This window comes from Peromyscus leucopus, chromosome 8a (genome assembly GCF_004664715.2).
Source record: "Peromyscus leucopus breed LL Stock chromosome 8a, UCI_PerLeu_2.1, whole genome shotgun sequence".
Lineage (NCBI taxonomy): Eukaryota > Metazoa > Chordata > Mammalia > Rodentia > Cricetidae > Peromyscus > Peromyscus leucopus.
The window spans coordinates 15,060,563-15,132,651 of NC_051085.1; the positions used below are offsets into that span (position 1 = coordinate 15,060,563).

Here is a 72,089-nt window from a genome sequence, read left to right on the forward strand (position 1 = left end):
GCAGCATCACCGCAGTCACCAACATGATGAGAAGGAGCTGGCAACGTGGAGCAGTAGCCACTGCTTCCATGGTCCCACCACTGTTTGTGGTTCATTCCGGGCCAAAGCTTCTCCCAAGCCTCCTAGGCCGGCCTCAAACTCGGGATCCTCCTGCCTCTGCCTCCTTCAGCAAATCCTACCGGTGTGCGCTACCACAACTGGCTGAGTGTAGCTTGGGCCTGAGCTGGGGCTCACAAGGCCACAGGCAAACAGCTTTTTCATGAATTCGTAACACGAACGTTGGGCGCCAGATGTAGCATGAATCTTTAAAAGTTCTTATTAATAAAATCAAACCCGAGGCGAGTTATTGGGGTCAATGCTGGTAGATCAGAGAGACAGAACAAGCCACAGCTATCTCACCTCGTCGGATCCTCAGCTGGTCTTGTCTCCTCAGACTGGAGGCCTCTGAGTCCTCATCTGGAATGGCTTTCAGCTGAATTACTGCTCAAAAGCCTGAATGCTTAACCAGCCACATGCTTAACCAGCCAAATACTCAACCAGCCAAAAGCCCTCTAGTTTCTTGCCCTCACGCCTTATATATCTTCCTGCTTTCTACCACCACTCCCTGGGATTAAAGGCTGGCTTTCTGGGATTAAAGGCGTGTCACCATGCTTGGCTATTTCCAATGTGGCCTTGAACTCACAGAGATCCAGAGGGATTTCTATCTCTGGAATGCTAGGATTAAAGGTGTGAGTGCCACCATTTTCTAGCCTTTGTATCTAGTGGCTGTCTGTTCTCTGACCCCCAGATAAATTTATTAGGGTACACAATATTTTGGGGAACACAATACCACCACAGTTTGTATCTGGGAGACGGCACACCCTTCCTGTGCTCAGCTTCCTCCGCTCACCTGTAAAGCCCCGTCAGCGTGTTCTGGCCAGGTTTCAAATAAGCCTGTTTCCCATTAACCGCTTCCTAGGCAAAGACCGGGGTTGTCTTCTCCTAGAATGCTAGTCAAGTTTCTAGAAGACACGGAGGCTGTGTCCATGGCCAGCACAGAACAACAGAGGCTTTGCCTGAGGAAGCCACATTTGGATGACGCATACATTTCCAACAAAGATTGGATGAGACTTTACGTTTCACTTTTAATTTCTCTTGTATTTTATAGTGCAAAGATTCCTGAATCAATGAACATTGGAACTTGGTTCTGAGGTAGTGTGTGTAGTTCAGGTGGGAGTTAAGTTATGAGAGGTATTGCTCATCGTGATTGTCAGTAAGACCTGACACAATTATAGAAAACCCCAAACATTCTGAATGGAACTTATTGTTGTTTGTGTGAAGGGGAAATATTAACAAGTTTGGAATGAATTAACAAATGGTATTAAATATTTAATGACGATTTTGTGCATGCACATTACATTTACATTTGGAAGAAAAGACAGTTTATGCAATTATCTTACCCTAAGTATACAAAGTAAAAGATGGGAGAATATTATCTTGTTCTTGGTTAAAATTGTATTCTTTTCTCTAAAACTCTAGAAACAAATTATTTGCTTCTAATTATGTTACCACTTCTAGTTACGTATATAAGTAAATTAACAAAGTAAATATTCTATGTCTATGCTTTTATTCATAAGTATTGAATTATACCGAGACGTAAATATTAGCACTTATGAAATTATTTTACAAGTATTTCTTGAGGGTCTCAGTTTGCTATAATAAAAAGTAAAAATATAATTGCCCACTAGGTGGCAGCAATATCCTCAAATTGTTTTACAAACTGGCGCTTAAGGGAATTACGGGCCAATGAAGTGAATGACTTCTTCCTGTCCTCAGTCCTCAACTAACTCACAGTCCTTGTTCCAAAGTTTTATGTAGTACATTTTCTCTCTCCTCTTGTCAGTGAAAAATTCTAAACATAGACTTCTCTCATGTCAGAGGAAAAAGTGAGGCCAAGTTTGCCTCTCTGGTTTGTTTGTTTGTTTCTTTATTAATTTTTTTTTTCGTTTATTTTACATCCCAACCTCAGTTTCCCCTCCCGCCTCTCCTCCCCTTCCCTCTCCGCACCTCCCCTCTGCCCCCACCCCCATCATCCACTCCTCCTCAGTTTCCGTTCATAAAGGGACAGGCCTCCCATGGGTGTCAACGAAGCATGGCATGTCAAGTTGAGGAAGGACTAATAAACTAAGCCTTTGTATTAAGGCCGGGTGAAGCAACCCAGTATGGGGAATAGGTTGCCAAAAGCCAGCTCAAGCATTAGGGACAGGCCCTGATCCCCCTGCTAGGAGTCCTGCAAATAGACCAAGCTACACAGCTGTCACACATATGTAGAGGTCGGTCCCGTGCAGGCTCCCTAGTTGTTGGTTCAGAGTCTGTGAGCCCCTATGAGGCCAGGTTAGTTGTTTCTGTGGGTTCCCTTGTGCGTTGACTCACCCCCTCCACCCCCACTGGCTTGTACAATCCCCCCTCCCCCTCTTTCTTTTTCTTTTTTCCCTCCTAAGGTTTTGCTTTGCAGCCCAGGTTGACCTTGACCTCAGGATGCCACTTCCTCTGCTTCCTGAATATGGAAATTACAGTTGTGACCCTTTACTAAACTCGATTCCTTGACTGCATTCTGAGTGTTGATCCTTGGCCCCACAGATAGATGTAGCTCTCACCCTATCCCAGAAGCTTCTCTGGGCAGCAGATGGACAGACACCAATACGGAAAGCCACAGTTGGTGAAATGCAGAGAGCTGCTGGTCAAGGAGTCCTGGGTCCCACTGGATCCATCCATAACAATGTAATCCTCACACCTCAGGCTCAGGGAACATCTCAGAGGAAGGCGAGGGAGGACTGTAAGAACCAGAAGACCAGGAAACCTGTTGCTGTTTTTTTTTTTTTTTTTTTTTTTTTTTTATCGCTGTTGTCTCTTGGAGATGCCTTAGAAGTTTAACCCATGACCCCTCAATAACATAGCTGCCTAAATAAGACCTGGGCAGTGACAACCAGGGACTTAATAACCCAGGAGGCAGAAATCTCCTGAGGCCCGCTCTAGACAAAGAACTACAGGCAACTAAGGGCTGCCGGAGTCAAGGAGACATGGTCCTCCCCAGGGAGATGCTTGCTAAATACCAAACTCATCGACACACAACCAACAGTAAATACACTCAGCTGCTCCTATTTATATATTTATGCATTAATTTACATATTTAACCATAATCAAGAAAAAGAGCTCTTGAATTTGGGAGGAATGACGGGGCGATATAGAAGGGGCAGAGGGGAAGAGATCGAGGGAGAAATGATGAAATTACACTTTAATTTTTAAAAATCACAAAAATGACTTTGGATTAGAAAAGCAAAAGAAATTGCAGGCATGAGTCATCACGCCTAGTTTGAATTTTGTATCAAAATCCATTTTCTCTTGGTTGTACTACATTTGTCGCCTTATGTTTATTAACAAACATTAACATCCTGGGATCTATGTGGCCCTATTTAATCAAAAGGATGGATTTAGGATTTGTGGATGTTCGCTGCTGCATCAGCCTCACCTCCCCTTATCCCTGGTCCTTATCCGGAAGGACCGACTGTTGCTGGCACATCCCCAGCTCTCTTCATTATTCTTACCTTAGACTATTCTGTAGTGTTTGTTTTATTTACTGAAGCATTTCTTTGATTTTCATTGTAATTTCACCAAGTCAATATGTGGGCAGGCTAAAAGTGTGATTTATTTATGTTTTCATTCTTAAACAAAATGTACTCATTGTTAATAAAAATGAAAAGAATAATAAAACAGAGCAAAAGGAAATCTACCTGGCTGTGCAATGTTTAGAGGAAAATGTTAATTGGATGTGTGTGTGTGTGTGTGTGTGTGTGTGTGTGTGTGTGTGTGTGTGTTTCTCTCTCTCTCTCATCTATCTACCAATTATAGAAGAAATTCTCTTCAACTTATTCTTTCTTCATTTAATGCTTTACAGGGTCTTTAAATACCTGTTCATGTAAAATTTATCTCAGCTTTAAAAAGTTTTAAAAACAATCTTTCATTGAGAAATTGTACTATAATTTATTTATGGAAAATTAATTCCTTAATTTTCAAAGCTTTCTATTATTTTGACGAGTGTTGTAAAGAATGTCTTGTAGATAGATATATCTCTGTATAGTGAAGAACTTGTTTCGGAGGTCCAGATTTACAACTGTGGGGTTTCTATCAGAATCTGCCTCTAAACAGGCTTAGTGAAAGGAATTGTTCCACCTTGTCCCTCCATGTGTTCCTACGCCCATGCTCACACCCTGGTCATCTTGAGCACTCACACCCTGGTCCTCCTGAGCACACCTGTCTTGTTGCTCATGTGTGAGTGCTCTGCAAGGCACTCTTTTCCTCCTCGGCATGTCTTGTTTTATCTTTCCGGAGAAACAGCTCTCTCTCTCTCTCTCTCTCTCTCTCTCTCTCTCTCTCTCTCTCTCTCCTTTCTCTTCAAGTTTAAACAGTGTAGGGCAAGCACATGGGGGAAATGTTCTTGTAGAATTCCAGAAATCTTTTTTTTTTTTAAATCAATTTTACTGTGTGTGAACTGGTCGTCTAGTAGCAGATCATGTGCATGAATTCATTTCAATTTGTGTGAGTATAAGTCTGCACTCAACACTGCTTTTTCTTAACTTCCTCCTTAGAGTTATACCACAAAATTATTGTGAAAACAAACGCTATAATGGTGACAGTAATAATATTTTGAATAGTGATGTACAGCTGTCAAAGTACTTTAATGTGCACTATCTTTGAAATTTTTGGAATTTTTTAAAAATTTATGTACATGAATATTTTGGTTTCATGTATGAATGTGCACCATGTGCATGTATGGTGTCTGTGGAGGTCAGAAGAGGACATCAGATTTTCTAGAACTGGAGTCACAGGTAATTGTGAGCCACTATGCTGGGGATGCTGGCACTGAACCGGGGGCCCTCTGCAAGAACAAGTGCTCTTCATTTCTTTTCTCTCTCTCTCTTCTCTCTCTCTCTCTCTCTCTCTCTCTCTCTCTCTTTCTCTCTCTCTCTTTTTTTTTTTTTTGGTTTTTTTTCGAGACAGGGTTTCTCTGTGTAGCTTTGCGCCTTTCCTGGGACTCACTTGGTAGCCCAGGCTGGCCTCGAACTCACAAAGATCCACCTGGCTCTGCCTCCCGAGTGCTGGGATTAAAGGCGTGCACCACCACCGCCCGGCAGAACAAGTGCTCTTAACCACTGAGCCATCTCTCCAGTCCTGTGTTATTACGTTTTTTAATCTTTGTAATAACCTCATATGATAGGCCAGAATCATAGTTTTTAGTTTTTAAAACTGCATTTACTTACCTCCCTGTTTTGGTACACTCCATGGTATACGTACATGTGGGTATCGGAGGACAACTTAAAGGAGTCACTTCTCTCCTTCCATCACGTGGGTCTCAGAGAATCCAACTCAGGTGGACAGGCTTGGCTGCAAGCTCCTTTAATAGCTCAGAGCCATCTCGCCTGCCCTTAGACAAATAGTTTCATTGTCAGTCTGTCTCTTTTCTTCCTTCCTTCTTTCATACCACGTTTTTCTTCTTTTTCTTTCTTCCTTCCTTCCTTCCTTCCTTCCTTCTTCCTTCTTCCTTCCTTCCTTCCTTCTCTTTCTTTCTTTCTTTCTTTCTTTCTTTCTTTCTTTCTTTCTTTCTTTCTTTCTTTCTTTCTTTCAAAAAACAGTGCTGTTGAAATTTGGTAGAAAAAATCAAGAAGAATTTTTTTTTTTGAGATGTTAAAGGAGTAACTTAAATATAATGCCAAGGAAAAGGTGGACACCTTTTTTCCTTCTGATGTATCTGGGATCCTTACCTGATCTGTGACCAACCCTCCTCCTCCACGTTTCTCACCCAAGTTCTCTCTATCTAATTTGAGAAAACAATTTAGCCATGAGGAAATAGAAGCATCTCTCTCTGTGACATCTAAGCGTATATCTTATATAAATTGATAATCTACTGCTGACAATCGGATAGACTCCCCCTGCTTCCCTATGCAGGTCACAGAAACCCACTCTGGGGGACTCAGACCCTGGCTTATTCATATTCCCTCCAAGAGAAGCTCATTGTATTTTCTAGGAAAACAAGAAAAGAATGTGCCAGTGTCTTAGAACAGTCTTCTTACTTTTTCGACATCCTTGAAGGGTAAATGACAAGTGGGGTGTGTGTATGTGTGAGTGAGTGAGTGTGTGAGTGTGTGTGTTTAAGTGTGTGAGTGCATATGTTTGTATGTGTGTGTGTGTTTAAGTGTGTGAGTGTGTGTGTTTGTATGTGTGTGTGTTTGTTTGTATGTGTATGTATGTGTTTAAGTGTGTGTGAGTGTGTGTGTGTGTGTATGTGTGTGTTTGAATGTATGTGAGTGCAAAAGTTTGTGTGTGTGTGTGTTTAAGTGTGTGTGAATGTGTGTGTGTTTGATTTTGGAAGGCTGCTGGAAAGAAAAGAAAGTCCTAGCATTCAAAGAAGCATGAGCTGTGTTCCAAACCTCAGTTTCTTTTAGCTAATGACATAAGGGGAAAAAAAAAGCTTTTACGTCATTTGTCTTCTCCATAAGCAGAGAGCAAAGATGGTCGAGTCTTTGAGTTCACTTTGGGTGGAATGACTGAGGATTGCTCTCTGGGATTATCGCATTCTCTTTGATATCGGATGAACACGACGCTATGTATTTTTCTTCTAAGGATCAAACACATTTGTTGATTTAGCCAACATAGCACACTTTCCCATAAAAGGTAAAATTGTGCTCATGTGCTGGACACTGCATTGCACTGGGGATCTAGAGGAGGAGAACTGTGAGCAAAATTAGTAACTGCTTTATAATGGGGTAGATGTGCTTCAGTGCGAAACCAGAAACAGCACACCCAAACAGGACCAGGAGTACCTCTGCCCTGAGGTCCCTTACGATGGATCTGGAGTTATAGACTTTAGACTCAGGGGAACATTGAACCTAATTTCATCCAGGTCCTTCATGTTCTAGATTGGAAAATGTCATGAGTCACATGAAAGTCAAGTGACTTAGTACTGATTCTTTAGCCTCAGACCCTGCAAATCCCAGGTGAGGGGGACACTTATCTGTTGCTGGTTTGAGTGCAAACTTGTACCATGACTATGGAAATCAGTGCGGCGGTTCTTTTTTTTTTTTTTTTGAGACAGGGTTTCTCTGTGTAGCTTTGTGTCTTTCCTGGAACTCACTTGGTAGCCCAGGCTGGCCTTGAATTCACAGAGATCCTCCTGGCTCTGCCTCCCAAATGCTGGGATTAAAGTGTGGCGGTTCTTCAGGGAGCTGGGAATAGATCTACCTCAAGATCCAGCTGTTTCATTCTTGGGAGTATACCCAAAGGATTCTACACCTTACTGTAGAGATCTTTGATCATTCATGTTTATTGTTGCTCTATTCTAATAACCAGAAATTGGAAACATTCCCAATGTTCATCAATAGATGAATGAATAAGAAAATATGGTACATTTATGCAAGGAAATATTATTCACCTGTCAAAAAAAATCAAAAACCTGAAATACATGTGTAAATGATGGAGCTAGAAAAAAAAAAAAAACTATCCTGAGTGAGGTAACTCAGGCCCTAAAAGACAAATATGTATGTATTCTCTCACATATGGATGTTAGCTTTTACGCCTTCAGTCGGCATGTTACAATCTGTGTAACCACAGAGGTTAGGTACAGAGTAAAGGACTAAGGGAGATGGGAGAAGGATGGAGAAACAGAATGCATAGTTATGGAGAGACAAGGACATACAGGAACAGGGTTCTACAGAGGGAGAGGGGAGGTGGGACAAAGGGAAAAGACTCAGCAAAGGACAACTAACACCGAGGGCCATCTGAGGGGTCATATTGAAACCTAGTACTGTAGAAACATCTTAAAAATATACACATATGAATGCAATCCAAATAAAGTCACCAGATAATGGGGGCGAACACACCGACTAGACCTCTTTAGCCAACAAGTAAAATTTCCAGTGCCAGAAATAGGTTGCATCTAATTGAGTTGTTGGTCAAAGGGTCCCCATCGGAACCCCCAAACAACTCAGGCTGTTGTGGAAAGCAACCACAAAACAAAGCTCTATGGCTGAAGATGAAACTTCCATATCTCACTGAACATGGAGGCGTCGAGTTGGCGTCTATGTTGAGTCTTCACCCCCTACTGACTAGTGGTCACTGTACTGGAAGGTGCTCTGTATGCTACCAGAAGAGAGAGGTAACCACCAACCCAGCTCCATACCTGTGAACAGAATTTCCTATACGTCCTCTTGCCGTGCCTGAACACTGTTATCATCATGATCACTGCTGCAGTAGAGTTAACTGGAACCTTCCTGTGCTGTTACTTTTCATTGTCAACCTGTCTCAACCTAGAGTCACCTGGGAGGAGAGAATCTTAACTGAGGGACTGCCCTGAAAACAGATTGGTCTGTGGACATGTCTATGAGAGATCGTCTTGATGGATGATTGATAGGTAGGTGTGTGTGTGGGGGGGGCTCAGCCCGTTGTGGGTGGTAGCATAACTGGGCAGGTGGACCAGAGCTGTAATTTAAAAAGCGAGCTGAGCACTAGCCAGTGAGCAAGCCAGTAAGCTACATTCCCCATGGTTTCCGTTTTGGTTCCTGCTTTTAGATTCCTGCCCTACAACTCCAACTCCCTTGATAATAATCTGTGACCTGGAAGTGTAAACTGGAGTAAATTTTTTCTTTTCATATAAAGGGGGTGGGGAGAATAACAAAGGTAGTGTCATGATGGAAGCTTCGTGTTTTCAAACTTCTGTACATCTTTTGTCTCATTTTATTTTTACGGATAGTTTGAGCACTTCGTCTCATTTTATTTTTATGGATAGTTTGAGCACTGGACAAGCAACTGCTTCATGCTGTAGCTGTTTGAAATTCTTATGAGGATACTGTACTATGAGAGGATAAGCTTGAGAAGATGTCATTGAGTTACTGGGCAGATCAAGATTTTAAGACTATATGAGAATCTTGGTGGCTCATTCAGCATTTATTGAGTTCTAAATTGGGGATGGCTTATATGAAATCTAAGACACAAGAGTGATAATTACACTGGACTTTGCCCTTGAGAGACATAAAACCTGAGCTGACTGACTTCTGATTTCCTAACAATAAAAACTGTGTGTGCAATGTGGATTGTACCCCACCCCATGTTGATGATAAAATATTTTACTATGTATGTCCCTGAGAACAGGATAAGAGGATAATTATGAGTTATTCTGATACTGGATTCTAAGTGCACTGAATTCTAAAATCAGTTGGCTTTGACTGATGGCAAAGTATCCATCTGAGTAATGATTTTGGCTTTACAGGATGATCTGTAAAGAGGTGGGTGGCTTCTGGGTGGTTGGAGATGCGGATACTTTCTTGTGTGTTTTTCTTGCTTTTATTCTTGAATTAAAAAAACATATTTTGTTATTACCTTTATATTAAAAAGGTAATAAATCCTTTATTTCAAAGAGAGATTAAAAATCTCATTTATCCTACTCCCACTGGAATCTAAGAGCTTCAACAGTGAAAGGAAAATTTTACAAGAAAGTGGCTATTGCTTTCCTTGCTTGATTCACATGGTGACAAGGATATAGTTTCAGCTTCAAGTAATTCCGAACTTCGAACTTCGTTTCTCACTCCACTGGCATAAAGGTCCAGAGCTCTGTACCTGAAGTAAAGCTCACACCTTACATAGAACAATGTGTCTTTTGTTGCTCTGTTGGTGGCCCACCCCTGCGACTTTTGTTTTGTGTGAGCAACCCAGGAATCTGGAAGCCATCCTGCTGTTTTGGTTTCTAAATCAACAGGAGAAACTATTTTCATGTCAACAGAGCTATGAGCCAGTGAAACCACCAGCAGGATAGTCATTTCTTAACATTTTGATGTGCATTAGAATACTTTATCCCTTAACAATTTTATAAGATGGTATCACCACATTGGTTGCTAAAGACCTTATTTTATCTGTATTTTGCCTGCACATATGTTTGTGCACCATTTGCATGCCTGGTACCTGTAGAGACCAGAAGGGATGTCAGATCCCCTAGAACTAGAGTCAAAGACCATTGTGAGCCACCAAGTGGGTGCTAGAAATTGCATCCCTGTCCATTGAAAGAGCAGCCAGTGCTCTTAACCACTGAGCCATCTCTCCAGTCCAGTACTGTCATATTGTATCTGAGCATATTCAGGCTGAGTAATCAACCGCCAAGCCCCTACCACCACATATTCTTTCTAAAAATGTCTATTGTTTATCAAGGAGGTAAAATTTAATTGTGAATGCAATCAGAGATTATTACATTTTCCTGACTAGGAGAGTGTTACTATGATTGTTCCTTGTCTCTACAGGATCAGATAGCCTGACAAATGCTTCTGACAAATGTCCCGTTGCCCAGCCTTTGGCCAGCCTTCAGCCTTTTTGTGGCCCTGACAACAGTGTCCCAAAGCCGGCTTGAAGCAGTTCCAGAAGAGAATACATCATCCCATGTTCCCTGTCCAGAATAAGGCTGAAATGCTTGGTAAAAAGGAAACTCCCTGTTCTTGATGTAGCTGGGATCTCCCGCTCCCCTAAGCTCTCTTTCCCTCGACCCTTGCCCTTCATTACCCCCACTCATGTCCAGGCTGTTCATGTAGATCTCATCCATTTCTCTGTCACTGGGCAATCCCTGTGTCTTTCTTGGGGTCCTGTTTTCTAGGTAGCCTCACTGGAGTTGTGAGTAGCAAGCAGTCTAGTCATCTTTGTTTTACATCTAGTATCCTCCTATGAGTGAGTATATACCATGTTTGTCTTTCTGAGTCTGGGTTACCTCACTCAGGATGATTTTTTTTCTAGATCCATCCATTTGCCTGCAAACCTCATGATGTCATTGTTTTTCTCTGCTGAGTAGTATTCCATTGTGTATATGTACCACATTTTATTTATCCATTCTTCAGTTGAAGGGCATCTAGGTTGTTTCCAGGTTTTGGCTATTACAAATAATGCTGATATGAACATAGCTGAGCAAGTGCTCTTGTGGTATGATTGAGAACAGAGAGGGAGAACAAGGAATAAGAGACCATGATAAATGAAGACCACATGAGAATAGGAAGAAGCAAAGTGCTAGCGAGGTCCACAGAAATCCACAAAGATACTGCCACAATAGACTACTGGCAATGGTCGAGAGACAGCCGGAACTGACCTACTCTGGTGATGGGATGGTCAAACACCCTAATTATCATGCTAGAAACCTCATCCAATGACTGAGGGAACCGGATGCAGAGATCCATGGCCAGGCCCCAGGTGGAGCTCCAGGAGTCCAATTGGCGAGGAAGAGGAGGGTTTGTATGAGCGAGAATTGTTGAGACCAAGGTTGAAAAAACACAGGGACAAATAGCCAAACAAATGGAAACACATGAACTATGAACCAATGGCTGAGGAGCCCCCAACTGGATCAGGCCCTTTGGATAAGTGAGACAGTTGATCAGCTTGAACTGTTTGGGAGGCATCCAGGCAGTGGGACCGGGACCTGTCCTCAGTGCATGAGCTGGCTGTATGGAACCTGGGGCTTATACAGGGACACTTGGCTCAGCCTGGGAGGAGGGGACTGGACCTGCCTGGACTGAATCTACCAGGTTGAACTCAATCCCCAGGGGAGTCTTTGCTCTGGAGGAGATGGGAATGGGGTGTGGGCTGGGGGGAAGGTAGGGGGTGGGAGGGGAGAACAAAGGAATCCATGGCTGATATGTAAAATTAAATTAAATAAAAAAATTACTCCAACCTCTCAAAAAATGTACAACCTTTTCTACTGAAGTATTAAACATACTTATATCCTTTTTTAAAAGACAAACAAACAAAAAACAAAAAACAAAAAAAAAAAAAAAAAAAAAGGAAACTCCCTGGCATAGAGGCAAGATGGCCAACTATAATGCCCATTGACACACCAGGAAAATAGGTTCAGAATTGTCAACTGATAAATTTATTAACTAAAATGGTTCTGCAATAAGATAAGACACTTGACCTTCTTTGTGCAGAACCAAAGAAGTATTACTCAAAGATCAGAACTACAGGGCCTTAAGAAAGGTAATAGATATAGAAAAACCTGTTAGCTAATGGTTCTTAGGTCCCAATACCCTTGAACCTCTGGACAGGTAGGACTCATGATTGAGTCCTGTCATTGGTACTTGTGAAGCAGGGGAGGATGTGAAGGCAATACAGACTCCATCTTAGGGCAGGGTCACCATCTTAGAGTGCCTGCTGTATTCAGTTCCAGGAAGGACCTCAGGAATCTGCTGTGACAACTTGAAAGAGATACAGGGCAGCATGCTCCTGCAGACATTCTGTCTGTAGTTTATGGCTCTTGAAGATATCTAGATAATCCAGCTGAGCAGCCCAGACAATCCTGCCTAGCAACTTGTGGTTCCCTGCCCAAAAGTTCAACCCAATAGTTTCAAATGTGGTTTCATGCCAAATGCCTAGACCAATAGTTTCAAAGATCACCTTGCCCATATCCCTTCTACCCAATCTCAAGTTGCCAAAGCATGTAATTCCCAGCTTGTGGTTCTTTTCTTGTAAAAAAACTCTCTACCGCTGGGCCTGCGGCCACCGCCACCATATTTCCCTCCATCTGCTGGGCAGTGGCCCAGGTTCGAACCTGACAATAAAAGGACCCTATGTGCTTGCATCAGAAACTGGCTCCTTGGTGGTCCCTGGGGGTTTCATGAAATGGGTACAACAGAACTACTTGAGAAGGATTGAGCTGTGATGATGGATTTTATGTGTTGAGTGGGAATCTCGAGCAGGGTCTCTCAGCAGCAGAGACATGACATTATGAGAGGTGACTCTGGGGTCTTGGAGTTGGTGATGCTGGTAGCAAATGGGCAAGTACAGGGTAGAACTTGTCCTCACTACAAAATGACGAAAATACTGGAGTGTAAACTTCCTGATAACATAGAACTCACCAGTCACTTAGTGTTTTTTTATATTTCCTAGGTTTAGATTATGCTTGTTATTGTGTAGGCACTCAGAAGCCATTAGCTGAATAAATAGAGACAAACTAAGGGAATGCAATGATGTGTGATAGTTGCTATGATCAAGGCAGAAATTGGTTGTATTAGAAGAGGAAGTGGTTTCTTTATGTCTGGTGGGTTTAGGTGCACCTCAGATAGTCATGGGTGAAGAAGATGAAGTACAGAGAGGAGTCCAGGGTGGGAGGCATGAAGCAGCATGACGTGGGCTAGCTCTAACACTTTATAAGGTTGCTGCACTGGGAAGAGCAGAGCCGAAGTTGGTGCTGAACTTGGAGCTCTTCGGGTAAGTCCTTTGACTTACTGCAAGCTTTGGAATATGTGAGTAACATGAAAAGCTCCTTGCAGGGCCCTTTTCATGTGGAAATGGAGCTAGTGTAATATAAACACAAAGTCTGTGAAGAGATCTGCTTTGTTGACAGTAAAGTATTTGAGATCAGAGTCAAGTCAGTGGTTGTGGCAACAATTTATGGAAGAGGTGATGAAGGACTTGATCAAGGAAGTGATGACAGCAGGGACAGGCTGTACAGCAGGGTGGTGATGGTGTGTGTGTGTGTGTGTGTGTGTGTGTGTGTGTGTGTGTGTGTGAGAGAGAGAGAGAGAGAGAGAGAGAGAGAGAGAGAGAGAGAGAGAGAGAGAGAGAGTGAGACTGAGTCACACTGTATAGCCCTAGCTGGCCTGGAATCACTATGTAGACGCATCCAGCTTCAAATTCACAAACATCCACCTTCCTCCTTACTGAGTGCTGGAGTTAAAGGCTTGCACCACTATGCCTGGCACGTGATGGCAAAGTTCTGAGAAAATACAGGAACAGGAAAATTAAAAGCTACAAGACAAATGCAAGGTATAAGAGGGTGAAATGGTCAATGTGCTCAAAGAATGAAGCCCAGATTTCCAATTAGTCCAGCAGTGGGAGAGCACGGTGAGAAATAGGAACTAAGAAGGAGGGATTCAAGGGAAGTAAAACACAAACTTCATTTTGGGCACACTGACCTTTTAAGTCTAGAGAGGTGAGTGAGTAGGCTAGACTGATCCTGTGCAGGGAAGTGGTTTGGAGAGTACCAAGGCCAAAGTACAGACTTGGAGATGATAATCTTACAGGAGAGGGCATGCTGAGGGAGCACAGGCTGCTTGAGGCAGAACCATCCAGGTACAACAGTCACATCAGGAAAGGCACACCACCAAAGGAGGCCAACACTGCTCAGGACAGCACAAGCGACAAAAGGCTCATATCAGACCAGAACCACCCGAGGGACTGAGAAGGTGCGTTCCAACAGACACAAAATTATAAGTTAAATCTAAGAGACAAAGTGTCACTGTAACTTTGCTGTGAGCTATTTCAACAAAGTGGTGTACCTAGCTGACAGTTCAATGGCCTCAGAACTAATCTGTCACCAATAAGTCACCAACATGACAATTACATTCCCCCTTTGGTTGTAAAGAGAGGAAAAAAAGACAATGGCAGCTAAAAAGAAAATCAGGTCAGGGACAATATTGTTCGTGTGTGTGTGTGTGTGTGTGTGTGTGTGTGTGTGTGTGTGTGTGTGTATGTTTAAGGATTATTTATTTTATTTATGTGTATGTGTGTTTTATTGTCTCTGTGAAGACCAGAATAGAGCAATAGATTCTTGTGGAGCCAGAATTGTAGGTTGTAAGCCTCCCAGGGTGGTTGCTGGACACTGGACTCTGCTCCTTTGCCACCAGAGCAACAAGCCCTTAACCACTGAGCCATCTCTCCAACCCTGTTTTTGCTTTGTTTGAGACAAGGCCTCCTATCTGTTTAGGTGGTTAAACATTTTCTTTTAGATTTACTTATTTTATGGCTTTTTTTTTTTTTTTATGTGTACGGGTGTTTTGCTTGCATGTAGGTATGTGTACCGTGCCTCCTGTCCTCAGAGGCCAGAAGAGGGTATCTCCTGGAGCTGGAGTTACCATGTGGGTTCTGGGAATCAAACCCAGGTCCTGTAAAAGAGCAACAAGTCCTCTTAACCTCTGAGCCAACTCTTTGGCCTTGTTCAATCTGCTCTTTAAAGGATAGAAGTAATATGAATCTGGCATCTGCGTCCTTGCTATCAGCCTTGATTGATGTCCACTGAGCCCTAAGTCTCCATGTGAATGCTTGTTATATCTTTAGATGGTTTCCACCATTTCAACATTCTCCCTTCCCCACTTCCTCTTGGATCCCTTATCACCTTCCAGTAAACCGAACTAGACCCTTATAACTCATCCTTCACCAGTAGTTTGAAATAAATGGCTACTTCCTCCTCAGCTCAAGAACACATACACAGCCTTTCCAATTCCTGATACAGGTACTAGCAGCTCTTAATAAGATTATCTGCCATCTTGTATCAGAAGGCTACCCCACCCCACCCCCCGAGACAAGGTCTCTCTGTGTAGCTTTGTGCCTTTCCTGGAACTCACTTTGTAGACCAGGCTAGCCTTGAACTCATAGAGATCTGCCTGCTGAGTGCTGGGATTAAAGACGTGCGCCGCCGCGCCCCGCCGCCACCGCCACCACCACCACCACCACCAGACAGGATCTTTCTAATGAAGAATTTTGAGCCAACCATCACCCAGCCAGACACTGTGAGAGCCACCAAGCAAGATAAAGACTGAACTCCTCAGAGAGGAGCTCCAGGCAGTGGCATTTATTCCTGACCTGACTCCACATGCTAGAGAGGATTCTTGGGCAGTGGAAGAATGGATGTAGTCCCTGTACATGCATTCTTGTTACTTTTTTTCTGTAGACCCTCCTTCCCCCTTTCTGTGCTTTCTTTGACTACCTAACTAACTTCCATTCATATTTTAGGGCATTAAGTAATATCACACCCCTGACTTAGCCTTCTAAACCCTGCCTTCATCTCCCTAGGTGGCTGACTGTAATTACTCTATACTGTCACAGTTCTCTGTACACATTATAAATGAAGAATCTGTATAGCGATTGAAGATATCTGTCTTCCCGTGGAATTTCAGCTCCTGGAGACTAGAAATGATCCATGTAACTTCTTGTACCTTTGCATTTAGTGTATTACTGGATATGTAGGAACTGCCCCCAAACTTGTTCAACTTCAGTAGACTAGAAGGATCACAATGCTTGAGAAAGAAGCAGGGCCCCTGCAGAGAGGTATGAGTGTTAGAATTCTGCCCTCACTCCAGCTACATGACTGCACATGTGCAATTCAGGAGTTAAGCAAAAGGTCTGGCATCTTGCATCATCAGTGTGCACTGGTGGCTGCGTTGTCATGCAATCAGCGCATGCGTGGTGTAGCTCCATACAGGGAGGGAGCCCTTAAAAATCCAGATGTTGACTCCCACCTTCTCTCTCTGCTCTGCTCCCTCGCCCTGTCTTTTTCTCTGCCCTCTGCATGTGCTCTTTCTCAGGCCTGGTCCTTTTGCCCCTGCCCCCCCACCCCCCAATAAAGTTCTCTGCTACTAAGTAACCAGGTTCTGTTGTGGCTCCTGACCTTTCCACCAGTAACCAGTGCTGCCACCAACACAGTTTGTCATTCTTTCAATGAGAACAGCGGGATGGAAAAAGGTGGATGTGTTATGTATTGACTTCGAATTGCCTAAGAGGAAGGCTAGTCAAGATAAAGGCTGAAGGAAGTAATAGAAAACGAAGGGAGATTAATACTGAAAGCTTTATTTTTCTTATTATAGTTGGTCAAACAGAGAGAGTATTCAAGCGAAGGGTAGCAAAACCACACAAGATGTATTTGCTGGGAAAGTACGTACACAATTTACAGCAAAGACTAGAAGCATCTCCTCAGGGATAGTAGCCTCCCCCTTTAATCTCAGCATTTGGGAGGCAGAGGCAGGCGGATCTCTATGAGTTCGAGGCCAGCCTGGTCTACAGAGCGAGATCCAGGAAAGGCGCAAAGCTACACAGAAAAACCCTGTTTCGAAAAACCAAACCAAACCAAACCAAAACAAAACCCTCATTCATATACTTGAACTTCTTTTCTGATGCCAAGCTTTAGACACCTTAGTAGCATCTTCCGTAACGATGTGAGCAAACACTTGTGCCAGACTATGGTTGCTGTTGGGACAGCCTGCAACCTTGTCATTATGGCTGGGATTGGTTATTGCAGTATCATGGTGAATGGTGGCTAGGGAAACATGACTCAAGGCAAGGGTGTCGGCACTGTGGGACGAATAATTGTAAACCACCTGGAGGAAGGCTGATTTGGTGTTGGTCTTTTGCTTGCAAAGAATAACGTAGCACTTGGGGAAGAATGTACAGCACAGAATGCCATAATTGGATATCAGAATGACTATAATCTCTACAGCGGGCAAATACTTGCCGAATGTGGTAGCATAGACAGGGATGAATGTGATCCAGGCGATGAAGTAAATCAGCATGCCGAAGGTCAGGAACTTAGCTTCGTTGTAATTCTCAGGAAGTTTCCTCCCTTTGAAGGCAAACACCAAGCAAACGAAGGCCAGGATTGCGATGTAGCCCAGCATGGTGCCAAACGCAAGGACGGACCCCTCCTCGCATTCCAGGATAATGACTCTCGGCAAGGAGATATTCTCCTCCACAGCAGGTGCTGCCAAGACCAGCCAGAGAGTGCAAATGACCACCTGAATGCCAGTGCAGGTGAGGACAATGGGGACTGGCCTATAGAGGCACTTCAGGAAGGTCTTCAGCTTGGGATCGAAGCTGAACGCGAGCAAAATTTTCAGGGACTTCATCAAAATGCAGGAGACACAGAGGGTAAAGCTCACGCCAAACAGCGTCTGCCTGGCCTTGCACTCGAAGTCTTGTGGTTCTCCAATGAAAAAGCCTGTGCTGGCAAAATTAAGGGCATGGCAGATGAGCATCACGTAGCAGACGGTTAATCCCCCAGATGATTTCACGACTGGTGTGTTCAGGTTTCTTGTAAATATTATGCCAATGGCCAGAACAAAGGCGATTCCTAGTAGGGAGAGGGCGATGAGGAGGAGCGCCAAAGAGTCATCCCAGTCCAAATACTCCACTTCCTTCTCAAAGCACGTAGTGCTCCTTACCGGGGCCCAGTGGGTTTCATTGTTGCATAAAAGGCAATGATCCATATCTAGCAGGAAAGGAGAATGGTTACATCACAAACATTTAATCTAGGTGGTTGTCCACAGTACAGTATAAAAAATAAGCCCGGGGGAGGTCATATTGGTTACTTATTCAAATAAAACCTACACAGAACCCAAAGAATGTGGGAGAGGAAGGTCAAGGGAAGCTATGAGGAAGATGGGAAAGCAGAACAGAGAAAGTCAAAAGGCCAGCTGGGCCATGATTCTTCAGGAAATCTGTATACTCCGGAGAGACACTGGTTTCTTGTGAACTTGCTATTATTGGTGGCAGTTTAGGGATCTTGTTAAGAAGGTAGTTTTGGAATTAGACATAGTTTAAGCCATTTCCTCCCTCTACACCTGTGATTCTTGTAATCCTGTCCAAGCTAAATGAACCGTGCAAGACTGTTTCAGAATCTCTCTCTCGAGGACAAGAACAAATAAAAATAGAGACTAGGGCTGTAGCTCAGTGGTAGAGCATGGGTCTAATAAACACAAAGCCCAAGGTTTATATCCAGAATGGAATAGAAAGAGACACATGAAACAAAGGACAAAGCTAAGATTAATATTCAGCCTAAGGGAAATAATTCAGAGACATCACTGGCAGTGGACGATGCCTGTTACCTGTCTGGTTGCTATAGTGATTCTCCGGACAGCTCACACAGTCATAGCAGCACATATGTTGGCTTCCTGTGGCTTTCTTCATTTGACCAGGACTGCATTCCTTGGAGCATTTTGATAGAATTTGCTACAGTAAAAGAAAAAAAAAAAAAAAAAAAAAAAAACAAACAAACAAACAAAAAAAACCACCAAATAATTAAAAAAGAGGTTATCCTAGCCATTCCTCACTTAAATATTTGCTAAGTAGCATTTTTTGGTCTTTTTCATAGCATTCCCATCTTAAGGAACAGGAACAAGTGTAAAATATATGAGATATTTTGGATGAAAAAAAAACTACTTTATGGATCTTTTATAACTTTTTCCCCCTTACTGGGTCTTTGACTGGCACAGAACTCACTATGTGGACCAGGCTGGCCTTGAACTCACATTCACCTGCCTCTGCCTCCAGAGTTCTGGGATTTAAAGGCATTCATTATAGCTGGAGCTTGCCTGTGTCCACCCGGCTCCTGTAGCTGCTCAGACCCAAGTAAACACACAGAGACGTATATTACTTATAAACTGTAGGGCCGTGAAGGGCTTCTTACTATCTAGTTCTTATATCTTTTTTTTTTTTTTTTTTTTTTTTTTTTTTTTTTTTTTTTTTTTTTTTTTTCTTTCTGAATCACTTGGTAGTCAGTGGCTCGATACAGAATGTGCTCTGCTGAGTGCTATTAGCTGCCATCTAGTTCTTATATCTTAAATTAACCCATTTCTATTAATCTACAAGTTGTCACATGGCTTGTGGCTTACTGGTACTTTTACATCTTGCTTCCTCTGTGTCTGGCTGGCGACTCCTGACTCAGCCTTCCTCTTCCCAGCATTCTCCTTCTCTTTGTCCCACCTATTCTTCTGCCTGGCTACTGGCCAATCAGCACTTTATTTATTAGTCAATCAGAGAAATGCACATTAACAGCATAGAAAACGATATCCACAGCAATTCACGACTAAGTCTAGTGACACTTATGGCTTCTATAAGCAAATCACGGAAAATGGCTCTTTCAGAGAACTCTCAGCAGAGGGGAAAAACACATATTTGTAAAGCTGAAAAAGGAGATGAAGATCTGGGAATTTCTGATTTTATGCTGAAGGAAGAATTCTGCAAGGAAAATAGGACTGTATGTTCATGAATCTCCCCTCTCTTCTTTGTGTGTGTGTGTGTGTGTGTGTGTGACTGTGTGTGTCTGTGTGTACCAGAAGAGGGTGTTGCATCTCTTGGAGCTGGCATTACAGGCAGTTGTGAGTCACTGATGTGGGTTCTGGGAACCAAACTCTAGTCCTCTGGAAAAGCCGCCAAGTGCTCATAACCACTGAGTTGTCTCTCCAGCCCCTGGATTTTTATAATTTTAGAAGAAAGTCCTAATCATGGCATACAAGGAGCATATCCTGTATACCTTTGAAAAACAAAGCAGGGGAAATTTGGAATTTAAAACTGTTAGAATGTTAGTTAGAAAAAACACAAAATATGTAAATAATGCTTTAAAAATATTTTATTTTATTTTTGATAGCATTCAGTGTGGTATTTCAATATATCATATGTGCAGTGTGTATGGTCAAATCCATGCGCCTTTGCTCATCTGCTTCCTACCTTTGTCAACTTTCAGCAGTTACTACTCTACCCTCAGCATGGCTATACAATCTTTCAAATATGAAACAGAATACATGGTTCTTGCCTCTCTGTGTCTGGCTTATTCCTCTTAGCATAATGTTTAAAGTTCCCATTTTGTTACAAATGGCAAGATTTCATTCTTCTCTATGGCTGATAATTTGTTGTGTATATACACCACATTTTCTTGCAGCTAATATTGAAATCGTCACAAAAATTTAGGTTACAATTCTGCCTTCCTTCCCAGGAACATATAGCACGTTTTCTCCCTCCACATAAAGAGATAGTAAATGCATTTTAGAGTCTGATATGGATAACTTTGGAATAAAAACAGATGTAAGATTATTTGATGTTTTGGACAGTGAGAAGTGATACTCCAACTAGTCTGTGTGTTGGCAAGCAGGTCTTGAAATCTGACCAAATGATCTCTGATATTGTTGGTTTCCGCAATAGGCTAGATGTATATGAACGTCTTTCCCTGGAAAGAAGACTTGTCCTCTGCTGGTCAACCCTTCCCCTGGTTACTAGACCCTCACTGTTGTAGTAAAGTTTCACGCCGCCCCTCGGGGCACATCCCTCCGTCTCACTGATTCTTCCATACGGGAAATGGAGCTACATCTTGTAACAGTTGAAAAACAGTGCCTCTCACAAAAACAGTAGAGACTCTCCTCTTGATTCAGTGAGAAAGTGGGGCAGCACATGGTTTAAAAAGCCCCGGGGAGAGCTACAGGGCTTAGCATAAAGGTAGGGCTCCCCGGATGGTGCTGGATGATGTCTGCAATATCAGAGAAGATGGGGAGACTTTGAGAGCACAAGGAACGACTGCATTTCTGTCTTCCAGGGAAGAGAGACATCTTTACTAATGCATCTGTCAGGAGAAATGGACTTGAAGAAAATGGCTTCTAACACGATTGCATTCATTCTTCTGTGTACTAAATAATTGCTGGGTGACCATTAGTGTGCCGGGCATGATTCTAATTGGAGACATAGCAAAGGATGAAACAGAATCCTTCCTCTCGAAGGTCTTCAGTTCTAACTGACAAAGTTGACCATAAACACGATAAAAATAAGCAAAATAGACAAAATGAGAGATGTTGACAAGTGGGGAGAAAAAAGAAAAAAAAAAACAAAGACAGGGAGTAAATAGAAGTAGAGAGCTTGCCAATATCATGTTTCCTCTCTCCTGGCCACTCTTTCTCTCTTTCCTTTTTTTTTTTTAATCCCCTCCCCTCTTTTTTCTTCTTCCTTTCTTTCTCTCTCCCTTCCTTCTGGGGATCTAACACAGTGCTAAACATGTGCTTGACAGCTAACTTATATCACGTTATAAGCTTAGATTTTTTTTTTTTTAAGGCAGGATCTCACTGTGTTAACCTAGGCTCATGATTTCCCTGTCTCAGCTTCTCAAGTTGCTAGGATCGCAGGCACTCACCATCATGCCTGATTCAGGTGTGACAGCTGAAAATAGAATGCAGCAGGTGCAGGGTCCTTCCATCAAGAGAAAGAGAGGGAGAACTGTGGAGCTGCAGGGGAATGGAAATCAAGGGGAAGAGAGAAGGAGAGGAGGTGTTGGGGACAGGAAAATGCTAGAGAGAGGCAGGAGAGGGAACACACACACACACACACACACACACACACACACACACACACACCAAAACAACTCTGGCTTTTACCTGTAAAGAAATACGATGCTCTGGAAGAGTTTGAGCAAACCATTGCATTTTCCAAGGTGATGTCTTAAGAACAGACTGAAGGGGTATGTGTGTAGGTGGAACAGTCACAAAGCTAGCACTCCGACCTGGGTGAGCAGTGACTGGACCTCACAGTGGAGTGTCAGTGGATAACCCGGGGTGGGGGGGGGGGGGGATGGTAGTCAGACTTCAGACTCATTTTGCAAGTTAAACTTTCAGTGAGTCTGCGGCGTGACAAGTGTGTTGTGTGACAGACCAGGGACAAGCGTCCCACCAGGGTGTCTCGTGGGCAACTGACAAAGGATGGTTGCCGTGTTCTGAGTTGTAGGAAAGACTATCAAGAGCTTTGTTTTGGAGACAGTCGGTGAGGACAACCATCATCAGATAGATATCCATGTAGAGATGCCGGTGAGGCAGTTATTTGAGTTAAAAGATAAAAATCAAGAAGCCACCAGCCTCCTACAGAATGACATTATTTAAAGACAGGAGCCTGATAAGGTCCCTAAACAGACAACAAAGAGCAGGGCTGAGCCTGGGCACTCCGGTGTTTAGAGGTATTGGAAAGATAAGGACCCAACAAAGGAGACAGAAACGGTGGTTAGAGACACGGGGAAATCAAAGGAGCGTGGAGTCTAGGAAGCAAGGAGGGCCATGGTATGGAGGAAAGAATATAGGACTGTTAGATGAATTAGGATGATATTTGGATTTAGTGTAGGGAGCCAGACAAACAATTCTGATAGATTCAAAGAGAATGGAAGGAGAGGAATTGCGGCCAGTCAGATATTTAATGTTTTCAAGGAGTTTTGCTGTCAAGAGAAATAGAGGCTTGGGTACCACATGGAGGAAGATGCAGGAAATCAATGCAGCTGCGGCCTTCTGACTATGAGAGAAATAAAGCAGATTTGTATCAGCCTGTGGACAGCGCCGAAGAGAGCATCATAGAGGATGCAGGAGAATATGAAGCCGGCAGAGTCAGTCCTTAAACAAGCGAAAGGGTTGGAGCCCAGAGGTCAAGCGGAGGTGATGCCTTTGGGCACGAGCGCAGCAGTCCATCCGCAGGACCAGGTGGAATCTAGGAGCACCGGCACAGACATGCGCAGTTCTTCTTCCCATTGCTTCCGTGTTTATAGAACAGAGAGCAGAATCCACTGGAGGTGATGGAGAGAAGTCAGAGGAGAGTATAAAATGATCAGCTAGCAAGAAAAGAGACTTAATACTGCCGGGGAATAGTGGGGTTGATTGCCCAGCCACACAAGGTCCACTGGACACCGGGGCTCATATATTTAATATCAACGAACAAGGTTTGTACTCCCACCTCTTCTGCCCCAAATTCTTCTACTTAGGGGGTGCACACAGAGCTGACCTCATAGTGAGAGGCATTTTGCCAATACTGAGAAATGAGAACACTGAAGAGAGAGGAATGAGAGAATGGAACGTATGTGTAAGAGTGTTATGCTAGTTGGCCATGGAATTTAGGGAGGGAAGGCGCCCAGTGAACCGTGGGATGATGGTCGGAGACCCTGCTGGAGATCAGGACTTCGCAGGTGAGATACTAGTTGGCTTGAATTCAGCAGAGCAGCCTACGCCAAAAATCACCTTAAGTTTCCTGAACTCGCGCTTTGATTCTTGGTTTGTGGTGACGAAGACGTCGTGCTGCAGGTCGTATTCTGCCATCTTTGTGATAGTCATGAGGCCGTTCATCTCCTTCCAGAGCACCACGTCATAGCCAGTGTTTAAATCCCCATGGGCATCGAAGTGAAATGAGTTCCTTCCGTCGGTGAATGTCACATTTTTCAGCACATCAAGTAGCTGTGAAAGGTAAACACATGAGTGAACAGGGCAGTTTCGGTACATCCTTTATTTATCCCAGTGAGGACACTGCATCCTCAGGAATATTACTTAAACTGAAAAGAAAGAAAAAAAAAAAAAGATTCTCAATCACTGTTTGGGCATGCTTAAATATATAGAACTGTTTAAGAAAGAGTGTTCCTGCCCCAGGTTCTCCCAGGTTCTAGATTGGATCTCTGCAGAAGTTTTTCCCATGTGAAATTATAAAAGCATGTTAGTTTTTTAGGGATGATAGCTTTTCTAGCCTCTGAAACTGGAATCTGAGCACCTGCATGCGTCCATGTGGCAGACTTTCGGGATGGGTTCTGTGGAGCAGGTGGAGGCTTTTGGCTCCTCCTATCATGGCTCGTGCAATAGTGATGGTAAAATACTATTATTTTACAAATCCTTGTCATCGTTCCTCTGAGGCTTCTTAAGTCTGTCTCAGCGATGAGCACACAATCAACTGACCTCTGAATTCTATTTCCAACTGAAGTTACAAAGTGATTTCTTTTCCTTCTGGGAGAAAGAAATGTAACTGAGAAATGACCCGCCTTGCTGTCCAGTTGGAGTGGTGAGAACTGGCATGTGACGGGGCCGGAGCAAGAAGTGCTTTGCTGGCCAAGGCAGCCACACTGAGCTTGGGCTGTCCGGAAAGAACACTGGAGTTGAAACTAGGAGAGTGTAGTCTACTGTTTACGTGATGAGTAAGCACAGTTGGTGCCCTCTCTCAATGCATTCATCATGGTCTACTGGTTGCCTAAGTCCACAGTTCTATGTGGCTTTGGTGGGTTAAAAATATATGGGACGAGGCAGACATTATTCTATCTGAATAGAATTATTCTTCTCCATCTATTTTTGACTAATTTTAAATGTTTTATTTTTTTGTCACTAGATTGAAAAAAAAAGCAACTTACACTTTTAGATAAATGTATTATCTATTATAGTCACGTAATGACCAAATATATTGCCTTAGCAAAATCTCAAAGTGTATGTTGATTTTATTACTTGTCCCCACGGGTTTATTACTTTGTTTAGTGAATGTAAATTAATTGCTTTAAAGAGGCAGAATGCATCAGAGCTATCATGATGGAATTAACAGAAATGCCATCTTATTCTCCGGCTATGGGTGTGATTCAGAGGGTAGAGTGTTCTCATAGCACATATGATGTCCTGGGTTCAATCTTCAGCGCCATGTAGACTGGGCATGGTGGCACACAGTTGGCATCCCAGCACTCAGATTGTGTGTATGTGTGTGTGTGTGTGGGGGGGGGGGTGGGAGTTCAAGGCCAACCTGGACTGCATGAGACCTGGCTTCAGAAAAAAAAAAAAAAAACAAAAAACTTTTTTTTTTATTCTAACATTGACCAGAATTAAAAAAAAACCAAAAATAAAACAAAAACAACAACAACAACAAAAAAACCCTGGAGGGACTGAAACTAAATGAATAAATCAGCGCTTCAATGATAAAGAGCTTTCTGCCTATGCACTGCTTTAAATTGTGCTCCTTTCTCAAGCAAGCAGTGCCCCCACATCAGCCTCAGTCACTGACTTAGGAAGCAGATCTCTTTTTTAGTCTCGTGTTTAAACTGTAATTTCCACCTGCTTCCCCCTCCCCGAATCTAGTTATAGTTTATATGAAGATCTGATCCAGATACGTTCTATAAATAACAATAGCTTTGCATAAGAGTCTATGCTTGCTCTAAGAGGGCAGAAGAAAATAACAGTGAAACCCTTACTTAGGAAAGACGTCAGAACATCGGCTTTGGAGTAAGATAAACTTTGAACAGAACTTCTAAATTATGATGTGCTATTTCCATCAATTACCACCCCTCCCCATGGGGACTAAACTTGGAGTCCACACCACAAAAGTTAGAGACTGAGAATGGCATTTCTATTATAGGATTCACTTCTGTATGTTGATATTCTGTTTTTAAGACTACGGGCCGGGGCCCACACTAGTTAACATTATGTGTTTATCTTGGGCTCCATTTCCCTAAGCACCTGATGCCTGCTCCATCTCTCTACATAAGCTTGTTTGTGGGAAGAGGTATCCATGTGACCAAATTAGAGTGCAACAGGAAGAGTAGACTCACGTGTTTGTCCTAGTGCCCAGACCATATCTGTTTCTTTAGTCAAATTTTCTGTGGCATAACAAAACACCCAGCAAACCAAGACTGACAGTTCCACTCCCAGCCCTGGGAGTGGCCATGGCAAATACTTTAACTCTGAGTTCTTCTCACTCCCTGACCTCTACGACTGGGCTCCAAGTATACCTCCTCCACTCTCTTAGGATAGAGCAGAAAACATAAGTTCTGTGGCCCTCCCCAGAAACTGTAGAAATAAAAAGTGATCCATCTCCAGCTCAAAATCCCAGAAGCACAGACTTAAAATCAGTAGCTACTATTACCCTTACAACTGAAGGTCACTCTCAAGCCTCCCTCAATGTCCAGACGGATATGAAGCCACCATTGTGTAATTCTATGTCTTCTAAGGTCTTGAAATTCAGCATCTCCAAAATAGAAGGTCTATATTTTTCCCCACCAGACCTCTACATTTCTCCATGTTTCCATTTTTAACACACAGCATTAACTGCCCTGATTGGGAATCATCTGTGACATCTTGTTGCATTTTTTTAAACATCTGATCTATTCTAAATGTTCCTCATTCATTTTCTCTAGTGTTCATATCGGTCAAAATGCCGTCTTTACAGTTGGAAATAGGTCATCACTCGGCTGCCTAAAAAGTTTTTAATTGGTCCCCATTTTGCTCTCTACCGTCCAAACTCTAGGCATCCTCACAGATTCTCTATATCAGCAACTGGAGCATCACCTGGTATGCTGTTAAAAAGACAGGTTTTCTGGTTCTGAGGCAATTCAATTGCACATCAAATTTTGAGATGTCCTTTCCAGCCAAGTCTTTTGACAAAGTGCCCCACACGAATCCATGGTCTCATTTGTTTCCAGCTTCCTTTCAAGACTCCAGTCCTGTGATGTTGTCCGGGCTTCAGAGAATGTTAAGTTGCTAACGCTGAACTTGCTACCTCGGTTATGTGCTGTGCTGCCATGTTTGTCTGGTGTCTGTATGAAATGCCATAGTGTGCTCTCCTGTGCAGCATGCAGCTTGGCAATCATAACCAGAAAACCTGTCTCTCTTTACTTTATATAGGACGGGATGGAAGAAGGAGCCAAAACCGAACCATTAGCTACAACATGAAGAAGTTTTCCTTGTCTCACTCTGTCTCCTCCTTTTCAATCTGTTTCTAAATTAACAGGTTCTCAGAGGCATGGGAAGCGACCTCAGGCTCCTAGTGTTTAAATAAAACATTAAGATTCTATTTTCTCAAGTTTTTTTCAAAATATTTGAGATGTATTTCTGATATAAAATACTTTTCAGATCTTTGGTAGATAAATAAATAGCTCTGTCTGTTTCTGTTTCTTTTCACTTATAAAATTCCTCCTATTATTTTATCTTGTATCCTGTAGGTTCAAGGACTAGTCTCCATTTCTCTTCCAGTCTCTCTTTTCTAAAATTCAGCTCAGTCATTTCAGTATAATAGTCTGCTTTTTAAAACCAAAAAAGTGCTTTTCTGCAGTACCTTAGGTGAAAAGTATTGAAATGATAGAGAATGCCATATGGAATGTAGAGGTCTAAAGGAAAGGGGTCTAAACAAAGGTAATTTGAAGTCCCCCCAATCCCTCATTAGAGTTTTACAGTACTAAGGAAGTGCTCTCGAGTAGATGTTTAAAAGTTACTAGAAATATGTGTATCCTATGCAGAAGAATTTTACTTTCAATGAAGAGCCTAATCACTAATCATTTACATCTTTATTAGAGTTTGGGCTTTCTATTTATAAAGCAAAAAGTACCTGAAAATGAGCCATACGTGTCCCGCAACGTGTATAATGATTATGCATCTATTAAAAATAAAAGTAAGCACAATTTAAAAACGAGCAATTTTAAATATGTGGTTCCAGGGCTGAGTCTGCAGCTCAGAGGGAGGATGCTCCCTGAACCCCAGAGCACAACAGCAGCAATAGCAACAAAGTAAGAACAAACAAACGAACAAACAAACATGAAAACGATTCATCTGAATGAGGAAGCAGGTCACTGCAGGCATTGGTGCTGATGTTATTGGTGCTGATGTTATTGGTGCTGATGTTGTTATTGGTGCTGATGCTGCTAGGATGGAGCGCCTGGCAGCACAAGCTTAGCTTGCACAAGGCCATTGTTTCAATTCTAAGCAATAGCAATAAAAGTGATGACGACAAAAATACAAATAACATTCTAGAAGGCGCTTATACCATCCACACTGTCTTATTCTACTCTACCCTCTGTTCACTTCTAACTCTAAAGGCATGTATGTTGTAACATGATCGTCTCAAGACCTTGAAGTCTGCCTTTGAATTCATATGATTCATAAGTTTGATTCTCACAAGTAAAATATTGTTATTAAAAGAAGCACTGTCTCTTACGTGCTTTGCTCAAGGTCATTCATAAAAGTGATTTTTTTTTTCACTAACTAAAGCCATATTAACTTCAAGTCTTTCCAAAGTAATCCAAGAAAGGAAAACATTGCTGTATGCACACTTGGTGTTTCATTTAAACCTAAATTATGATAATATCATAAACGTAACAACATTACCTTGAAGGAGACTTGAGGGGGCTGAAGAGATGGCTCAGTGGTTAGGAACACTGGCTGCTCTTTTAACTGACTCAGGTCCTAGTCTCAGCACCCACATGGTGACTCACAACTATGTTTAACTCCAATTCCAGGGATTCAACACTCTCTTCTGGCTTCAGCAGGCATTGCTTGCACACAGTACACATACATACATGCAGGCAAAACACTCATACACGTAAAACAAAAACACAAATCTTAACACACACATACACACACACACACACACACACACACACACACACACACACACACACCCTACAGACAGCATCCTACTTATGAGAGTAAGAACATTTACTGGAGCAGTGATTCTCAACTTTCCTAATGCTGCGACAGTTTAATGTAGTTCCTTATGTCATGATCCACAACCATAAAATTATTTTCACTGCTACTTTGTAAGTGTGATTTTGCTACTGTTATGAATCATAATGCAAATATCTGTGTTTTCTGATGGTCTTAGGCAACCCCTGTGAAAGGGTGGTTGGATCCCCCACCCCTGCAAACAGGTCACACCCCCACAGGTTGAGAACTACTGGACTAAAGGATAGGATTATAATGTACCTGCCTTACAATTACAGGGGATGTAAGAAGACCAGGACTGAAGTCATGTTTATTTATGATGCTTTTTGTCTATAGTTTCCTCACATACATGAGGAGTATCCCTAATCCAAAATGCCGCAAATCTGAGTTTTTGAGCACCAACTTGATAGTACAAGTGAAAAATTCTACACTTGACATCACTGGCACAATGTAGCTACACTAAAAATACTGTATAAGACCACCTTTAAGTTATATGAACAAGACAAATATAAGCAAAGATTAATTTTACTTATAGACTTTGTCCTATACCTAAGATATCAAATCTGAAACATTTCATATCAGATGAAATGGGAAACACTGTCATATTTAACGATTGCAAAAACAGTCTTTCAATTTGTGCAGTCTAATTCTTATGGGTAAAAATAATTAAACAACATAATGCATATCAAGTATTGAAAATAATCCATTTGTCTGAGGAGGAATGCGGGGCATTTACCCACCAACCCCATACCTCCCTAGAGTTTTCTTGAGTGGGAGCAGCAGGAAATATTAGATAGAAGGATTTATAGTGGAGAAAAACAGAAAATAAAGGATAGCCTCGAGAGGGCCTGAAACCTATTCCAAGAGCCCTGACTGTCTCTGCCCCAGGGTATTTATAGAGACACCAAGGGGTGGAGCAAAAGACCTCCTCCCCCCCAGCACAGCCAAGTGCAGATCATTTCAGACACATTCACTCAGGCCTGTGGTCCTAATCATCCTCTCTATGTGGACCTGCTGGGTAAAGCCACGAGGAACCCGAAAACGGGCTCCTACAGAGGAAAACAGCACTACTAACAGAATCTTCTCAGAAAATAAAGCAGAACTTTGGGGCTCAGGGAAAGAAATGAGGATAAAATATAGCTATCTTCAAGAATAAAGAGTTACATTAGCAATATAGGTTACAAAAACGACAGTTTTCACTTGTAGAAGGGATAAGGTTAAGAGTAAGTACTGTGGACCTTTGTAAAATAAATCAAGAAGGAAAATGATAGTAGGTGAATGAGCTTGGATATGTGAATTAGTACCTCCCATGGTTGAAAGGCGTTAGGTTTCTGACAGTCTCGGGCTTGGCACAGATCCCGCACGGCATGGCCAAGGGCAAACACTGCAAGCTGAATGCTGTGGATGAGCCCAGGCTCAGTGTAATGCCAGAGAAAGTCGTTTCTCATGAAGAAGTGGTTTTCAACTGTCTTCTTGGTAGTGTCATGGGTCAAAGTTGCGTGGGAATAGTTGGAAATGCACTGACTCAAATCACCATCTTTGATGTGTTTACAGGCAGAAAAAAGCATGGCAAATTCTTGTAGGGGTTTGTTATTGTTATTGGGATACATATGCAGAGTTTGAAGAAAAGAATGGAAAGAAGACATGTTTCCTCTTCTGAAGGTGAACCCCACCACTTTGCCAAGCTTCTTAACATTAGGAATGGTGATAATCTTGGTAGCAGTTGACCAATTATCGCTAGCAATCCAGAGCTTATTTATTTTCCTTTCAATGGCTTTAGTGAAGAGATTAAAAACATGGAATTTCCTCAAAAACACCACGATGACATTAACCCGGGCTTCGGCAATGATTTTCTCAAGTGTCTGATTGATTCTGACTTCGATAGTATTATCTGAGAGGAAGGCTGGTAGAACCTCTTTGAAGGCAATGCACACGTTGTTGGCAGCAGCCTGAATTGCAAACGTGTTCAAAGCTAGTCTTCCATAGTCATCATCTGTTGTGATGACACCGATCCAGTTCCATCCCGATTGTTGAATCAGGTGGGCCATTGCTTTAGTTTGGTAGAAGTCACTGGGCACAGTCCGTAAAAATGAAGGAAAGCGGATTTTGTCACTCAGGATTTCTGCCGTGGATTCATAACTCACCTGGAAGCAGACAGAATCTTTGAGTTATGGTTATAGGGCACAGGAACCGGTTATGGAAAGATCATTGTCCTTTGATTTCTATTGCCTCTTCTAAATTCTCTTGCTATAAAAAGATCAACTCATTTTAGTACCCAAGGATGTTTAGTTACATTGCCTTCTTTGAACCTGGCTGATGTTACTATGGAAACAGAGCAGGTGAAGCCCTCAGAGATATGTGTCTTTTCTAAATCAAGTTAAAAACTGTCAGAAATTAGTTCTTGTCGTTGCAAAAACTGCCCCTTACCTAATTCCCAGGTTTCTCCAATCTTTTCCTAAAAACAAATGTAATCAAAAAATCAATGTACGGAAGGAAGTAGACCAAAAATGTACCTGTGGCATGAGCTGTAAGTTCAGCATCCTTGAGACAGCCATGGATATTTCAGAGTAGCCAGCCCCTATGACAGCTTTCACCCTTGGCATGTAGCTGGAATAGTCGCACTGAAAGGTCACCGTTTCTCTGGAGCAGTTGGATTTAGAGAGGAACCTCAGGGTTGCTGCCACGGCTGCTGTGACTTCGGTACAGAGTCATAAATTTCATACCCCAGTTTGACTCCGGACAACAGTGTCGAGTTATTGATCACGTCAATGCTGTGTATCATAGCCAGAGCTTGAAGAAATGCTGATATTTCAAAGCTGTGGAGAAACAAGCATTTTCTGAAACAAGACGTGACTAATCTATTGATGTGGGGAGAGCTCACCTCACCCACACCTCTGCCCTTCGACGGATAATTTTTGGATGAGTCCAGGTGATTTCATGAAAAATATGAACTTTATTTGAAAACAACCTTTCCCTTCTCCTCCCCTCTGATAATAATTTTAATAGACTACCTTCTATTTATTTGTTGACAATTTTATAAATGTAAACAATGTATCTTTGAAAGGTACATTTTTTAGTTAAATATAACTGTATCATTCTCCCTCCAGTGCCTTCTAGCTGCTACTGTTCACTCAACCCATGTCCTCCCAACTCTGTCTAGCCAGTGGCCTCTTTTTCTTTGATTATTATCGTTACATACATATGTGAGCATGTATACAAACATACACACACATAACACACACACATATATATCCTGCTGAATTCACTTTTGTTGTTTTTAGTGATACTCATATACTGGAGCTCATTCTACTTTTCCAGCAGCATTAGTTGCTGTGTGTGCAGTACTTGGTTCGAGACAGGGTTCTCTGTGTATTGCGCTTTCCTGGAGCTCACTTGGTAGCAGGCTGCTGATCAAGGATGCTGCTCTGCTCCGAGTAGCGATTAAGGTTGCCTGTGGTGCTTTGAACAAAGTACCTTGATCATAGCCACTTCCATCTCCTTCCTCCCACTCCCCCACGTTTCATAAGTAGAGTCTACAGCACAGCGCTTAGCCTTTTCTTGACGAATCTTGGGATTGTGTTGAACAATTGAATGTTCTGTGATATCTGGTGTGCAGAGTTTTGCTCCCTTTGGTAGTTTCATGTCAGCATGTTACTGCTGTCAATGCATATGCTTCTTAGACTTAAATCCTATCTTTCAGTTTTCTGGTTTTAATCTGTTGTGGCTGGAAATCAGATAAATGAGACTTTTATAAATTCAAATTTTTATTTTTAAAAATAATTTCTCTTGTTGAGATTATAATATATCATTTCCTCCTTCTCTTTCCTTGATCCAAACCCTCCCATATGCAGCATCTCCCTGTTCTCTTTCAAATATGTGGTCTGTTTTTCACTAATTGTTGTTATATACATATATGTCCAAACACATACATGAGACTTTTAAGAATTACTGGATAAAGCCCAGTCCTTGTTCAGAGAATACTGACTAGTGTAGATCAGAGACGCAGCTGTTTCAGAGAACATTTCTTGCATGCATCTTGCTTTGGGATTATTTTAGGGACCTCAGTAATTTAATCCTGACCCACTGTTATTTCATTCGCTACTGTACATAAACATTACAAGTATGACCTCATATAAAATAAAAGATCAGTGAATGCTTTTTAAGTGGATAAAGGAGAACTTCAGAGTATTGATTCTAATGTTTCCTTGGAGCTCATTAAGTTAGGATTACTTAAAAATTACTATTTGTCATTGTGGGATGACGGAAAATAAAATGTAGAAAATCATTAGAATATTTATTGAAAATGTGAGAAAAGATTAGTAGATTACCTCATAATTAAACCATATCGTATTTTCATAGTCCCTTACATGTAAACTCAATGACCTTGGTGTCCCCAGTGCTGAGAACAGGGGCCAGGTGATGCCAGCCTCTGGCCTGGTGTTAGTAAAACACATTTCTCTTGAGGTGTGACAATAGAGTCAACTATTTAATTTATTTGTGATTTTTTTCTTCCTGGAAGAAGTTTGTTAGATCAAATGTTAACATTTAGATTTATCATTGGTTATTGGCTTAAAATTATGGGCTTCAATTTTCTGGGTGCCAATTTTATGCACTGAAAATCTTCACTTATTATTTTGTGCCATTTCAGCACTATTTGATGAGGAAACAAATAAGCAGGAGATTGGATGGGATGATACATGTTTCAAATCCCAGCACTCTGGGGGTCAAGGCCAAAGGGAGCAACAACTGAGGCTAGCCTGAGAGATATAAGGAGACCTGTCTCAAAGCAAAACAAAACAAAACAGAAAAGTGAAACAAAAGACAAGTTTAAGATTGTATCAGGTTGTAATCAGAATTTTAAGAGGCACAGGAAAGCTTGAGGGCCATATTGTCATACCAACTGAAGCTGATACTGCCTGTGTCCCTAAAGGTTACCTCGTCTCGTTTTTTACAGATGGGAACTGCAAGTCAATTTCTCAAAAACTATGCCCTAAAACTGAAATTTAACTAAAACATCGTGTTTTCCTTAAAAAGAAAAAAATCCACCTGTAACACCGTTCCCCCAGTTTTATTTTTGCACATGACAGTGTGACAAGAATTATTCTGCATGCTGCAATTTGTTCACTAAAAGAGACATGGAGCATTCTGATGTGAGGACGGTCCTAATTTATTAGCAAAGGATGAGATTATTCTAGAGTGAAAGGAATATAGCACTGATGAAATGTGAGCGTGAAAAACTCAAACGTGGACCTTTAAATAAGGCATAAAACAAGAAACCTATGCTTATAATAATGATGTACATGCTGCAGGTGACAGAAATATAAGCATGGCATGCTTGCTGTTGTGCAGAACAGGTTACAGTGTCCTTCCAAGTGGCTTCAGAGATTTTTTTAAAAAGCATAGTTAAAAAAAATATATCACTGTAAAGCATTCTCTACCCCTGTGTTTGGAAGTTGATTACACATATAGGGCTGATGAATCTATTGTAAAGGACCACAAAACTAACCAGATACAACTTCAAAATAAACTCTTGTTCTATTGTTTAAAATATTACTACAAGCAAACTATCTGCACATCTTAGTCTTACAGCACAATCTTGAATTCTAGTGCCCCCCCTCTCAGTTTTACTCACCCAACACATTTCTGCATTTGTGGTCTCCTGGGATGGTCGTCTGAGGACAACATTTTTTCATGAATGGCAAACAAACCTCCAATCATGATATGTCCAGGAGAAGTAATAGCCACAAAGTCATCTGGGTTGTGGCAAGACTGGGAGGTAGCAAGAATAATCAGGAAACAGGTAATTACTATAATTAATAGTGCCATGCTTCTGTCTTATTTGCTCAGCTCATGAGAATTATTAGGAACCACTCAGTTCACAGATGCTGATGACAAGAACTCCATTTCCCCCAAATGCCTTGAAAGTATAGGACAATGACAAGGGCCAGAAGTGCTCAGTATTCAGATTCTTGATGTCAGTGAAAACAGTTTTCTCACTAACAAGAGCATGCCAGATTCTAACAGTCTTTGGTGCTGAGCCACAAGACAGTGGACATGTGAGAGTTACAGACACCTGATAGAATTATAAACACAGGAGTGTGCTGATAGAATGTGAAAACAGATCTTTGGGACATTGTATTCTTTTTCTCCAGAGGAATATCAAGGCTTTGCATCCTGTTGGCTTTTCTTTTGAAACAGGTTTAGGATCTTTTGCAAGAAGCAGAAAAGAGAAAGTCTTTCTTATAAAATGTTCTATGTCTTCTAAACATGCTGCTTTCAATGAAAAAAAAATTAAGTGTAATTGATCAGCTATTTAGAAAAAAAACCCATCCTGTTTTTATTTCTCCTAGAAATCTCAACTTGAAAAAGAAAATTCAGTTGATTTGGGCTTTCATTATTTCCGAGTTACATGTAGTAAACATAAACGACTTCTGTTCATCTGGGCAAAACTAAAAACAGGGTGGGATTTGTCAGAGAGGAAAGAAAGGTCTGTTACAGATAACTATAATTTATATCGCTGGCCTGTTCATTTCTTATTTATATAAATTTTGTACATGTTTTTAAATACTTATACATCAAGAATAACATAACGATACAGATATCCTTTTTAATTTGCTTGACTATTCTGAGACAGGGTCTCTCTATGTAGCTCTGGATGGCGTAGGACTTGCTCTGTAGCCCAGACTGGCCTGAAACTCACAGAGATCCACCTGCCTCTGTCTTCTGAGTGCTGGGATTAAAGGAGTGCGCCACTCCTGACAACACGTATCCTTTAAAGAAGAGAGATTTACTTTGATGCAAGTGTTTTGCCTGCGTGCACGTACGTGCACTGGGCACACACCTGGTGCCTGCAGAGGCCTGAAGGGAGAGGAGGGCAGAGCAGGCTGTCGAATCCCCTGGAACTGTAGTTACAAATGATTGAAGCTGCCATGTGGGTGCTGGGTACAGAGCCTACATCGTCTGCAAGAACAGAAAATGCTCTTAACTGTGGAGCCATATTTCCATCCCTAATGGTTAACTGTTGGAATTTAAGGGGGTCCAGAAACTTCAGTGACTTAGACACCGTTGAGACCACTGAGGATGAGTTTAAAGTTTATTGTTCAAAATCATTCTAAAAAATACTTGGCCATATTTATTTTGTTTTGGTATTTTTTAAAAAATCTATCTTTTGTGTTGATTTTCATTTTTTTTATTTGAAAGAGAGAGAGGGAATAAAAATGATGTTGATGATTAGCAAGGTGGGAATGATCTAACTAGGAGCAGTTAGATGATGGGAAAGAATATGATCAAAATATATCATATGAAGGGCTGGAGAGATGGCTCAGAGGTTAAGAGCACTGACTCCTCTTCCAGAGGTCCTGAGTTCAATTCCCAGCAACCACATGGTGGCTCAAAACCATCTGTAATGAGATCTGGTGCCCTCTTCTGGCCTGCAGGCATACATGCAGACAGAACACTGTATACATATTAATAAATAAATAAATCTTTAAAAAAATATATCATACACATCATGTATACCAGCTCAATGGAGAAAATAATGCTTGCTGTAAAAGGTTAAGATCACACATTTAAAAAACTTTTGGCAGGGTGGTAGTGGCGCACGGGCCGGGCGGTGATGGCACACGCCTTTAATCCCAGCACTCGGGAGGCAGAGCCAGGTGGATCTCTGTGAGTTCGAGGCCAGGCTGGGCTACCAAGTGAGCTCCAGGAAAGGCGCAAAGCTACGCAGAGAAACCCTGTCTCGAAAAACCAAAACTTTCTTGATAGAGTTTATACTAATCACTTCTCTTGACATGCAATTTCATAACTACTTAGTATTCTTATAATCTGACACAACATAAACATTCTCATTTTGATAAATGTTATGTAGATGTGCCTCCAAAGCTAGGAAAAAAAAAAAGCTTTAGAACGCACTTTGCCCTGCTCTGAACAGCTGTGGAAAGGGCTCAGACCTCAAAAGCTGAGCGATGGAAGAAGGTTTTCCCATCACCCAGCTATGCAGCAGGGAGTGAGTTATGTTAAATCCCCGAACACACATTTTCTCATTTTTGATAATTAAGATGCTAAGGGATATGCTATGAGATAAGCTAATAGAATTATAATGTTCCTTTATAATTATAGTAGACAATAATTATTTCCTTACTTTTCCTTGAAAGCCAAAGTGAAAATGATTAATTTCAAAGTTTGGATCCATAGCTAACTAAGTAATTGTTCAGAAAAATATTTCAAATGTGTTAAATTCATCTCTAGCAGATTTTTTTTTTGGCAAAAGGACACTATTTAGCTATTGCCTTTCCAGAATGAAAATTCATTATTGAGTTAAAATTGAAGGGGTATTGAGAGTATATTAATTCCTTCAGAAAGTCATTGAGCATATTTTCCTTTTTTGGTGATGGAAATAGAATCCAGTACTTTGTGCATGCTAAGTATACAGTCTATCACTGAGCTACAGCACAGTCCTGTATACTCTATCTTGATTTGCACAGTTTCTATTATTATCATAGTTTACTTTCAGATTAGAATAAAAGCTATTAGCCATTATTTAGATTCTACTGTTACTACATACAGGTTTTCTTCATTCAAAAACACACATGATAAAAATGACTATTCCTTTTCCTATAGATCATGAATTTTACCATAAGCAACTCTTTCTGCAGGATAAAAGCTCTTGGAGGAAATTATACAATAGGAGTTAATGATGACAGTAGCTTGATAATTCTTTCAATCTGAAGATTCTGTATTTTGTGAGAATTTTTGTGTGAAGAGATAACCCATTAATATTACCTAAAGAGAATAGCATAAAGGTGACATAATTACCCAAGCTAACCTCATAAATGCACCATTGCCTGTCCCACAATCATAATAGGGAATACAATCAATGATTAAAGATGCTTTATTCTAACATGCATTTGCTGCATTGACAGGTGGGTGACTTTCCTGCTGCTGAAGTACTGGTGAACACCGAGTCAGACTCAGAATGGGACTCTGGGTCCAGAGGCAACAGAACACAGCATTGGCACTTGAGGCAACTTCTGAAAATGTGACCTTGGGCCCCTTTGTTCCTTTAGAGCTTGCTTCCCAGGCCACACTGTCAGCTGCCCACTCACCGGTCTCAGCCAAATATTCCCCTTTCCTCCTTCATCAGTTTTCATGCCAACAATGACATCACAAAGAGTTGTTTTCAGAACTACTTGCAATTTCAAAAATAACTTCAATCACAATTCAGTAACTTCAATACATCGTCAAGGTATACACTTAAAGCTATAATATTTCAGTTATCTGCAAGAGTGCTTGGGAGAGGTTAGCGTGGCAGGGCTCAGGAGGAGCACTGAATTTGTTGGCAGGGAACCGTCTGGTCTATCACACAAAGAACCAGCCTGACAGAACAGCCCCCTTAGAATGAGAGAAGCCAACATCAATGTTGCTAGGGAAGATGCCAGGATCTACAGCCAAGGAAACAATAAGCAGAACTTATGAACGAGTTCTGACTCATTGTTTCACATTATCAATCTACTTCACTTTTCTATTTTTTAGGGCTGCACATATACAAAATATTTAGCCTAACCAAGCAGGTATTCAAAGCATAATATTGCAACTACATTTTTTTTATTTGACCAACAATAAATGTGAATGCATTTTTTTTCTGCCTGAGATAGGCTTTCCTTCCATAGTAATCCCTATCATGAATTCACAGCAGAAGCTGTTTCCCCCTAAGAACATAACCTTTACTGGTAAGCAATGAGTGCTACAATTAGGCACCTTCAAACTAGATTCCTTGTGCAAATCTCATTTCATCCTCCTCCTATTATTTCTTAAATTTTCTCATGCTCATTGTCTCTTTAAGTAGACTGAGGCTTTTTTGAAGGCAGAGGTACTCTGTATATTACACACTCATTACATCTAAGCACAAAATTGTAAGTTTGGTGGTGCGTTTAAATATGTTAGAATTATATGGCTTGGTTTACCATCTTAACAAATCATAAATAAACTTATACTAGATAGAATAATCCTTGTAAGCCAATTTAAACTAAGTTTTTTTTTTTACTAGATGTGTTCACCTGCTGTTACTATTGCTGCTGCTATGATCACTCATAAAAATAAAACTATCAATCCATATCGCATACTATTAGACACTGTAATGAAATCACTGCACCATAAATCACAAAGTTCAGTGGAGTCTCTACTGGAGACAAAAATGACAAGGCAAAGACTTAAATATCTAGTGGACTCAGTTATACATATAGTTAAATTTATGTCATTGTGTTTGATATCAAATATGCAAAAGGTCGATAATAGTCCTTAACAAGTTTATAAAATAATCCAATCAAATTTTGGTCTTCTTGAATTCTTTCCTGATCAGGTTTACGTTCTGCTGGCTTGGAGATCACTTAGTTCAGTATCTCATCGTTGTACTGCACCACACTGGATCAACATTTCTGCTGTTTCTTATGGCAATGTAGTAGGTCTCTGAAAGGAATTCATGAAAGTCAGTGAATTCCTTGAAATTGTAAAATAAAAACATTTTGAGTAAATGGGCATATGTGGAGAGCATTCAGTAGTTTTGTCAGATTATCCAAAAGGTTCGGTTCATCTGCACATAAAGAAACACTATCAGCTAGAACAGGTTTGAATTCTGCTTCCCTGAAACACAGATTTTTTTGAGATAACGATCCTGCCTTTGTTTGTAAAGTAAAGCATCCTTACTCGTCTTCCACCAACAACTTCATCATGTGCTTGATACACGCAACCATTTAGCATTAGTCAAAAGATAGTTGGTGAAATGTGATAACCCACACATTATTTCTCATCCCACTTAGAGTAGGTCACAGCTTAGGTCACTCCTTATGAGGTCAAAAGTACATACTTTACCACCAAAAGAAGTACAGAATGGTAACCTTTTGTTAAAGTTAATCAGTCACAACAGTCTATAGTGTTTATTAGTTCTGATCAGTCCATATGTTTATTTTTCCAAGCAATTTCTATCCTTGCTATTAATTTCGACCAGTAATACAAAACATTAACTGTTATTGGCTGTAACTTTTATGTGTATTGTGTAACACACACTTGCATATGCACATGCTACACACGCACGCACTCACGCACGCACACACACGCACGCACGCACGAACGCACGCACACATGCACGCATGCATGCATGCATGCATGCACGCAGGCACACATACCTTAAAGGAAGAGGTCTAATATTTTAGGTAGTCATGTAGCCCTTTTCTTGATCTCAAGAACTGTGTAGCTGTTCCTTATCTTTTCCCTTTAACTTGATTACAGCTCCAGTCATAAAAACTATTTCACCAACTTAGCACTACTATAAAACAGGCAATGGAATAAAAGTCCCAAAACGTCTAGCCATTATCTATCTCAGAATTCAGTCATTGCTTCACATTCTCTTTGGTACTAAATCTTATATTGCAAACTGTATGTTCAGTGGACTCATTGGCAAAGTACAAAGCCTTAGTCTTTGTGTGTAATCAATTGGGTAAGTTTGAAAGCTTTATTTAAACTGAATTATTATTTTTTTTATGTGTGTGTCCCTCATGCATGCTGATCTTTGTGGAGTCCAGAAGAGAGCACTGGATTCCCTGGGACTGGTGTTACAGACAGCTGTGAGCTGCCCTATGGGAGTTGAATCTTCTGGAATAAGAGCAAGGGCTCTTTATTGCTGAGCCATCTCTCCAGTCCCTGGAAATTCCTGTTGATATCAAGCTAATTTGTAAAGTGAATGAAAAACAAATCTATGAATCATTACTTTATTGTTGGTACAAAAACTCATAGATTGAGTAGATGTCACATTTTCCCATCAGTGCTTGATGCGTGTAGATAGAGTGTGAGCCCACTTTGGTCTTTTTCAACATGGTAAATAGTGTAGAATTCATAAAGTAGATTGCTTCAGGAATCCCAAGCTGTTCTAGCTCTGTGTCTTCATGAGCCATCATAGAACATTCTGCACAAGGTACAGATGCTTAAACTGAGGAAGAAACTCATTTCTGCTTACCCAGGTATCTATGTTAGGTTCAAAGTTGAAGAAGCATCAAGTATTCTTTTTATACGAAGATTCTAATATTAGAGTATTTTCAGCCATTTAAAAAATTTTGGTTTAATCATGACTTGCTCAGTAAACTTTACTGTTTTTTTTTTTTTTTTCACAGTATCTGTCAAAATTTCCACCCTTCGATGTTACTTGCTGGCCTTCTCCCCATTTCGCTCTGTAAGGACAGAAGTCGTGCCCATGCATTCTCCACAAGATGCTCACCATCTCGTGAAGAGTGTATGTGTAGTGGATACATACCAAATAGTACTGGGTAAGTAACATGTATGTAAGAAAAGTACATAAATTGGTTAATATAGTTTAGGTTACCCTTCCTGGCTGGGTGGAGAGACAGCATTAGGAAACCACAAAACCTGCCAAAACTATGAAGGACGAGTCATGACGAAGTCAACTCACAAGCTAAAAGCAGAAACTCCAGGTTTTCATCGGCTTCTCCTGTTTGTGATGTCAGAACAGGGGTTTGTTTAGGGAGCATCAGCAACACCTGCCGCCCTTTCAAATCATTCTCTGTGTTCTTCCCCTAAAAGGAAAGAGTTAAGTCCACACCTGGCTGGTGTAAGCCCAACATTCTGCCCACCACCAACTTGTTATTGCTTCCCACAGATGTGTTTCAAATGTTCACAGTGTATGTTTCTAATGTGCCATGTTTGTGTTTTAAGTGTAAATAACCTCTTATATGTGCTGCATAAGCAGCTCTTTGTTCAGGTCAGGAGCAAAGAATGGCCATATCTGATAACAAGTAACTAGACAGCAAATGCAGAGACTCTGACCTAGGAGAAGGCTGTGGGAATTTGTTCAGAGGTTGGGGATGTAGGCCAGTTGTAGGAGTGCCTGCCTAGTGTGTGTAAAGCCCTACGATCGATCCTCTCAGCAGAAACACAGGGGATGGTGGTGTCTGCCTGCGATCCCAGCTTTTGGGGTCAAGTGCAGGAGCTTCATAAGTTTAAGGTCCTCCTTGACTCCTTAGCATTTTCAAGGCTAGCCTGTCTCTGTAAAAATATTTTCAGAAATCAAGTTACTTATGTTTCTTTATTAATACAAACCAAATAAGATTTTAGAGGTTTTGAGCAGTGAGATAATGTATAAGAGAAAAATCAGACTTTGAGATTCCATAAAATCATCAGCTTTACTCCCTTGAACAGAAGCAAACAATTATGGTTAAACAGGTTGGTAAATTATTGTAGCCCTGGCTGCTTTAGTTGGCAAGTTGTTGTGACACAGTTCAGCAGGTAACTTCTCTTGCCACTGAGCCTGATGACCCAAGTTCAGTCCCTAAAACCCACAGGGAAAAGGAGAGAACTGATTTCCACATTGTTCCATGACCTCCATACATGTGCATGCACACACACACACACACACACACACACACACACACACACACACACACACACACAGAATGTAAAAGTATATTTTCAATTTTTCTGTAGAGTCAATGAAGCTGTTGCTGTTTCATCTGCTCTGTGTTATGTAAAAATAAAACCCAGAGTATAGCAGATAACTAATTAGGGAGATAAATTTCCCTAATTGATATGTAGAGTTCTAATTGGCTAGATTCTTCAACGGATAAGTAATTTAACTTATCAAATCCATCAATTTGTCTTTATTCTCTCTCTCTCTCTCTCTCTCTCTCTCTCTCTCTCTCTCTCTCTCTTTCTCTCTCTCTCTCTCTAAACATATAAAGTAAAAAAAAAAAAACCTAAAAAACAAAAAATCAAGTTTGGAACTGAGTGAGCTGGAGTTAATAACTATTCTTCTGCTGAAGCCCATTATCACATTTCTTGAGATGTTGAGGGAACTTAATGATCATGCAGAGAGTCAGTGCTTTGAGGAATAACAGGGAGGATTTAGGTCACATGCTGCTGACTTCTGAAAAGTGTTTCCATTATCTAGTAGCACTGGATAATTACCTGGCAATTAGTCTAATTATCCATTTTCCTGTAGATGTTTTATTTAATTGTTGATTAGATGTTACAAGCCATTCTTACAGTGTATTCATTTGCTCAGCAAATACTCAGAGGTTTCTGTGTATCAGACATTGCCCTAGATATCAGAGAAACAGAAAGCATACAACAGGGGAAAGCCGGGCGGTGGTGGCGCACGCCTTTAATCCCAGCACTCGGGAGGCAGAGGCAGGCGGATCTCTGTGAGTTCGAGGCCAGCCTGGGCTACCAAGTGAGTTCCAGGAAAGGCGCAAAGCTACACAGAGAAACCCTGTCTCGAAAAACAAACAAACAAACAAACAAAAAAAAAGAATACAACAGGGGAAAACATCCTTCATAACATTTACATTCTAATTAACAATTGCTATGTGTATTATAAAATATTAGAAGGTTTGAAGAAGAATAAGAAGAATAAATCAGTTAAAAAGCAAAGAAATTTCCAGAGTCTGTGTAGACTTTTATCCTGGCAACTTAGCTAGTATTTCCAGCAAGCTGACTTGTGAGCAAAGAGTAAATGAAGTGATGGCTATTCTTGTGACTACATCCGAAATGAACTAAAACCTAAAAGGGCTGGGCACACATCTTTTACTTAATTGGATCTTTTGAAGTGGGAAGACCCACTTTTTTTTTTTTTTTTATTTTACAACACCATTCAGTTCAACATAATAGCCAGAGATTCCCCTGTTCTCCCCCTCTCGCCCCCCTCCCTCTCCCCCAGCCCACCCCCATTCCCACCTCCTCCAGATCAAGGTCTCCCCCGAGGACCGGGATCGACCTGGTAGACTCAGTCCAGGCAGGTCCAGTCCCCCTCTCCCAGACTGAGCCAAGCGTCCCTGCATAAGTCCCAGGATTCAAACAGCCAACTCATGCAACGAGCCCAGGACCTGGCACCAACACACAGCTGCCTCCCAAACAGATCAAGCCAAATGACTGTCTCACCCATTCAGGGGGCCTGATCCAGTTGGGGGCCCCTCAGCCTTTGGTTCATAGATCCTGTGCTTCCATTCATTTGGTTATTTGTCCCTGTGCTTTATCCAACCTTGGCTTCAACAATTCTCGCTCATATAAACCCTCTTCTTTCTCACTAATTAGACTCCCAGTGCTCCATCAGGGGCCCAGCCGTGGATGTCTGCATCCAGATTCCTCAGTCCTTGGATGGGGTTTATGGCACAAATATCAGGGTGTCTGGCCATCCCATCACCAGAGTAGGTCAGTTCCTGCCGTCTCTCGACCATTGCCAGCAGTCTTTTGCGGGGGTATATTTGTGAATCTCCGTGGGCCTCCCTAGCTCTCTGCTTCCTCCCCTTCTCATGTGGTCTTCATTTACCATGGTCTCCTATTCCTTGTTCTCCCTCTCTTTTCTTGACCCAGCTAGGATCTCCCACTCTCTTTCCCTTGACCGTCGCCCTTCATTGTTCCCACTCATGACCAGGCTGTTCATGTAGATCTCATCCATTTCTCCGTGTCTTTTTTGGGGTTTCATTTTCCAGGTAGCCTCACTGGTGATGTGAGTAGCAGTCCAGTCATCATTGTTCCACATCTAGCATCTTCCTATGAGTGAGTACATACCATATTTGTCTTTCTGAGTCTGGGTTACCTCACTCAGGATGAGTTTTTCTAGATCCATCCAGTTGCCTGCAAACCGTATGATGTCATTGTTTTTCTCTGCTGACTAGTATTCCATTGTGTATATGTGCCATAATTTATTTATCCATTCTTCAGTTGAAGGGCATCTAGGTTGTTTCCAGGTTTTGGCTATTACAAACAATGCTGATATGAACATAGCTGAGCAAGTGCTCTTGTGGTATGATTGAGCATTTCTTGGGTATATGCCCAGGAGTAGTATAGCTGGATCTTGGGGGAGATTGATTCCCAATTTTCTAAGAAAGCGCCATATTGATTTCCAAAGTGGTTGTACAAGCTTGCATTCCCACCAGCAGTGGAGGAGAGTTCCCCTAGTTCCACATCCTCTCCAGCATAAAGTGTCTTCAGTGTTTTTGATCTTAGCCACTCTGACAGGCGTAAGGTGGTATCTCAGAGTTGTTTTGATTTGCATTTCCCTGATGATTAGGGATGTTGAGCAATTCCTTAAATGTCTTTCAGCCATTTGGGTTTCCTCTGTTGAGAATTCTCTGTTTAGTTCTAAAGCCCATTTCTCAATTGGACTGTTGGTCGTTTTGATGTCTAATTTCTTGAGTTCCTTATATATTCTGGATATCAGTCCTCTGTCACATGTGGGGTGGTGAAGATCTTTTCCCATTCTGTAGGCTGTCGCTTTGCCTTGTTGACCGTATCCTTTGCTCTACAAAGCTTCTCAGTTTCAAGAGGTCCCATTGATTGATTGTTTGTCTCAGTGTCTGTGCTACTGGTGTTATATTTAGGAAGTGATCTCCTATGCCAATGCGTTCAAGACTACTTCCTATTTTCTCTTCTAGCAGGTTCAGAGTAGCTGGATTTATGTTGAGGTCTTTGATCCACTTGGACTTAAGTTTTGTGCACGGTGACAGATATGGATCCATTTGCAGCCTTCTACACGTTGATATCCAGTTATGCCAGCACCATTTGTTGAAGATGCTTTCTTTTTTCCATTGTACACTTGTGGCTTCTTTGTCAAAAATTATATGTCCATAGGTGTGTGGGTTAATGTCAGGTTCTTCAATTCGATTCCATTGGTCCACATGTCGGTTTTTATGCCAATACCAAGCTGTTTTTATTACTGTAGCTCTATAGTAGAGCTTGAAATCAGGGATTGTGATGCCTCCAGAAGTTGTTTTATTGTACAGGTTTCTTTTAGCTATCCTGGGTTTTTTTGTTTTTCCATATGAAGTTGAGTATTATTCTTTCCAGGTCTGTGAAGAATTGTGTTGGTATTTTGATGGGGATTGCATTGAATCTGTAAATTGCTTTTGGTAAGATTGCCATTTTTACTATGTTAACCCTGCCTATCCATGAGCATGGGAGATCTTTCCATTTTCTGACATCTTCTTCAATTTCTTTTTTCAGGGACTTAAAGTTCTTGTCATATAGGTCCTTCACTTGCTTGGTTAGTGTTACCCCAAGGTATTTTATGTCATTTTTGGCTATTGTAAAGGGTGATGTATCTCTAATTGCCTTCTCAGCTTCTTTGTCCATTGTATATAGGAAGGCTACTGATTTTTTTGAGTTGATCTTGTATCCTGCTATGTTGCTGAAGGTGTTTATAAGCTTTATCAATTCCTGGGTGGAATCTTTGGGTCACTCAAGTATACTATCATGTCATCTGCAAATAGGGAAAGCTTGACTTCTTCCTTTCCAATTTGTATCCCCTTAATCTCCTTATGTTGTCTTATTGCTCTGGCTAGAACTTCAAGTACTATATTGAATAAGTATGGGGAGAGTGGACAGCCTTGCCTCGTTCCTGATTTTAGCGGAATTGCTTTGAGTTTCTCTCCATTTAATTTGATGTTGGCTGTTGGTTTGCTATATATTGCCTTTATTATGTTTAGGTATGTTCCCTGTATTCCTGATCGCTCCAAGACTTTTATCATGAAGGGGTGTTGGATTTTGTCAAATGCCTTTTCTGCATCTAGTGAGATGATCATGTGGTTTTTTTCTTTGAGTTTGTTTATATGGTGTATTACATTGATGGACTTTCATATGTTGAACCACCCTTGCATCCCTGGGATGAAGCCTACTTGATCATGGTGGATAATTGTTCTGATGTGTTCTTGGAGTCTGTTTGCCAGTATTTTATTGAGTATTTTTGCATCAATGTTCATGAGGGAGATCGGTCTGTAGTTCTCTTTCTTTGTTGCATCCTTGTTTGGTTTAGGAATCAGGGTAATTGTAGTCTCATAGAAGGAGTTTGGTAATGTTCCTTCTGTTTCTATTATGTGGAACAATTTAAAGAGTATTGGTATTAACTCTTCTTTGAAGATCTGGTAGAATTCTGGGCTGAAACCATCTGGTCCTGGGCTTTTTTGGTTGGGAGACTTTTAATGACTGTTTCTATTTCCTTAGGGGTTATTGGACTATTTAAATAGTTTATCTGGTCTTGATTTAACTTAGGTATGTGTTACCTATCCAGAAAAATGTCCATTTCTTTTAGGTTTTCCAGTTTTGTGGAGTAGAGGTTTTTGAAATATGACCTTATAATTCTCTGGATTTCCTCAATGTCTGTTGTTATGTTCCCCTTTTCATTTCTGATTTTTGTTGATTTGGATTCTCTCTCTCTGTCTTTTGGTTAGTTTGGATAAGGGCTTGTCTATCTTGTTGATTTTCTCAAAGAACCAACTCTTTGTTTCATTAATTTTTTGTATTATTCTCTTAGTTTCTAATTTATTAATTTCACCTCTCACTTTTATAATTTCCTGGTATCTATTCTTCCTGGGAGACTTTGCTTCTTCTTGTTCTAGAGCTTTCAGGTGTGCTGTTAAGTCACTAGTGTGGGATTTCTCCAACTTCTTTATGTGGGCATTTAGTGCTATGAATTTCCCTCTTAACACTGCTTTCATAGTGTCCCATAAGTTTGGGTATGTGGTGTCTTCATTTTCATTGATCTCTAGGAAGTCTAATTTCTTTCTTTATTTCTTCCTTAACCCATTGGTGATTCAGTTGAGCATTATTCAGTTTCCATGAGATTGTAGGTTTTCTGTAGTTTTTGTTGTTGTTGAAATCTAACTTTAAACCATGGTGGTCTGATAGAACATAGGAGGTTATTCTAATTGTTTTGTATCTGTTGAGATTTGCTTTGTGGCCAAGTATGTGGTTGATTTTAGAGAAAGTTCCATGGGGTGCTGAGAAGAAGGTATATTCTTTCTTGTTAGGATGGAATGTTCTGTAGATATCTATTAGGTCCAATTGGGTCATGGCATCAGTTAAGTCCTTTATTTCTCTGTTAAGTTTTGATTTGGGAGATCTGTCCAGTGGTGAAAGTGGGGTGTTGAGATCTCCCACTATTAATGTGTGGGGTTTTATATGTGGTTTAAGCTTTAGTAATGTTTCTTTTACATATGTGGGTGCCCTTGTGTTTGGGGCATACATGTTCAGAATTGAAACTTCATTTTGGTGGATCTTTCCTGTGATGAGTATGTAATGTCCTTCTTGATCTCTTTTGATTGATTTTAGTTTGAAGTCTATTTTGTTGGATATCAGGATAGCTACCTCTGCTTCTTTCTTAAGACCATTTGATTGGAAAGTCTTTTCCCAGCCTTTTATTCTTAGGTAGTGTCTGTCTTTGAATTTGTGATGTGTTTCTTGTATGCAGCAGAAAGATGGGTCCTGCTTTCGTATCCATTCTGTAAGTCTATGTCTTTTTATAGGTGAATTAAGTCCGTTGATATTAAGGGATATTAATGACCAGTGATTCTTCATCCCTGTTTTTTTTGGTGGTAGTGTGTGTGTACTTCTCTTCTTTGGGGTTTACTGTTGTGGCTTTATCTATTGCCTGTGTTTTCGAGTGTGTATCTGACTTCCCTTGGTTGGAATTTTCCTTCTAGTGCTTTCTGTAGGGCTGGGTTTGTGGATAGGTATTGTTTAAATCTGGCGTTGTCTTCGAATGTCTTGTTCCTTCCATCTATGATGATTGAAAGTTTTGCTGGGTATATTAGTCTGGGCTGACATCCATGGTCTCTTAGTGTCTGCATTACATCTGTCCAGGTCCTTCTGGCTTTCAAAGTCTCCATTGAGAAATTGGGTGTTATTCTGACAGTTTACCTTTATAGGTCACTTGGCCTTTTTCCTTGGCTGCTCTTAATATTCTTTCTTTATTCTGTACATTTAGTTGTTTAATTATTATGTGTCGAGGGGACTTTTTTGGGGGTCTAGTCTGTTTGGTATTCTATAGGCTTCTTGTATCTTCATAGGCATTTCCTTCTTTAAGTTGGGAAAGTTTTCTTCTATGATTTTGTTGAATATATTTTCTGTGCCTTTGAGTTGGTATTCTTCACCTTCTTCTATCCCTATAATTCGTAGGTTTGGTCTTTTCATGGTGTCCCAAATTTCTTGGACATTTTGGTTCATGACTTTGTTGGCTTTAGTGTTTCCTTCGACTGATGAAACTATTTCTTCTACTGTGTCTTCAATGCCAGAAATCCTCTCTTCCATCTCTTGCATTCTGTTGGTTATACTTGCATCTGAAGTTCCCGATCTTTTACTCAGGTTTTCTATTTCCAGCATTCCCTCTGTTTGTGTCTTCTTTATTTTTTCAATTTCCCTTTTCAGTTCTTGGACTGTTTCCTTTGTTTGTTTCATTGCTTTCTCATGATTTTCTTTCAGTGCTTTAATGTTTTCTTGCAGGACTTTATTGTTTTCTTCCAGGGCTTTATTGTTTTCTTCTAATTTGTTTGCCCTTTCCTCTACTTGTTTACAGCGTTCTTCCAATTTTCTTGTCTTTTCCTCTACACAAGCCTCTAACTTCTTCATGAAGTTACTCATAAGGCTACTTTCTTCTGCTTCTTCCAATTTTTGGTGTTCAGGTCTAGATGTTGGAGGCGGGCTAGGTTCTGGTGATGCTGTATTGCTCTTCATTTTGCTGTATGTACTTCTGCCTTGACATCTGCCCATCTCCTTGTGGTTCCTTCTTGGTCTTATCAGTGTACTTGTTTCAGAAAGAGCTGACAGATTCAGGAAGTCTCTCTCTCTTGTCCAAAAGGGAGTTCTCTTGTCCTACTCTGGTCCAGAAGGGAAGTTGGGGGCAGGATGGGAGCTGGTGGCCGGTCTCTAAGTCTCAGGAAGTGGCTGTGGTCTCGGGCAGATGGGTATGGGGGCAGGGTGCAGAGATTGCAGGGGCTGCCAGGGGGCTTGGAAAAGGGGATCCCTCCTGGTGGGGCTAGAAGGGGACCTGCCCAGTGGCCAGAACCTGGGGCCAAGTTGGGCAGGTCTTCCTGGTGTGGCTGGTGCCCAGGGATGGGGTCCGGGTTGGACCCAGATACTCACCTCTGGGGAAGACCCACTTTTAATCTAGATCTTTGAAGTGGAAAGACACTCCGCTAATCTGGCCCACACCTTCTGCTGGCAACCAATATATATATATATGACATGGAAGAGGGAAATGCTCTCTTTTTGCCTGCTTCCTTCTGTCCTCTAGTCTATTCTGTCACTGGCATTAAAGTCTACTTGTTTGGGATCCTGGCTTATATGGAAGGCCACCTGAGATATCCAACCTCATGAACTGAACTATTACTGGATTCTTGGACCTTCCATACATAGGCAGCCATTGTTGGATTAGCTGGACCACAGCCTATAAGTCATTCTAATGAATCACACACACACACACACACACACACACGCACACACACACACACACACACAGAAAGAGAGAGAGACAGAGACAGAAACAGAGAGATAGAAAGACAGAGACAGACAGAGAGACAGGGACAGAGACACACACATATTGATTCTATTAAATTTTGTTATTCTAGAGAACCCTGACTAATACAGAAGGTGAGAGAAAGAAAGAACCACCTGGACATAGGAGTGACCAGTGATCCATGTAAGGACAAAGGCGGAGGCTTGAAAGAGTGAACACAAAAGAACAGCTAGGAGGCAGGAAACCGGGAGTAGAGGGAACAAGGGGACAGTAGTAAGTACGAAATGAGTAAGAAGTGAAAAGCATCTGCTGAGAAGCCTTTTCAAACCACTGTATGGACTCAGCTCTTCACGAAGTGGGATACAGTTGGAGGCTTTGAGTAGTAGAGAAATATATTCTGATACACATTTTGAAGGTTAATTTTGTCTCTATGCTGAGGACAAGTCAAAGGCATTTTGGTAACTCTCACAGCTATCTAGGCAAGATAATGCTGTCTCCTTTGAGAATGGTAGTACTGGAGGAAGTGACAGGCAATAATTATGAATTTCTGGATAACATAGAGCTGGTAGATCTTGATGACATAGTAAATTTGAGGTATAGAAAAAAGAGAAGATTCAAGGACGACTATAAGTTTTTGTTCTGGGCAACTGGAAGCATCAGCTTGTCATTACTTGAGATGAACAAGAAAGCAGGAGACACAGGATTAGAGTGAGAAATACCAGGATTTCAACTTCTTATTTTTCAGATTGAAATATTTGTAACTTAAATGAAGATGTTAAGTGAACAACAGTATATTTAAATGTGAGATTCAGAAGTTATGCTCGAACTAGAAAAAAAATACAAAAATTATCATAGACAATAGTATTAAAGTTGTGGAATTACAAGAAATATCTTCATTAAATATCAATGAAGATGTTAAAGAGATGAGATCTGAGGACTGACATCAAAAACATCTAATTCAGAGGATGAAGAATTCGGCAGAGTAAGAAAAATCAACTAATATGGTAGAGGAGATTCTGGAGGTGAAGAAATGCTTGTAGGGCTGATCAAACTGGTCAAATTCTGCTTAGGTGAAATAAGAAGAGGACTGGGAATTGACCCCTGTTTTAGCAAAGTTGAGGACATCAATGACCTTGACAAAGGGGCGTGCTATTGGAGATGTGAGGAGTCAACTAGATGTTTGTTAGTCATGTAAATGGTCACCTCTGGAATTATGGTTGGACCATGATATATTTATCAGATTAATATAATGTTTAGAACATTCCAAAGGCCAGCCTGTTGATCGAGGTATCTAGGCAGAAGGATGAGTGTGGCCATATCTGGTGGTCTGCTAATGAGCTAAGGATGAGAAGGGGAATTGGATTTTTTATGAAGAATCCAGAAATACACACTGGAAAAATGATAACGTTTTCAACAAATGGCGCTCATCAAACTGAATCACTACATGTAGAGGGATCAAAATAGCACCATATTTATTATCCTGCACAAAACTCAACACAAAATGAATCAAAGACCTCAACATAAAACTAGGCACACTAAACCTGATATAAGAGAAAGTGGGAAATAGCTTTGAACTCATTGGCACAGGAAAAGACTTTCTGAACAGAGCACGATTAGCATAGGCACTAAGATCTACAATTAATAAATGGAACCTAATAAAACAGAGAAGTTTCTGTATGGCAAAGGACACTGTCATTTGGAAAAAGAGGCAGAATCAGAAAAGATTTTTTTTACCAACTACACATCCAATAGAAGGCTAATAACCAAAATATATAAAGAACTCTAAAGACTATATGTCAAGAAAACAAATAACAATTAAAAATGGGGTATAGATCAGATAATTCTCAATAGAGGAAACTCAAATGGCTGAGAAACACTTAAAATGTTCAAAACCCTTAGCCATCAGGGAAATGCAAATCAAAACTACTTTGAGATTTCATCTTTCACCTATCAGAATGGCTAAGATCGATAAAACAAGTGACAGTTCATGCTGGAGAGAATGTGGAGCAAGGGGAACACTCATCCATTGCTGGTGTGAGTGTAAACTTGTACAGCCACTTTGGAAGCCACTGTGGCAGTTTCTCAAAAAACTGGGAATCAATCTACCACAAGACCCAGCCATACCACTCTTGGGCATACCCAAAAGATGCTCAATCATACTACAGAGATACTTGCTTAATCATGTTCATTGCTACCCTATTCATAATAACCAAAAACTGGAAACAATCTAGATATCCCTCAACAGAAGGATGAATAAATAAAATGTGGTACCTTTATATAATGAAGTATTACTCAGTCATTAAAAAAATGACATTATGAAATTCTCAGACAAATGGATAGAATTAGAAAAAAATCATACCGAGTTAGGTATCACAGAGCCAGAAAGACACATATGGTACATATTCACTTATACATGTATATTAGTTGTTAAGTCGGTGACAACCAAGCAATCTGTAGAACCACGGGTTAGGTATAGAGTAAGGGACAAGAGGGTAGAGACAGATCGTGTTAGTAAAGGGAAATAGAACAGATAGTTATGGATGGATGGTGGTGGTACTAGAACAGGAGGATCAAGTGGGGAGGGGATAAGGGGTTAAAGGAGGAGACAGCTAAAATTAAGGCCCATTCGAGGGGTAGTTTGAAAATCTAATACAAGAACTCTTCCTAAAATATATACAAATATGAAGGTGATATAAATGAAATTGTCAAATAATGGATGAGACAGAATCCCAACTGGCCATCTTTTCTCATCAAATAAAACTTCCAGTACTGGGATTGGTTTACCTCTAATTGAGTTGTTGGTCTAAGGGGTCCTATAGGAATCCCCAAACAACCCAGGTTGTTGCCAAGATTATAGGTTGCTCTCCACAAACTGACAGCAAGGCCCCATTACTGAAGACAACACCTACAAGACTCATAAAACATGGGGAAGTTGAGAAAGGGCCTAATTAGAGCCTTCACCCTTTTGTTTTAGCATCTTTGGTACAGGAAGGTACCCTGCAAGCTACCAAAAGAGAAATGTAAACACCAAGCCAGCTACAAATGTTTGGTGTCCTGATGCAAAATATGCTTGGGCATATGTGGTGGTACTGTGTTCCCCAAAACATTGTGAACTCTAATAAACTTATCTGGGGTCAGAGACAGAACAGCCACAATATTAAACACAGAGGATAGGCAGTGGTAGCACATGCCTTTAATCCCAGCACTTGGGAGGCAGAGCTAGGCAGAAATCCATGTGTTCAAGGATACAGCCAAGCATGGTGATTCACGCCTTTAATCCCAGAAAGCGAGCCTTTAATCCCAGGGAGTGATGGTAGAAGGCAGAAAGATATATAAGACACGAGGACCAGAAACTAGAAGCATTTGGCCTGGTTAAGCATTTGGCTGGTTAAGCTTTTAGGTTTTGAGCAGCACAGTTCAGCTGAGATCCATTCTGGATGAGGACTCAGAGGCCTCCAGTCTGAGGAAACAAGACCAGCTGAGGATCCAGTGAGGTGAGGTAGCTGTGGCTTGTTCTGTCTCTCTGATCTTCCAGTGTTCACCCCAATAACTGGCCTCAGAACTTTTAAGATTCCTGCTACAGGCATATGGTGGTATAAAGGTTGCGGAAGTAACCAACCAGTCAATATCTTGACTTAAAGCCCACTCAATGAGACGGAACCAATTTTCGACACTTCTAGGCTGACAAAGAACCAGAGACTACATAGTCCAGGCAGGTATGTAGGGTGAAACCAAATACTATTTTCCTAAAAAAGAAAGTAGCAGTAAAATTACTCCTAATAACATTCTGCTGTACTCATAGATCAGTGCCACCTGCAGCAGATTGGAACAAATACAGAGACCCATAGCCAGACATAATGCAAAGAGTGGGAGATCTTGGCACATTCAGCCCTAAATGAGATGTCTCCAACAAATTCCTTCCCTCAGGGCTCAGGGAACCCCAAAGAAGAGGAGGTGGAAAGAGAATAAGGGCCAGAGGGTGCGGAGGACACCAAGAAAGCAGGACCCTCTAAATCAACACGATCACAGCTCATATAAACTCACAAAGGTGGAAGCAGCCTATGCAGGGTCTGCACAGATCTACACAAGGTCCTCCGTGTATATATTATGGCTTCTGGTTTAGTGTTTTTTATGGGATTCTTGAGTGTATGAACGAGTGGGTCTCTGATTCTTGTGCCTTCTCTTGGTCTCTTTTCCTTCTGTTTGTTTGTCTTGTCCAACTCGGTTGTAATAGTTTTTTGTTTTATCTTATTATATTTAATTTGGTAATGCTGTGCTATTATCTCTTAAAAGCATGTGTGTTTTCTAATGAGAAACACAAAGGGAGGGGATCCAGATGGGAGGGAAGGGGAGGGGGGACTGGGGAAAGTTGACTGGGAGGAAACTGTAATCAGGATATATTATGTGAGAAAAAAAATCCATTCTTAATAAAAGGAAACAAAAACAAACAAAAAGAATGTCCTATAACTCCCCATTTTATTTCTGCTAGAGATAAATTCCCTGGATTTTCATTCAACTGTCCACATCTTGATTTTCTTTTCCTATCTTATAGGTATTTTCATTGGTAATTGGATTCTGTTTTACAGTTGGTTTTTTTTCAGCACTTGAAAAATACAGTTGGTTTTTTTTCAGCACTTGAAAAATACTGTGTTACTTCCTTCTCATGGAAGTCAGTACTTCTGTTTAAATATTTGCAACATTAAAATCAAACATTGTAACAATTTCCTATCCACCTATATTTTTTGCACATCTTCATCCCTTGAGGTTTGTATTCAAGAATAGCTCCCGTATGTCAGGCTCACTGGCCAATACTTGGCGTGCTATACACACTTGTAGAACAAATTCCTCCTGGACACATAGTGTTCTGATGCTTAAAGCCCTTTTCCAAAAGAAAGCCAGATCCCTAGAAATAACTACTTTTATCTATAAATAACTTTTTCTACCAAGAAAAACGTTTCTGTGACATAAATAGAATTTGCAATTTACAAAGGAGTAGGAGGGACGAACTTCTGGTTCTCATTTATACAGGTCAAGTGTCTGTCTGGTCAACATTATGAAAACAGTGCCAGTTCTAAAATTCATTCATTTTCCCTTCTAAATTTTTGCCATAAATTCCCTGAAGATTCCAAGACAGATTGAAGATCTCAGACTGCTTGGTTGTGTGATCTGTAGTTGGCAGATAAACTGTCAAGAAAACTGGGTAATGTAATATATCTCAGTATCTTGTACTGCTATATTTATCTTAAGATATTCAGAAATGCAGGATAAAAGATAAAATGCAAACCATTTGTCTTCTAAGAAGTATGTAAATATTTTAATGAGGTATGGCTGAAGCTTGATTTGTGTTTCATGGTTCTGTCTTTCTGTTTACCAGAATCTAACAGTGCACAAAGATCTTGGAAAACACAGAGGATCAAAGGTTCCTCTAGATTTTCTTCAAAGCCAGTGAAGAGAAAAACAGAAAAATCATAATAATTAATGTTTTCCAATATTAACCCCATTACTGTCTCCTACTTAGTGGTTTTTTAATATCTTATTTTTTGTGGTTAGATTAAAAGCCATCCCAATTTTCTTTAGTAAATAAGAGACAATGAAAGCATTTTCTTGGGACCACAAAATAAATGAAAACACTTAACTATACACACACAAACAAAAAAAAAACACCAAAAAAACCTCTTCCAGGAGATTGAAGATAAAAAAAAAAATAAAGGAGATATGAATGATTTGGGTCAATGATAGAATGCTAGCAAGAGAGATGTCTGATGACTTCTTAGGTTGGACCCCAGGAAAGTCTGACAAAACATTTCACATGAGCTACTGAAGACATAGGAGAATAATTAAAATTTTAGACTAGTATCTCCTGAACTATTTCTCAAGATGATATGTTGCTTTTGATAAAAGGGTTTTTGTGTGTAAATAAAATAGAAAGCATCTGGTCGAACTAAAGTAATTAGTGAATTAGTCAGGGTATTATTCCTGTGTGCCAAGAATTTCACCTCTCAGGTTTTATGGAGGTTAGATGGTTTGGTGGCTTGAATAAGCATATCCCCATAGGCTCATATGTTTGACTACTTGTTCCCCAGTTGGTGGAACTGTTTGGAAAAGATTCAGAGGTGTGGCCTTGTTGGAAGAGGTGTGTCACTGGGAGCAAGCTTTGAGGTTTCAAAATGACATTCTCAGTTAGCTCTCTTGACCTTGCGCTTGTGGATAAAGATGTGACTCCTCAGCAGCTGCTGTACTGCTGTGCCTGCCTTCTTGCTGTTAGACTCCCCACCGTGAGGGTCGTGGAGTCTGGCCCTCTGAAACGGTAATCCCATTCTCCTATAAGTTTAAACTCTTTCTTCTGTAAGTTATCTTGGTCATGGTGTCTTTTCACAGCATTAGAAATAGTAGCTTAGATGGATGGATATAGCCAGTGTTTACCTTCAAACTATATTACTAGATATGCATATATGTGTGTGTAGGCTTATTCACATAGGTGTAGAAGCTCTATCGTTGGTGGGTTTTTTGTTTCATCCTTATTCATATGTCTTCTCTTAAATTTTATTTTGCCTTATACTAAAATTATACAACAGTTTTCTTCTGGCTACCATTGACTTGGTATATATCTTCCACATGTTTTAGCCATGATGTACCATTTCATTTTAGATGTTTTTCTTGTGATCATTGTGCAACTCAAGTTGTTTTTAAAATCTAAATCATCTACAACACAATTCCTACACCCAAGGCTCAGAGAACACCACAGAAACTGGGACAGAAAGATTGTAAGAACCAGAGAACTAGAAGAATATCTACTGCAAGATAGTGTCTTCTACGAGGCCCTCTGCATGGCGAGACAGTTGTGTAGCTTGATCTGCTTGGGGGGCCCCTGGTGATAGGATCAGAATCCACCTCTGGTGCATGAGCAGGCTTCTTGGAGCTCACTACCTATGGTGGGACACTTCGTGCAGCTTTGAGGCAGGGGGAAGGGCTTGGATTTGCCTCTACTGGATGTGCCTCCCCAGGGGAGGCTTTGCCTTCTTGTGATTGGGAGTGGCGGTTGGATTGGGAGTGGGAGGCTGGGGCGGGCAGGAGGAGGGAAGAGGGGGACCTTTGATTGGTGTGTAAAATGAATGAAAAAATTTCTTAATAATTTTTTTTTAAAAGATAGTGTCTTCTATACATGACAAGGAGCAGTACACCTGAAAATCTTAACAACGTGGTTGCCTATGTTAGACTGCGTAAGGACAGCACCAGTTGACACACCAACATGGATGGGAGACATTTTACAAGGACCTGACCTTAGGTAGTAGCTATAGGCAGTTAATGGCTGCTTAGAGAGGGAGGTAGTCCGTCTTCTCCAGGGATGAGCCACCTGACAGGGTATCTAATCTCAGGTGATCAGCCCTCAACACATTATACATGAACAACAGTAAATGAAATATATAATATTATATAACATATACATTTCATACCTATCAATAATAATTGAAGAAGCCATGGATTTGAGAAGGAGTGGTATCTTAGCTTGCTTTATACTGTTGTAAGAAAGACTGTGACCAAATCAACTTGAAAAGGAAAGGTTTTAGTTCAGCTGACAACTCTCAGGTCATACTCCATCACTTACGGAAGTCGAGGCAGAACTCAGGAAAAGAACTCAAGGCAGGAACCCGCAGGGAGGAACTGAGAGGCTGTAGAGAAAAGCTGCTTACTGGCTTGCTCCTCCTGGCTTGCTCAGGTATGTTTCTTACAGACCAGGACCACTTACTCACAGATGGTACCATACTCGACTTCTCTATCAATCATTGATCAAGAAAACCCCCACATACTTGCCTACAGGTGATCTGATGGAGGAACTTTCTCGTTTGAGGTTTTTCTTCCCAGATGATTCTAGCTTTTATCAAGTTAGTTAAAACAACAACAAAAACTAACCAAGACAAGTAGGGAAGAGTTGGGGAGAGTAGAGAGTGTGGTGGAAATGATATAAATACAAAACTTATACATGAAATTTTCAAAATAAAATCAAATAAATGTTGAAAAACAATTTCCAAATTCTCTAACTTTAATTTGTGTGTCAATTCATTTACATACAGATCTCTATTTATTGTAATTTGAAATTATTTCAGTGTCTTGGCTTGCTGACTCTTCAGCTCACTATTCTCTTCATTTTTCCTTCCACCGCATCACTTTACTGGCACATAAGCTTCCCTCTGTCTTCTCTGTCTCTGTCTTTTTCTGCCTGTCTCTGTCTCTGTCTCTCTCTCTCTCCACTTTTACCTTGGTTTGCAAGCTACCAACTACGTGGTGAGGAAAAGTATTCCACTAATGTTCTCTATTCCTATGCAGCTGCTTGGCATTTCTTTCCTCCCCTTCCCTTCATATTTCCCATTGTTGTTTTCCATTTTTCCTACATTATACCAAGTTGAACACTTATTTATTAACTGTTCTATTGAAATACAACCTATGTATAGGTACAAGCACAAATGTTAACATGTTAAGTGTATACCTTGATTGAGTGTTATAAGTACAGTATACGTATAGTTACATTTAGAGGAAGAATAGAGCATGCTGATAACAGCTTAGAAACTGCCCGTACCTCTCATGAGCTGTTATCTTCCTGCAGCTGCTCTTCTGACCTTTAGCCCATACAGCTTTGTCTGCTTTCTAACTTTCATACAAATGTACTTGCAAAGTGTCTGTTTTTCTTATTTTGAATTATAACTGTGAGATTGACCCATTTTGCTGCAGAAACTGTAGTTAATTTTTCAGTACTGTATGGAATTACACTGTAAAATTACAATTTAGTTTCCATTGGGATATTTATTGATATTCAAGTGTTTTCTAATTGGAACCATCAAAATAATAATTCTGTGAATGTTCTTTCAATGTGTCTAGTGAACATTTGTGTGTATTATTTTGGATCCATTCCCAAGACAGGAACTGATTCATTTTAAGCTTCAATAGAATGTGCTAAGTGCAATGGTAAGTGATAAATGATTTTCAGTGAAACTGTAAATCTATACACCCTCCAGCAATGCATGAAAATTCCAATAGCTTTTTTCTCTCTTATCAGTGATGTGAACAGTTATGCCATAATACTAGATTCATTTTCCAGTGAATAAGTTATACGACAACTTTTAGTCATACTTGTTCTGAGTGCTTTCTTGTTTAAAAACAAGGGTTCAACCAGAAATAGTGATGCATGCCTTTAATCCCAGTAACTGGTAGGCAGATCTGTGTGTTTAAGTCTAGCTTAGTCTACATAGTGAGTTCTAGGCCTGCAAGACTACATGCTACAAAACATACACATACAACAAGACAGACTTTGGACCAGAGAGATAGCTCAGCAGTTAAAAGCACTTGCTGTTCTTCTAGGGGACCTGGGTTCAGTTCCTAACACCCACCTGGCACTTCACAACTGTTTGTGACTCCGGTTCCATGGGATCCTACACCCTCTTCTGACCACATCGTCTTCTTTCAGGCACCAGGCACACATACATGTGCATGCAGGAAAAACATTCACACATATAAAAATTAACTAATTAAAAAAAAAAAACAAGGTTCAGCTATTTTTGTTGGTTTGGGTTGGCTTTCCAGGGACCACCACCTTCTCCCAACCTCACTCCCTCTCTTTGGGACTCCTCCAGTCCCAGCCTGCTCTTCGACTACCACACATGACCAGCAAACTCAGAACTCTCTCAGCTGCCATTCAGTTACCCTATCTGGCCTTAAGACCCAGGACTGCACTGCTAGGAGAAAGTTGACTCAGGCTTCTTGACTAAGCCCCTGAAGGTATCCTGCTTGAGCAGACAAGCAGAAGATCAGGGATAATGATGCCAGACCAACACAGAAAATTGAAATACCAACTCAGCTATGAATTAGCCCCCTCCTCAACATTGTAAACACCTCTGCTAAAAAAAGAAAGGTGACAGGAACCAAAGAAGAACTCCATCAACAAGTTAACTCTACACAAGCTAAAAGAAGACGAAAAACCAAAAATATTTCTTTTCCCCAAAATACAAATCCTATAGTAACGGCCCCTAATGAAACATCACATGGACAAACTTACAAAGAATTCAATAGAATGATTATAATTATGGCCAAGCAATTCAAAGAAGATAAGGAGATAGTCAAATAAGGAAGTAAAGACATGAAAATGGAGCTTGAATTGTTGTTTAAAACCCAAACTGAAATGATGCTAGCTTCCACATGTGTGACAGACTATATAGCCTCTGTCTTTCTGTGGCTCTTATCTAATTTTTCACAGTGTCCTATAGTCCTACCCATTTTGTTGAAATGATAAAATCTCATTCTTCTTTGTGGCTAATGATATTAGCTAATGTGGTTAATAATAGTCAGTGGTGTGAATGCACCATATTTTCTGTATATGGATATGTGTTTGTTGATAGGCACTAAGGCTGATTCCTTGGCTTAGCTATTGTGCTCGGTGCCTTGCAGCAAATATGGGTGAACATATATTTAACTTAGTTTGAAAATTCAGCAAACATATTTGGAATACTTATTAGGCAAATGGAAAATAAAGCATGAGATCAGTCAACGGTGGGTTCACATTCTGACTCCATCATTTACTAGTTAGGTGAACTGAGCTAAGCAATAAAATTTCTCAGCTCCCTTAACTGTAGACTCCATCTAATAATGCCGATCTCCTGGGACCTTTATGAAGGTCACAAGTAGGAAAATCACCTAAGTTGCTCCGTAACTCTTACCAAGAAAGAGAATAACTACTTAGGCTTTCTATGATTACATTTTTGACACCAGGCACTTAAATGTCACTCATACCATGCACTTTGCTTTAAGTGAGGAGGAGACAAGTTAGATTGCACCATGTGGCCCGGAGGCAAAAGAACAGTGAGTTCACATTCTAGGCTGAATCAGTCCTTGTGCATATTTTAAAAAATACTTGAAAGTTATGTTTTCTAAATTCCCTTAAAATAGATTATACAGTACAATAATAGGGCACATTTTTTTTTTCCTAAGCTTGCTTTCCAGAAAGGTTTGAGATAACCTAGAAAAATATTGGTCAATATCCCCACCTACTGGTTACTCCACACTAGCATTTTTCAATTAGTGAAAGAGCAGCAGAAGCCTATGACTGCTAGTATTTAGTACACACTCTTTTTTTCCCCATAAAGTACTAACAATATTGACAATAACTTATGCTTGTTAAACTCTTATTTTGGGTTGGAGACCTTTTCAATCAATGCTTGCTATGGAAAGATACCACAAAATAATAGAATCACAAAATTATAGACTCACACAATTATATTTTGACTAGGTCAATATAATCCAGTGAAAAAATAGTTTCTGCCGTAATCCTCATGAGGAATTTACTCATGAACAAACAGCAGGATTGGACTGTGCAATATCTCATGTCTAGAGGGTTACAGCATCCTCCAAAGAGGTCTTTCTGCCTTCATTTCCCCCAATGGTATTTCATTTTTTTCTTTTAACAATTTTCTCATGGTGATAAAAACAAAGAAATGAAGTAAGTTCTAGAGAAAAAAATTAAATTAAAAATTAATTCATATATGACAGCTATAGATGTTTATAGGCTACAATATAATAATTCATGTATACAGCTTATAATGATCAAATCATAGAACTTGTCATCTCCATCACCAGAAACATTCACTATTTCTTTATGTTGCAAGTTTTTTGACTCTCTTCTCATACTTTAAAAATAAAAGAGATAATGCACTGTTGCAAATAAAATTCATCTTACTGGGCTATGGAAAAAAACCTAGGATTTTTAAAAAAGATTATTTTATTTAAATGATGTTTGTATGTGTTTGGGGGTATGTGCACATGTGTGCAGGTGCCAATGGAGGCTAGAGGCATGGGATCCACTGCATGCTGGAACTACAGATGGTTGTGAGCTGCCTGATATGGGTGCTTTCTGGGAACCAAAGTCAGGTTTTCTATAAGATCAGTGTATGCTCTTCACTACTGAGTCAGCACCACAAACCTAGAATTTACCCTTCCCATTTAACAGTACTTTGACTGTATCACATTAAGAATCACAGAGAAGGTAATAACTGAGTGAAGCCATAGGAAGAATTGGAGCAAACACTTCCAAATGTTTTATCCACTGAAGTATTAATCTCTATAATGTATGAAAAATATATAATACTTGAAAAAAATAATAATAAAGAATTTAACTCAAAGCTGGGCAGATGATATGAACAAATACTTGTCAAAAACATTCAAAATGGCCAAGAAGTATATGAAAAATGTCGAACATGACTTGCTTATCATCAGGGAAATGCATCTCAGAACCATTATGATCTATTGTCTCACCCCAGTTAGAATGGCCAAAGTCAAACCACAGAAAGGAAATGCTCAGCAAAACGTAGAGAAAAGGGAACACTTCTGCCCTTGTTGGTGGGAATATAAGTTAGTATAGCCACAATAGAGAATAGTGTGGGTGTTGTTCAATAAACAAAAAACAGAACCGCTATATCCAAAGCAAACAGTCAGTATGTGAAAGACACTTGCACTTTCGTGTTTATTGAAACACTATTTGCTATAGCCAAAACACCAGATCAAGTAAGTAGACTTTTGATTCTTTTTTAAAAAATGCTTTCCTGAGAATATCATACAATGATATTTTGTTCACATCTTCTGCTCTCTCCCCTCCCTCCAATTCTTCCCACATTCTCCCACACATCCCTCTCTCAAATGTCTTCTTCTTCTATAATTGTATATACACTTACTGAGTTCAGTTAAACGTGTTGTTCATATGCACATGGGTGTAGTAGGTATGACCACTTGGGCATGGGCAACTTAAAAGGGGCTTACCCCTGAAGAAAACTGTCAACTGCCTGTAGCTCCTCAACTAGGGATTGGACCTTGTGGGTCCTTCTCCCCCTCCATGCTGGGATATTGACTGGTGTGGTTCTGTGTAGGTCTTATGTAGGCAAGACTTCATAGTACAACATCCCTGTTCTGTCCAGGAGACTCTATTTTGCAGCAGTCCTCCTGAACCTCTGGCTCTGTCTTTCCACGCTTTCTTCCGTGACGTTCCCTGAGCCTTGTGTGGAAGGGTTGTGTTACATCTGACTGGGGGATGGGCACGGCACCATCACAGCCTCTGCATTTGGTCAAGCTGTTTCTTTGCAGAGGGGTCGGAGCTTCGCTAATCTATGTGTATAAGGCTAAGTATTTAGGAGGAATTTGGATATTAAGAAAATAGACTTCTAAAATAATTATAAATAAGCATATATATCGTGATGTATACCCAAGACTCACCTCTCAGTTTGGGACAGGAGGATTGTAATTCTGAAGCCGGCCTAGGCTACATTGTGAGATCTTTTCTCAAAAAGACAATAGTCTTGAAAGCCAACTATTTCTGTTGTGAAGGAGGATTTGTGAGGAAAAAAAGAGACCATAAAAGAGGCCGAAGTTGTTCTTTGTAAAGATGATTTGAAAGCATTCATAATGCTATCAAAGCCTAATGTCTACCTTTATTAGATAGAAATCTCACAGTTTAAAGACTGAGAAAGAATATAGTCTAGATATCCAAATCCTAGACCTTAAATTTCAACCGGGTTGCATAAGAGGATGATGTCATGTCTTATTACTTTGCTATTGTAGTAAAACAACAGGACCAATGCAATGTATAAAAGAAAGCATTTGATTTGGGGCTCACCTTTGCAGAGAGTTAGAGTCCACGATCATCATGATGGGGAGCATGGCAGCAGGCAGGCAGTTAGACATAGGGCTAGTGCAATAGCTGAGAGCTTACATTTTGATCCACAAGCAGGAGGCAGAGAACTAACTGAGGATAGGACGAGGTTTTTGAAACCTCAAAGCCCAACCCTGGGGACACAACTTCTTCAACAAGGCCACACCTCCTAATCCTTCCCAAACAGTTTTACCAACTGGAGACCAAGTGTTCACATACATGAGCTCATGGGGGCCATTCTCATTCAAACCACTATAGGGAGTGAATGGGTGTATTTAAGTTGGAGTAATGTCAGCAAATCATGGCCAGAGGGTAGAGTGCAGTGCTGCCATGAACTATTTGTTACTCACCTTGTGCATGGGGATCTACGGCTTTCTCCTCTAATTCTGGGGATCTCTGTAATTGCTTTGCCTCTACAATAGCATTGAAGTGACACTATGACAATTTCCAGGCATAGATATTAAAAGGGAGCGGCTTCTGATTCTTGGAACACTTTCTCTGGGACCCAATCCAACTGCCTAAAGATGGCCATGACAGAGATCATTCTTGGTGCTTCAGTTGAAACAAGTGAACTTTAGAGAACATTAGAGATGTGAGCCAAGCCATTTCAGATTCTCCAGATCAGATCTCCCACCAGAAAATTCCTTAAAGCATCTTAGTTAATACCACATGGAGCAGAGAGAATGCCCAACTAATCATTGCTTGCATTTTTTGACTCATGAATTCAAGAGGAATCTAAAAAATTTTTTTAATATAAGATTGCATTTTGGAAATAAATTATTGAGCAGCAACAGCCAACAAGTACATCCATTTGTAGCTAGAGTTTTCTGGCCTTGCCCACAGTCAGGACAAATCTTTGTCACCCGCCAGTTCCACAGCCTCTCAGACCCAACCAAGTAAACACAGAGACTTATATTGCTTAAAAACTGTATGGCCATGGCAGGCTTCTTACTAACTGTTCTTATAGCTTAAATTAATCCATTTCCATAAATCTATACCTTGCCACATGGCTCGTGGCTTACCAGCATCTTCACATGCTGCTTGTCCTGGAGGTGGCTGGCAGTGACTCCTTCTGCCTTCCTGTTCTTTCTTTTCTCCTCTCTGTTAGTCCCGCCTATACTTCCTGCCTAGTCACTGGCCAATCAGTGTTTTTTTTTATTGACCAATCAGAGCAACACATTTGCCATACAGAACATCCCACAGCATCCGTTCTCAACTCACTCTCAGCCCATTCTTGGCATCAAACTAAAGATTGCAATGTAATTCGCATCTTGCCATTTCTTGACCCCGAACTACACTTGGTAAAATTCTGAAGTTCTTACAGTGGCCTTCAAGGTCTGATTTATCATGCTTCTAGCATTTCTCTTCCTTTACTCTTGCTCATCTCAAATTTACTTACCATCTCCCAACACTGGCCACCTGTGGTTGTAGATAAGATTTGATATGTTGTTTTCTGTCTCCCATGTCAAGGATTCTTTCCTCTGTCACAACTTTGCTCACTTCTTTACTGTTATTAGGTGTTCACTTGAGTCTCATCTTATTAATTATACTTACCTTGGTTTCCTTATTCAAAGCTACTGTTTGTCTTTATTCTTTAGCACTCACACTCTTAGCACTCTTGATTCCATTTAGGCTATTTCTTTAATTTATCTGTCTATCTGTCTATCTGCCTGCCTGCCTATCCAGCCATGCATCCATGCATTCGTCCATCTCTCTCTCTCTCTCTCTCTCTCTCTCTCTCTCTCTCTCTCTCTCTCTCTCTTTCTATCCCTTTCTATCTCTATCTCTATCTCTCTATCTATCTCTATCTCCATCTATCTCTATTGATTTCTGTATGTGGGCACACATGCACATATGGATCATTGCACATGGAGGCAGAGGGACAACCTCAGGTATCATTTCTTAGGAGCCATCTACTCAGTTTTTTGAGACAGGGTCTCTCACTGGCCTAGAACCTGTCAAATAGGCTAGGCAAGTCAGTCAGGGAGCCCCAGGCATCTACTTCTCCATACAGGGATTGCAAGCATGGACCACCTCAGATATCTTTTCTATGTAGATTCTAGAGCTCTAACTCAGTGCTCCTGCCTGCAATGCCAACATTTTGCTCACTAAGCTATCTTCTCAGCCTCTATCTTTGGCTGTTTTGACCTTTTCTCTTAGGTTTGCTCTTTTACTCTATTACAACCTTTAAACTCATGATGGTGTTAAAGTGCCCATTATCTTCACCAGAATGAAAGATCCTAAAAGACAGCATCATTTCTACTTATTCACTGATGAATTTCATGTGTTTAGTATATTCTGAGTACTCAATATTTGCTGAATCCTCGAAGGAATCAGATTGCTTTGAATTTTGCTTTTGTTACACCACACTCGGTAGATATGGGGCCTCAAGAATGACTACTACTTTATTTTCTAGAACCATGATCAGAATACATTGTATGAAAACACACACACACACACACACACACACACACACACACGTCTTCATTGAAGAGTCAGAGACTCTGGAGGTGTCGTATTTACAGAGGCCACACAGGGAAGTGTCTCTCTTCATTCAGCTGCTCGCTCAAGCATTCAGTAGCTGCTACAGACATGGTCCATGGGTCCCAGCTAGTATTCAAGCAGACAGTAGACTGGCCTTGTCCACATGCTGCTGGTTTTATAGATTTGTGGAATACAAGAGCTAATGGATTATGGAGACCTCCAATCAGATTTCAAAGGAAGACCTAGAGGGATAGTTAATGTGTGGCAGGGTGAGGGTCACTGCAGGAAATACCTGAGAAGATAATGTGTGAAGCTTTTAGAGCGAAACCTAAGAATCATTGGAGACTTCCTGGATGTTGGAGAGGCCAGGATGTCTGCTTAGGAAAGCGGCAGGCAATGAGGAGAATCACGCCAGACAAAGATCATCTAGGCTGCAAATAGCAATGTCCATAAAGGCAGGGCCACACAAGCCCTTCAGAGCTCATATCCAAACACCACACACCCTGTTTGCTCTGATGGATGTGAGACTTACTTTGACCTCATCCCTCCTTTTTATGCATAAATTCTTCGCTTCGGGGGATGAAAATGTTTACTCTGTGACACTATATACTGGAAGTTTGTAATTCTCCTTCGCTTTGGTTTGATTCTTGAATAGCTCAACATATATTTGGTGATAGTCCTATACGCTTAGAAGATAATTATTTTGCATGCAAACATAGAGCAGTGTGGTATTCAGTCATGGTGACATGTTACAAGGTACTAATTATGGTGGAGATATTGAGCAATGTTGCAGTCATCTTTCCATTTTTAAGGAATTTACAGACCCATTCTAGCTACATTTTAGCATTCAGATGCTATTATTCCATTATTTTTTCCATTTACAATAAATTCTACTCTTTTTCTTTTTTGTTTATTATTATTAAGAGATTTTTCTATTCATTTTACATACCAACCACAGATTACCCTCTCCTCCCTCCTCCTGTCCTCCCAGCCTTCCCCCAAATTCTACTCCTTTAAGTTTGTCTTGGTTATTCTTTCTGGATCTGGAATTTGCATTCAGACATATGAGATACTTTTTAAAAATCTCTCAGTGTCCATAAACCCATCCTCACTTATTGTGTTCCTGCTGCATCTCAGGACTACGCACAGATGGATGGCAGCTTTGTGAACTTATTGGAGGTCAGGAATCCCCTGTGTAGAGCAGGTCTCTTGGCTGGGAAGATGATGCAACCTTCATCCTCAGCAAGCACAGATGGGTTATCTCAGTGCACACATTAAAGGCTACTTCTGATGGGATATTTGCTTCCTTCATGGCACAGTGTCGACGCAAAGTACATCCCATGTTTGCTGCCCAGTGAACAACACTGTGGCGACATTACAGTCTTACAGTCCCCGATGCAATGAATCTTAACAAAATGAGAAGAGGTCATGAACTTGAAAGGGTCATTTTATGATCACTTTAAGGGGAAAATTCAGAATTTTATTATCCACGACGTTCATTCATGTTTACATGTCTTCATGATTCCAGTTGCTACAGCTTAGACTCTTAGATTCAGTCACCTCACAGTAGATGATGAAATGATTGGAATTCTAAAAGGTGCCTGTTGTTGGCACGATACAATTACTTCTTCTTTCCATAGGCTTGTCATTATCATTATACCGGAACAGGGTCAAAACAGAAATCACCTGTACTTGACCCTCACTCTATTAAAATCCTTACTCCACTTCATCACTTCCTGTATCAGTGATTGCAATTTCCTTCATTTTATGGTCTTCCTCAGTCCTCTCATTTGTAACACTAAGTGAGTACTGAAGGCAATTGGCAATCCATCAACTATCTAATGGAAACTCGTCATAGGATAATTTTCCTTAGTTTAATTTTCCTTATAGGATCAACCCGTAAGTCAGATAATGACCTGATGACTTTACCTACTATCTGTCAAGGGAATGGTTAGCTGTCATATCTCTCATGTGTCCCTTCAAATTTAATTCATAGTTATAAACAGATAGCTACATTTCTAATGTGATTAAGTTGTAAATTAATACACCTAATGGCTAAGCTTTACAAATAAAGGTCTTATTCATTCACTCTCTAATACAAAAGCTGAGTTCACACTGATTTCAAGTTCATAAACAGACTTATATTTATTGTGGTTTTACATCTGCTTTTGTGTTGTCCTGCTTGTCAGTGATTTGTTTCTGGAAATCTGCACAAAGAGAAATTACAAATAGATCAACCTAAAAGGTGTAATCATATGTAACTATTTGCTTTCTGTGTTAGTGTGAATGTTATCATAGTTTATTTTGAGTTCTGAATGCTGTTTTATTTTTTTTAAAGATGACATGTGATAGTCAGTTACACATTTTCTGATTTATCCTGCAACATTTTAATATTATAATATATCCAATCAACACTGAAAGATAACATTGTTAAAATTCAACATAGCTTGAATTAGAAATGGAAACCCACAGTTTTAGTACTGTATCCTTTAGGAAAATGATCAATTGGCCTTTGCATTTGAAGAACTGATCATGGTAATTTTCATTATCTTATCTTATAATTATGGTATTTCATTATTTTATCTTATAAGTATCAATATCAATGCTTTTATTTTCCATCTCTGTTTCTAATTGATGGCTTTTCTTATTTATTTTAGCTTGGAATGCTTGTTTACCTGTTTTATTTTTTTAAGATGAAGCTATGATGAGCAAACAACTGTCACATAAAATAATTAAAATGGATTCTACCACTTTTATATATTTTATAACTCTATCTTGTCACACTTTATATCAAATAATCAAAAGTTTACTTTGTGATGTCATAGATCACTAAATGAAAAAAAATACAAGTAGATCATATAGTGATCATTAAATTACTAAAATGATTATTAAATTACTGATCTCACACACATACACCTAAAATAAACTAAGAAGAATTTTCTACATGTCATGTTCTACATGAAATGTCCAGTTTAATAGTTCACTAATTATCCTTGGAAATGGAAACAGTAGCTGGAGAATGATTGAATAACTTCCTGAAATTAGGCTACATGTTAGATTAAGAAGGCAAAACTAGCACTTAGGCAATACTAGCAATACGCTGTGATGGGTACATTAGCAGTGAAAGTGCTGAATGTGTCCTGGAGAATTTTCAACAGGTGTTCCCGATGGGATGCCACTGGAGGAGACTAGAGTCTCCGGTGTGCTGGCCTCTGTGATGCTTACTTCAGTATGCTGGGTGCAGCACAGCCCCTTATAGATGTCTGGCATCAAAGACTAGGAATATGATGAAGGGAAGTGATCACCTTTCCCTACCAGCCCAAGTCTTTCTCCACCCGGTCCTTCTAAATAAGCACCATGTTACATTGTAATGTGGTTGAAGGCATCCTGTTCTAGCTCTCTCCGCTTCTAGACTATGGCTTGGGTTGTAACACAGTCTCAAACGTTCCTTGTTGTAATTGAGAAATTTATAGCACCCCACACTGTCTTGATAAAATCCACATAATGCATTGGTTCGTTGGCTCTCAGGTTACTATGACTTCAGGTAATTCTGATGTAGATAGTCCAGTTTCAAGAAACACCAAATCCCTTGGTTCTATTACACCTAATCCTCCTCTTCTCTTGATCTAATGTTTACTTGCTTATTATATCATTCTATTGTTATTTATCTACCCCTGGCACCCAAAAGCAATGTGGAAAGAGTAGCATTCACTCAGCTCTTCCATTTGATAAATAGTTCTATAAAGAAGGTATATTGGACTCATGTGATTTCAAGCCGAGTGAGAGATGGAAAACAAATGCACTGTTTTTACAGTCTTGAAGTACAACCATTGTCCATTCCACTTAGTGACACTGAAACAAAATTAGTAACTTAAAGCTATTATTATTTTTTTATTAATTATTATTTTGAGTTTTTAACACAGAGGTTTTCCAAGTAGCTGTGGCTTTGCTGGAACTTCCTCTGTAGACCAGGCTGGCCTCGGACTCAGAGATCCTCCTGTCACGGTCTCGTGAGTTCTTGGACTAAAGGTGTGCATTACCCCTCCTGGCTAAAACCCATCTTTTTTAGCTTAAGGAAATTATGTAAGTTCTAAAAGGAGTTATTTATCTGAATATTACATTTAAAAAAGCAATGAATTTAATCAAAATTACAAGTCTTAGTAGTCAAATGATAACATCTCCAAAATGATTACAATTAGCCATCCACATAGCAATTTTATAAAATACAAACATTGAACACTCAGGAAAAAGAGCTATAATTTTAAATATCCTCTAACAAAAATTCCAAGGGAAAAGATTGGCTAAGCAACGGCACAAGGAAGCATGGAGAAGAAAAGCAGGTTGGGAGTCCACTGTGGACTATAAGACATCAAGAATAGATGTGGCATATCACGCCTAACAAATTTATGCACCAGGTGGTAGTAGCGCATGCCTTTACTCCCAACTCCCTGGAGGCAGAGGCAGATGGGTCTCTGAGTTCAAGGGTCATTCCGGTCTACAGAGTGAGTTCCAGGACAGCCAGAGATACACAGAGAAACCCTGTCTCAAACACACATGCACACACACACACACACACACACACACACACACACACACACACACTATATATATATAAAGTATGTCTTGCTTTAATGTGTCACTTTTAAAATAATTTAATTTTGCTATATTTTTAATTACAGTAAATTAAACATGATAAAATCATATGTAAAGCATATAACATTAATGTTATTTATTGGCTTTGTTAGGATAGAATTATTATGATAGAAACACTGAAAAGTATTCTGGTTTTGCTCATTCCTCCCAAATGAACATTGATATGACATTAACTGGCTTATTGTCTTTGTCTTACAAATGCCACAGTATGTTATAAAATTGAGTGCATTATAAAATAACATCTTATTTCAGAGCTTTAAAATAGTATAATGGACAGTTTGGCCCCAGAGAGAGACACTAGCAAATTGTGGCATAAAGACTTCAATTACATACTGTGGAAGTGAACTCAACTTTTTCTAGTTTTAAAGTATACCTAATTTATTTAAAAGGTTTAGGGTTTATATTTGGAACATCTTATTCTCTTTGCACCCAGAATGCAACTCTGCATGAACAGCTTCCAGAAGAGACTACTGAATTCTCTAAGTTTGGGACAGAAGAAGAAATCTGTATGCAAAATTTACATTTTTTCCCTTAGCCGGACCATTTAGGAAGTATTTTCTAGTACACTGTTATATCCAAATTGTTCTCCCCAAAATGAAGTGTGCACATATGTCTCTCTGTGTATAAACAATGCAAGAATTTCATAAAAGATGAGATAGATAATAAGGTTCATTTCATCCACTTACACACAGACCTACAAGCTGCTTTTCAACTGCTATTTTTGTGTCTATTATTACATTTGACTTTTTATATGAACACTTTGAAGTTTTACGAAAAATTTCCTCACCTTTGAGTTGCATTCTTTCCTCACCTAAAAACTGAAAGCAAGCAAGCAAACAAACAAAATTCCTTAAAACCAGAAACCAGGGGTCTGAGTACATGGCTCAACCTATTGTTCATGAAGTCCTGGGCTACATCCCCAGCGCTGCATACACATGGTAGAGCACATCTGTCATCTTAGTGCTTGGAGTTCAAGGTTGTCTTTGGCTACATAGTAAGCTTGAGGTCAGCCTGGGTTGCACGAGTCCCTTTATTAACACACACACACAAATAAAAATCAAACCAGACAAATAACCAACCAACCAAAAACCAAAACTCAAAGTTAAAACTAAAACAACATGCCACTTCATTCTGCAAACTGCTTCTCCCATTGCTAAAGTCAACACATTTTTGTAAAATGTGAAGCTCAGCAGTC

General features: G+C 40.4%; 1 protein-coding gene across 1 annotated transcript; it reads right to left on the reverse strand.

The window, feature by feature from the left end:
* Positions 1–16,883: 16,883 nt before the first annotated feature.
* Gprc6a (G protein-coupled receptor class C group 6 member A) lies at positions 16,884–34,765 on the reverse strand. The gene is given in 7 exon segments (XM_028874785.2): positions 16,884–18,031; positions 18,648–18,771; positions 23,571–23,783; positions 30,086–30,925; positions 31,295–31,488; positions 31,491–31,597; positions 34,414–34,765. Coding segments are annotated over 7 exon segments (2,787 nt in total). The 5' UTR covers positions 34,608–34,765; the 3' UTR covers positions 16,884–16,916.
* Between the last annotated feature and the right edge of the window lie 37,324 nt (positions 34,766–72,089).